This window comes from Accipiter gentilis, chromosome 11 (genome assembly GCF_929443795.1).
Source record: "Accipiter gentilis chromosome 11, bAccGen1.1, whole genome shotgun sequence".
NCBI classification, from domain to species: domain Eukaryota; kingdom Metazoa; phylum Chordata; class Aves; order Accipitriformes; family Accipitridae; genus Astur; species Astur gentilis.
The window spans coordinates 34,960,558-35,032,646 of record NC_064890.1 but is presented as its reverse complement, the minus strand read 5'-3'; the positions used below and the strand labels follow the sequence as shown (position 1 = coordinate 35,032,646).

General features: G+C 41.4%; 1 protein-coding gene across 1 annotated transcript; it reads left to right on the top strand.

Moving 5' to 3' along the window:
• The first annotated feature begins 47,391 nt into the window (after positions 1-47,391).
• Positions 47,392-56,080, top strand: AMIGO2 (adhesion molecule with Ig like domain 2). Its single transcript, XM_049813635.1, has 2 exons — positions 47,392-47,490; positions 54,328-56,080. The coding sequence occupies exon 2, from the start codon at positions 54,401-54,403 to the stop codon at positions 55,964-55,966; it is 1,566 nt and encodes a 521-aa protein (XP_049669592.1). The 5' UTR covers positions 47,392-47,490; positions 54,328-54,400; the 3' UTR covers positions 55,967-56,080.
• The last annotated feature ends 16,009 nt before the right edge of the window (positions 56,081-72,089 follow it).

Below are 72,089 nucleotides of genomic sequence, written 5' to 3'. Positions count from 1 at the left end.
AGTTCTTCCAGACCCATGGCATGAATCATTCCGCTCAGGTGCCAGTACTTGAGATTTTCACACTAAGATGAAACAGAAATGAATATGCAATAAAGAATAAGGAATCAACAAAAGGTAAACAAAAAAATCCCATTTGCAACGTGCATGCAGTATGGACTATAATATATAATTAAGCACTAAGAAATAGCAAAAAAATAACATTAAAAGTATTTCAAGAGAATACTAATATATATGGCACCTACCCACAGAATGAGCCATTTATAGCATCAGTGAGTAACAAATGGACTGTATAATGAAATAATTATCTCATTAAAAATTGTCTAGTTAAAAAAGATCAAGCCTTCCAAATTACAGAGTTGGTTTGTGGAGGAAACTCACTAACTGCTCACTTTACAAGAGCTAAAGGTTTCAGAGCCAGACAGCCAAGAAGAGAAGCTGCCCTCTCTTGTGAAGGCTCAGGACTCGGGCGTTGGGAGATAACTAAGCTGGGGTACGCAGGGCAATGTACTAAACCAATCCTAAACAGCAAACCCAGCTGCAGTTAGAGTACTAGCTCGAATCTTTTAGACCCAGTGAGAAGGTGCTCCAATAATACTCTTCCTGAAAGTCCACTCAAAGCACATGCAGAGGTGTCTTTTTTCAGACCAGGCAGGATCCTCCTCGCCTGACTTTGACTATCTAGAAGTGCCTCATGGCCATTTCTCTGTGTTATAGGGGCTCCCTCCGTGTCTGAGGCACATCCTGAGGACATTCAGTCCCTTCCAGAAAGACTTCAGGAGGGGGTTCTTTCTTTCTATTCACTACAGAGGGAAACTAGAAAATTCTCATTAGATGGATACACTTAGGCAAGATTTGCAGCAAAAGAAAATCCAGTTATATACTAGATTAAAAAAAAAACAACAAACAAACCTCCACAATAAGGGTGGTCACATATTGGAACAGTTGCCCAGAAATACTGTGCAATCTCCACCCTTGGAGACATCCAAAAAAGATTGAACAAAGCCCTGAGCAGCTTAATGTAACTTTGGAGTTTGCATTGTTTTGGGCAGAGAGGCTCCGGAGGTCCCTTCCAGGCTACATTATTCTGTGATTGCATGAATCTTTTCTGCATAACAGTTATAGTATTTACCCACCCACAGCTCCACATGTTTTCATGATTTTCCCTCCCTGGGCCATGCTGTGTCTTCCCTGCACACATCAAACTGTGAGAGAGCTCAGAGAGATCTGGACATGGACGAGACATGACATACATTTTCACCATATTATATCTGCATTTGGAACAAAATAAGGGAAATGTATTGAATATTTTCAGCTACAGATAACATCATCTCTATCTAAACAATAGCTATTGGGTATGCAATTCTGGAGGGATTTTGGCAAGTGAAAACATATTAGCTGAATGTTTACCGTGCAAAACAGCGGTAGCACTCAGAAACCAATAAACAAATGATACATTTATGAATGCATTAATTTTAAAAAAACCCAGTTGTTTTCAAACATATTTACTTGCTCACTCTGACGGAGAAATAGAAATAGGAAATCAGTGGATGCACTTCTGACTGAGCTTTTTTGAACCATATGTCATACTTAGAAACTCTTTGAAAAAACTCAGTTCTCTCTGTATAGGCAGTCCTATATAATTTCTACTAGCCAAAAAATACTATAAATGTTGAAGAACGAGGCATCGCTTGGAGAATACACCTTTTGTATTCCTAATCTTTCATGTTAGTCAGGTTTAATTAGCTCCACTGAAGTTTTTATTATGCAAAGTTTTAATACATTTATTCAAGGATCCTGTGTTTAAAGTACCGATAAACGTTGCTCAGCAAAGACCAGACTAAGAAAAGCGGAGCTCCAGAGACAAACTAGCTTGAAACTGCTGTAAATTGTATGAGAGCAGACGGTGAACTCATGTGATACGCCACGACCTCCAAAAGGTTCTGTCCCATGGAGGATTTTCTGCCTGCGGGACTACTGAAAGGGCTTGTATGAGTGCTAGTCCAAGCTGGTTCAGTAGAGGTGGCTATTATTAAAAGCCATGGCAATTCCCAAACCAACCGCTAAAAACTATTGCATCAAGCTCGGCTCTTGCTCCCTCGTCCCAGAGACATGCCCCAAGCTTTACTCAGGAGCAGCCCCTCCATCTTCTCCCCATGCCCCCACAACCAGGGCTCCGCTGTGGCCTCGCTCCATGCCTCAGCATCAACCGTTTACACCCTTTCTAGTAGTGGACTGACCGGGTCCCCTAGGTACAAAGACTCTTAAACTTTAGAAGTGTTAGAAGGATTATGATAGCAGCTCCTCCAGATCAGTCAGTATGTGCAAATGACACCTTTATACACCACTTCCAAGCACAGTAACTAAAACCCAGAGCTTAAATTAGATAACAGATCTTAAATTAAAAATTGATTAAACATTAGACTATTATAGTTCAGGTACAGGAGCAGAGAAATATTTCACTGTGCTTGTGGGTAACTGTAAAAAATTCTAATAACTGATATTGAGCTAGCAAGCTGATTTGATTGTGTTTTCCATCTTCATAGAATTAAACTCCATGCAACGTATTAAATAGGCTAGGCAGAATTCCTGTAAGCATAAAAATTAATGTCGTGAATATACATGGATTCGATCAGCTGAAATGCAATATTATCTCAAATATAAGCTATGTTTACTAGACACTACAATTATGATGCTCAACTATTGAATCTGGCATAGCAGTTCCACTCAAATCCGGTACCAATAATGTAATAGATAAGAAATAGCCTGATGAATTGAAATTACTTCACATCACAAGTGCCCAAATTACTTCCACCAGAATGGACTGAGATTCAGCCTACAGCACCCTCTCTACCTTTTTTTCCGGCACTCCTCTTCCTGCCATGTGGTGAGAAGAAAACCCACCAAGTAACGATGAGACAAGCATCCCTCTTACTTGATGGGTCTGCAGTGTTTGTTTGGGCTCTCCGTGTATTCTAACACAAAGCTGGATAAATGTCCATCAGGTGATGGGCAACATTTTCCTTGTGACAGTCACAGCTTCTGGGTATGTGAAATTGCAAAGAAGGCTAGACTGCCTTTGAGTGTCGCTGTAAATACCTATGTGGTGTCACACAGAAAAATTTTGAGGATCACCACTCATTACATTATAGTACTGGCATAATAATTTGTTAAATCCACACTATCCTTGTTATTCATGTAGTTCTAAAGGTCAACATTAAATCTGAATAGAATGTAGTCCCACCTGGTTATGGAGCATTTCAACTCTAGACACAGATCATAATACACAAGGAACCAATTCAGACCTGTCCTGTAATCTGTACTTGCTAAATGCTGCCCAGGGCACAGCTGTGCTACCAGCTGCTTAAAGAATAGAGCAGTCACCAAGTTCACGTGCAGTTGTGGTTTGTCAGAAAAAGCAGGCAAACACCAACAAATCCTTTAGAGTTGTGCTTGGTCTTTTTCTGAAGGTACATCTACCCAAAGTTCTCAGAATGCCTGAACATCTAGTAAATGTACAGAATATAAAACACATAGAAAATAAAGAAAGAAATTAGGAGCACCATCTAAAGTTGTAAACCTCTCAAGTCAAAAAGATTTCCCTGTTAGACAACCCTCACACTAAGAAGATCAGTAAAGAACAGGCCTGTGTTCTGCAGCATGGCGTGTGGTCACACCAGAAGGTCTGGCATCTAAAGTAACTCTAGGTCCTCAATCCCACTTTGGAAACATTTTAATTCCCTTCAGACACGCAGAGAGAATCTTAGTCAAAGTGATCAGATACCATGGCAATCAAAAGGAACAATGTCACGCTCTGTAACATCAAACCTTCATACGGAAGGATGTCAGATTCTTTAGACAGATAATTTACTCATCAAAAATGAAGACTTGAGTCAATTAAAGTAGGTGCAAGTTCACGTTGAATGCACTGAAGAGCTTTGATTGTAAAACATGGAAAAATACACTGTGATCAGAAAAAGTCACTCACTTTTTTAACCTTTCAAAATTTACTTTCCAGTTATTGTGTTGAAAAAAAGCTGCACTCTAAAAACATGTATTTTGAAAGTAAATAAACTGGTTTATTTTAGGTCAAGCAGAAGCCAAACAAAAAAATGCTATTCTTCCAGCAAAACTAAAAATATTTTAGCTATTCACTTTTCTCTAAACTATAGACTAGCATTTTCAAGCAGAAACAAATTGAAAAGCACTGAAATGAAGGCAAACAGGTGCTCTTTGCAAGAGGCAAATCAGCCCCAGGCAAATCAGCAAGGGGATTGTGACCACGACTGGAGGAAATGCACGGCATCAAAATTTCTTCCAGACAGCCCCTGCCTGTGAGGTTCCCACAGAGGCCAGGCTGTAATTGAAAACTGTTTTTCTTGGCAGAAAGGTAAAACACCACCTGTGCTCTCGAAGGATGGGGTCGATCCCAGCTGGATTCCAAAACTGCCATTTGCAGTTGCCTGGACCAGAAGTGGCAAATCAGACCTTTTTTTTTTTTTTTTTTTAAATGAAACAATGCGCCTTTTTTTTTTTTTTTTTTTTTTTTTTTTTTTTTAATGAAAAGCAATATCTTCATAGATTATGAGACCTACAGACTTAGGTTTGGGTTTTAATTCCCCTGCCCCACCAGCTGAGCACTTATTTACCTTATTTACATTCACTTTTCAGAGACCCTACAGAACAACAGGGAGGCAGGAGGTGAAGCTGTGTTAGTCCTCTCATTCCCCACAATTCTTCCCATCCCTATGGACAGAACACTGTAGTTGGTCTTGCTTTTCTTCAAGCAGTTTCTCTTTTGTTTTCGCATGCACTAGATCACCACATTTTTCATTCAAAAGGAATGACAAAGTTTCAGTGGACTTTTCCATCAGGAGGGTCAGAATCCAGTGCTACTAATCCAATCAAATGAACTTCAGACTGGCAATGAATTCACCACAGTTAGATAATTTTGCAGACAAAATCAGGAAGAGCTCTTGCATCATGAAGACCAGCCTTCCCCAAACCAGGCTACAGAATTTCATTTCTACTCCTGTACGAGCCAAAAACATTGGTATTGAAGGCACATCTTCTGAAAGGCAACTTCATTTTAACATTTATCATTGTTTTTTAAAAGGCAAAACAAAGTAAACCCCGTTTTTCTACAAGGCATAAAAGCAAAGTCTCAGAGATGGTTTTGTGGGCTGAAGTTTATAAATGCAAAGCTGGTCTCTGTGAAACCAATATTTTTCCCCAAAACGTCATTCTGCTGGTGGAAAATCAGCAGGTAAAAAACTGAAGGGGAAAAAACATTAAAATTATAAAACCAGTTTTCTGATTTTGAAAAAATGTGTTTAATACTATATTCATATATTATTTTCTACTGTATTTTGTCACAAATGGTGATTTTTTTTATGCCCTATATTTTACCCACAGTATTTTATGACATAGTAACAGACAACGCACAGTTTTCAAGGACTACTGTGCCTTAGAAGTCAGGTTAACAGTAAGTTCTGCTGGTCAGTGCTGACCGCATGTTATTGTACAACTTTTTGGTAGTAAATACAAGCAAACCACAATTACATATTTCTTTACACCAGATCCTGTCTCCCCTTGCTGCCCTTTGGCAGTAGCCCTTCATTCTTTGGGCCACCCTACCGACACTGACAGTTTGCCCAGGAAAAAGAGGATTCAACCGAAAGACTTTATGACCATTGGGAAGAAACCACAAGGCTGGGAGGACCGCCAATGCCAGCGTGGCAGTGGGTGAAGGACAGCGGTGCACTGTCCCCTTTCTTCTCCCACTACCCACCCCTAAAATCCCGTGCTTCCAAAGATGCAAGTTGAAGAGAAGAGCGTGTAACTGTACCGTTAAAGAGCACGTTGAGATGCATACCAACGTGACTGGGGATGCTAGGGCAAAAAAAAATAAGAATCATAGAATCATAGAATCATTTAGGTTGGAAAAGACCTTCAAGATCATCGAGTCCAACCATCAACCGTGCCCACTAAACCATGCACTGAAGTACCCCGTCTACTCACTTTTTGAATACCTCCAGGGATGGTGACCCAACCACTTCCCTGGGCAGCCTGTTCCAATGTTTGACAACCCTCTCAGTAAAAAAATTTTTCCTAATATCTAACCTAAATCTCCCTTGCCTCAACTTGAGGCCATTTCTTCTCATCCTGTCACTAGTTACTTGATAGAAGAGACCAGCACCCACCTCACTACAACCCCCTTTCAGGTAGTTGCAGAGAGCGATCAGGTCTCCCCTCAGCCTCCTTTTCTCCAGACTAAACAGCCCCAGCTCCCTCAGCCGCTCCTCATCAGACTTGTGCTCCAGGCCCCTCACCAGCTTCGTTGCTGTTCTTTGGACACGCTCCAGCACCTCAGGGTCTTTCCTGTTGTGAGGGGCCCAAAACTGAACACAGGACTCGAGGTGCGGCCTCACCAGCGCCCAGTACAAGGGGACGATCACCTCCCTGCTCCTGCTGGCCACGCTATTTCTGATACAGGCCAGGATGCCGTTGGCCTTCTTGGCCACCTGGGCACACTGCTGGCTCATAGTCAGCCGGCTGTCAACCAGCACCCCCAGGTCTTTCTCTGCCGGGCAGCTTTCCAGCCACTCTTCCCCAAGCCTGTAGCGCTGCATGGGGTTGTTGTGACCCAAGTGCAGGACCCGGCACTTGGCCTTGTTGAACCTCATACAGTTGGCCTCGGCCCATTGATCCGGCCTGTCCAGATCTCTCTGTAGAGCCTTCCTACCCTCAAGCAGATCGACCCTGCCTCCCAACTTGGTGTCATCTGCAAACTTGCTGAGGGTGCACTCGATGCCCTCATCCAAATCATTGATAAAGACATTAAACACAACAGGGCCCAACACCGAGCCCTGGGGAACACCACTTGTGACCCGCCGCCAACTGGATTTAACTCCATTCACCACAACCCTCTGGGCTCGGCCATCCAGCCAGTTTTTCACCCAGCAAAGGTGCATAATTCAAGCCTGAGGCAAGCATCTGCCTCCGAAAGTTCAGCCCAAGCAGTGGAAGTTTGGCAAGCATTCACCAGTTAGAGATGTCTTCACAGGGGGCAGCTGATAGCTCTGGTTTCCAAGGCCAGTCCCAGCACATACATAACATTATTTCCTTCCCCCTTCTTCAGTATCTCTTAATTATAAGAACTGAAAGCCCCCTGGCTCTTGCATTATATCAAAGGGTAATTAAGCATACTTGAGAGTCCCCTGTACATTTTGCTACCCAATAAACCTTTTCATTGCAACTGAAGGCCTAAGACTGAGGTAGCGAGGCCAGCTCTCGTACTCCAAACGTGTTTTCCAGACTGTTATCCAGGGTCAAGCCTCAACAATGCACTCCAATAGGCAGAGAGGGGGAGGTTAGTCCTATGATTAGCACTTTAATTATCCTGCTATCCTGTAGCATTCCACTGATTTGCAGTAGCTTCAGTAGTGGAAGAATCCTGGAAATATCTGACAGTTCTCTTACATAAGGCTGTCCTATATTTTAAAAGTGTATATAAAAATTTTATATAGATAGTCTATATACAAGTATACATTAAAAATGTTGTGCATGCGTGCATGCACTGTTCTCCATATAATTATCACTTTATAGTTTAGTTTCTCATTCAGGGCTTCACTGTATGTAAGAATTCAGAGAGGTGATTTGTAAAGTGTTGGAAGACTGACCACAGGGATCACCATCTTCCCTGCTGAAGGCTGAAGGTCTCAGAGGATTCTTTTCTCTATCATTCTTCCCTTCTCCCTTTCTCTTCCTCTTCCGCCCCAATGTCTCTCCTTCCCTCCCAATTAAAAAAAAAAAACAAACAAAAAGCAAAAAACAAAACAAAAAAAACCCAACCAAACAAAACCTACTCACAAACCAAAACCCACCACAAACAGAAAAAGAAAGAAAGAGAAAAAAAAAAATAAATTAGCAGATTGTACCTCAATTCAATCAAGTGACTTACGGGTCTAATAGAGCATGCACTGAAGCCCTGAACCTCCCACCGCTTTAGGGGAGAAATCTGCAGAACTTGGCCCTACTAACCCATGGATGGGGGGGTGACAGGCTCGGGTCCTTCAGCAGTGCTCAGTGCACCCAAAGGAAACCACAAATCCAGCGCAGGACTCAAAACCAGGTGTCGGATGTACAATCATTCAGAGGAACCAGTCTCAGCCTTGTCTAATTTTATACCAGTGAAACTGCGTCACAAGGCTCCAGAGAGGACAACACGTTCCTTGTATTTTGCTAGAACAGGGCTGATCATAAATTATTTTGGGGCACATTTTCCCTTGGGTAAATGCACTCTCCAGTAATGTGCAATATACTTCAGAATATGTTTCTGCAACTTGGCAAAATGTGCAGGAACACCAACTCGCTCACCCATTATTGTATGTAAAACAGCTTTGTATTTGCAATTACCTTGAGTAATTGGTACAGGACAGTACCTGACTGGGAAAAGTGGAAGCTGCTGAGATTAATCAAGTGTTCCCATAGCGAGAACTATTCTGGAGTACATGCTAGGTTTGAAAAGAAAAATCCTGTCTGTTTTATTTGTTTGTTTGTTACCGTACGATATGTGGTTTCCCTCCCCTCTTCTTTCTGTTTTTGACAAGCGGACACTTTGAAGAATGAAAGCTTAAAAGGTCTACTTCCTCCAACATAAGTACTTTTAGTGTTTTTAATGTCAGGTTTAATTCTATAGTGAACACTAGCAAAACTGATGAAAAATATTTTTGATTTGTGGCTGAAGAGAGGAAAAAAATCCAACGTAATAATTTTTAAACAGTACTTTAGAAAAAGAGAACCCAGCAACCCTTCAGGTCCTGATGATAGCTTGAGAAAAAAAGATTACAATGCTTCCAAAAGAGCAGTGTTGGTCAAATGATTACTGCCATGATAACACACGGTTATATTTTAGACAGCTGCTGCGGCAAAATTACACGTAGTAATAACATAGAGTGGAAAATGCTGCATTGTTCATGACCGGCTGAAACTCTGACCTTGGATTCAGAAGTTGCCTTTTCAAACAGTGTTAATAGAGCAAAAAGGGGCTTACTTCAAATCCATAACTCCATTTGGAAATAGCTTTAAAAATAGAGTATTTAACTTCCAGCTAGCTGAATAGTTGAAACTGTGCCAAAGTTGACTTTGCTCGCAAATTGTTTTGATTGAAATAGTGCCTACTGTTGAGACAGACCCAAAATCCAAACACGGCAGATACCGTGCGCAAGTTCGTGAATTCCTAATGTTTAAAATACTTACTAGCCTTTTTCCTTCAAAATACCAAACATCACAAAGAGAAAAGGTTCACAGGCTAAAACGCTGAGAGTATGAATGCCCAGTGAATCAGCCTGATTTTTTAGAACATATACAAAAGGTCTGGGGCAGGTTTAGATCAGCACCAGCAGAACTTCAGCACCAGATGCCTCTTGCCCTCGGTGTGGTGCTGCAGCCCCAAACTCAATAGGAACGTTTTTTGAAGTGAGAATAAGGGAAAAAGGAAGGGAGCCGTGGTGCCAGGGATACCACCGGTGTATCCCAACAGGAAAGTCAGTTTGACCTGAAGGATCATACCAAAGCTCTTCAGAACTGGATTGGCCCGTTCAGGTACCACAAGAACAAAATCCCTGAGATTTTGGCATGTCGGTCCTAATGTGTTATATCCCTTTTAGCCCCTTAGCTCCATGCTGTAGCCTAGGGCATGATAAAAGCCCCTTTGCATTCCTAAGGCCTCCCATTTCCCCTAGCTCATGAAAAAAAAAAAAAGCTTTTCTTTATTTTTTCCCTCTTGAAAATGTTCATTTGATTCATTCTAAGTGGAGGATGATCTGCGGTCTCATCAACAGTTTTCCTGGAGTTAATTTCTGGAATAAGACAGAGGTTCCTAATAGATTTAATCTTTAAAAGTCTCCTCAGAAATAGAGATTCAGCTTTTTAAAGGAAGCGTATAATGGGGTATAAAGCTCTTTGGCAAGGGATATTCTCTCACACACCTATTCCGGACATTTGAAGCCGGAGTAATCAACCATATTTTATTCCCAAAGCATCATATGTAATTTAGTTTCCTTATTTGTAAATTCTTTCTGCAGTTTAGTGCAGAAAGGAGCGCATTAAAACTCTGATGAAAGCCCTTATTAAGTGGCCATCTCATTATGTTTATTAAAGGTCTGGGTTCAAAAGTTTGTATGACTGAAGACTTGCTGCATATTTTCTTGCAGGCTGCCGATTGTGTTAATTTTAAGAGTAATTAGCAGATTACTGGAAGCTCAGCATGTGTACAAGAGGCGATTGGAATTTATTTGCCAGAATCTTTAGAAGTGACTTAGTCATTCTTGAATCAAATCCAAACAGATTCTATAAGAAGCATTTTATTGTAGATGTTTATAATTTGCAGTGTGGCGGTGCCTAGAAATCTCAGTCAAGGACCGAGCTTTGTACATACATCACTGGAAGGCAGCCCCTTCCCTAAGGAACTACATGTTTCATTTAAAAAGCAAAGTAATAAAATGATTCCCATGCACTTTCTAACAATTTTAAGAAATAAATCAATTCATTAAGCAGCGAAAGATTAGCCACACTTCTTATTATTCTTTTACTGGAAAGCACAATGTCTTCTGAATGTCAGAAATCATTCATGGCATTTTATGACCTAAATAAGGACTTGCCTTTTTCCCATTAAATTCAATGGTCATTTTTCCAGACAACAGCAAAAGCAGGACTTTTTAAAGTTTTAATTATCTTAAATTGCCCAATTGCCATCTAAAACAGACACTACATCATCTAGATACCTTAAGTGTCATTTAATAACATTTGTGTTTAACAGAGCATTAAAAGGCCAGATATTTTCTGCTGCTAAGCATTGCGTTTTTTGCAGTTGTACCATTAGTATTTTGTGAAGTATTGCATTTTGCTGATGACTGCCAGTTGTTTTCTACTCATCCACAGAATAATTCGGAGGATGCATTTTCAAGCCTATGTGACGTATTTGTGTGGGGGTAGAGGCCTTGCCTACTCTACATCTATTTCTCACCATACACAAATTTGAAGAAATTCTACAGGTGCTCTATTTAGAGCCTGTAGTATCAGAAATGCATTTCTTTAAGTGCATGCCTACTCAGATGTGGCGATAATAATAGAATGGCATGAATTAACAATTATTAAAAAACGCTATCAAAGTGTGGCTCTTGGGATCAACTCAAGCATGTACCACAGTATGAATAAAGTTTCCTCATTCTACTGTCTCTAAGTTCAGGTACATACCAGTTAACTAACAATAAAAATGGTAAAAAATAAAATTTCCCAAATATTCTCCCTTATCAGCTACCGCAAAAAGAAAGAACTGATTGAACACAGGATTTCTTCTATTTAAAATCTTCTTTATCTTTCTGGATTCACTACAAAGAAGCAGCCCACACAATGAACAGCAGTTATCACAAAACGCTTTGTACAAATATGCAAAATAATGAGCGCAATCTAGGATGGATACAGTGAGTGTCTCACAGGCTAGTCTGCAAAAAAATCTGATGTAGGGTGCATCTGAATGCATAGGAAATGCTTAAGTTTAAAAATGGAAAAAGAAAGATGAGAATACGTTGAGAGAGTAGAATGGAGATGACAACTGCAGCAATAAAGAGGACTGTGCACCCTTTATAGGCAACAGCAGAAAAGAAGAGTTAAAGGAGAGATGAGAAAAGGAGTGTCACATTGCCTTGAAGATAATAATTCAATTCAGTATGACAGAGACCTCCTTCCAGTAAAACACTTAACCACATGCTTGCCTTGAAGGACAAGGAGGGTCACCGCAGCCAATGAGCTAATGTCTCCAGCAGGCATTTTTCCAGGGTTGGGCTATACGCAGCCCCCACCCACTATAGCAGCAGCAGCACAGACCCCTATCTGGACAAATACTTGTATTTACATTTCAGTTTTACCTCGGTGCCATTTACCTCAGTTTAAAGCATAGAGGGAAGGCGGTTGCTAAGTCTGTACAAGCAGGGCTCAGCAGAGCGCGCCTTGTCCTCTTTTATTCACTAACGTAAACGTGCCCATAGCAGTACAGCCCAGAGATACCCATCCTAACTCTAGTTTCCCTCTGTTTCTGCACTACCTTCTGTAACTTAGTGAGGGAGGAAATTCTGGCACCGCAATAAAAAACTTGATACGATATACACCATGCACCGAGTTTATACTACGAACTTTCACCCTTTTGAGAAAGCAATTCTTCTTTTCCCGCATAGAGCACAGCCTCGGTGAATTTGAACCGGCCCGTTGGCCTTCTAGAATATTGAACAGCCTATGATTCTGCAAGTTTTAGTCCCTGTTTGCTTTTGCTTTCCTGCTAATCCAGTATTTATAGTGCTTCTTACATTTCTTCCACTCAGAAACTAGCTGCAGCAATTCTAAAATAGAAAGCTCAGTGGCAGCATTAGTGATGCTGTCTCTCACAGGGTTATAAAGCCTGTTTCGCTGCTTCGCCCTCTTCTCCAGACCTGCTGAAAAAATTACTATGAGCCAAACGCAAGCACAGCCCTGACAGTTCCTTTGATGTTTCAGTCCGGTTCTTGTACGCAAAGAGCACAATTTGAGCATTTGCAGCGATAGCAACAGCTATGCAGAAGAAAGGCTATTATCCTTGTTTTACCTAAGAGCCTTTGATGATATGCCATGATTTGTTTGCAGGTAGTTTTGCCAAGTTACTAAAATGATAGAGAACTAAATCTGACTTTGTTGTTAAACGGAATAACCCCAAGGGACTTCAGACCTACTCAAGGACTGTGTTTCACCTATATTACCCTGAAGTGATTATATATGCATTTTGCAAAAGCTGGCTTTCATGATAGGTGCACCCATATAATATAAAGTAAGCAGATACAACCATCTTCCAAGAAGATCAAAAGGCATGCGGTCACATCCATAGGGTGACAAGCCTACACTAGCACACCTTGCCTCTTCACATCAGCTGCTCTGGATTTGGTGGTCCTTCAACAGAATCACAGATCTTTTCAGCAGGAATTAACTCATAGGGAGACCTCACGATGCATGCAGACTTACCTTGTATCACTGGCGAGTTCTGTTGCTTCTTCATAAGGATTACACAATCGGCTCTGTTGGTTTTGTGGACTGATATTTCTTAGGAAGCTCTGTAAGTACATGACCAGTAAGAATTCTTTTCAGAAGCTGCTGAGGCTTTAACTGACTTATGCTTCTTCAACTCACCTTTGCAACTGCAAGGGATTGTTTTGTTATTAAACTCAATTCAAAGAAAACAATTTGGGTTTGATTTAACACTGATATGTTTTGAGAATCTCCCTTTCCTTGCATTTCTATTTAATGAGTGCATTATTTTAGCAAGATGGAAGAGATTTACTTGTACTGGCAGAAAGAAATAGCTACTATAGGTGGATGAAGGCCTTTTAGACAGTACCAATAAAAAAGCCCACATAGCAATTCTTAATTCATTTTTACAGACTGTCTAGTACAAAGGCAGAAACAAAGACAGCAAAACAAACAAACAAGAAAAGAATTCAAACCTTCCCCAAAATTCTTTTTTCCTCTAAATTCTTAAAAGATGCTGACTTTCATAAGCTCTTTAAAAAAACCAAAATACATTGTCTTTGTTGGTTATTTTACAAAACTCTATTTTGAGTGGACTAAAAATGTTCAGGGAGGAGGAAGAAATCCATTTCAAATTTCACAAAATGATGATGTTTTTCATTGCTTCGATTTTTTTCTTACACTTTTCCAAACATAAACACAGGCTTTCAGCCATGTCACTGTGTTCCTCAGAGTCTGACAGCCTCGTGCTGAGCTTCCCCTTCCAAGGCTTTGACCACATGTCTGTGGCGCCAAGCCCAAGGGGCCATATCCCAATTTTTATCAGATCTTATGTCAACCTGAGCTCAGCGTTACTCTTTCTTACCAAGTTAGATAGTCTTTTGCTTGAAGAGGCCATAAACCTCCTGATGAGTATTAAGTGTTAGACTGTAAGTATCAAGGGCAGCGGCCACTCTCATCACGTGTGACCTTGGTGGTTGTCATACTTGTGATAACCAACAAGAGCGATACCTTTCTGATCTCTGCTTATAGATCAGTTACTGGGTCTAGCTCTACAGACCCTTCCCCCTGTAAAAAGTTCTCTCACCCTGGCCTGGCTCCTCAATGTAGCCTCGGCTCTGCCTGATAGCCAAATTAAGCTCCTTTCTTCTGCCACATGAGTCTCTTAAGAAATTGCCCAAGGAGAGGAAAAGAGATGACACCATATAATGATCAGCAAGTTAATCCCAGTATTAGGTACCATCATTTTTCCATTCCTATTGCCGTCAATGGCAGGTTAGCCATCGCCTTGTTGAGCTGCGACTTGTTGAGATCTAATTCTGCTAGAGAGTACATTATCATAGGAGAACACTGACATTTTACTTCTGTCTTTTATACGATCCAGGCTGCATAACAGTGTGCTTCTGCCCAGTCTCTCTGCTGCTTACGGCTCATGGCTTTGTCCTGTCGCTACCAAGCAAGTCCATTCATATGCAAGTCTTACTGTGTTTATACAATAGCAAAACAACTTTCAAAATGTCATCATTTTTGTCAGTTTATAATGTAAAGCTTTCCAGTTATATTTTAATTCTTCCTTTCTGGCGAACCCTGGACTCCTGCAAAATCCTGAATAACATTTAAGCCCTTAGTTGCTCGCTATGCCCAGCATCTTTTCACTTCACTGCCACCAGGCACAAGATCATTTGAGACACTTTGATGCTGTCATATTTCCAGTTATTCCTACTTGACATAGTCTTCTTACCATTATTTTTCAAAGCAGTATGGCGTGATTTGGGAGACCATTTCATAAAGCTGGTAGGTGACTGACTGACTTTAAAAAGCCAGAGGGACTCAGATGGCTCTCCTATTTTAGACAACACTTCCAGGCAGCCCCAAAAAACTGGTGCCTGAGCAAGGTGCCTCGGTGATCCCTCCACTTTCCTCTAGCGTGTTCTCCTCGGGAAGTACAACACCCTTGTTGAAGCCACCTCCACTGTGGTTTCTGCTACCGTAACACATTCACGGTGTTCCTGGAGTGCACGCAGCCCGTGACCTGAGCTCAGCTGATGCTGAAGCTGATTCTGATGCTGATGCTTCCCTCTCAGCCAAGGTGACCCAGTTGCCTGTGTTGATGCTAGTAACAAATTCTGCTTGAAGTTCCCGTAAAGCACTAGCCTTCTCAGAAACATCTGGCAGAAGCTACCACACAGTAACTGTTGGTGTACTCAACCTTAGAATTGCTACAAAACAGGTTTTCAACTTAAAAGATATATTCCATAGTCACAGCGAAAGACCTAACTGTTTACAATGTATGACCGCCACAACAAACAAAAAAACCCACCTTTACATGGCAAGATTGAGACAATACTATTTTCCTTCTAGGTACCCCATTAAAAGACTTTGGTCTCTCAGCAGATGAAGCAGCTCCAACAGTCCTTACCCTAAATTTATGTTTGGAAGAGAGAAAGATTAATGAGACAAAGTTGTTTTAACAGCTTTTGGGTTTTGTTTCTCGCTGTTGTAGTTCCTGTACATGTCCAGAGACAAACCAGCTGACAACATAGTTCTGACTTCAGAGGGACATCAGTTATTTCTTCTTTCTAAGTTTATTGTATGTCTAAGTCATTTTAAGAATTATTATCCTGTTTAAATATCTTTCTATCTGTTATAAAGTCACATAAATATTTAGTTTAAACAAATATCTTTAAAGTGTCTCCTTACAATCAGTAACAGACCCTTCCCAGACAAATACAGCTGGATGTTTTGAAATCCAGCATGATGAACTGTGAAAATACAAATGAAAAATTGTTAACTGCACATTCTTACAAAGCTGCATTTTTGAGGCGGTATTTCCATCCTCTGAAATACGAGCTGTTTATACCGCAATCACTGGCGAAATGTGCAGTCCTTGTGGATGGCCGAATGCTGATCCATGATGATTCCAAGAAGAGATTTTAATTTTCAGCCTGCTAGAACAGAAGACCTCTGAAGACGGAGTGGGTGAAGGATGAAAGGTAAAGCTAATTGTGCTTTGCTTTAGCTGCCTACAATTTATGTCTTCATCAGAGCTAGTTCTTATCTGTTGTGTTTGTAGAGAGGTCGGTCACTGGAGCCTGGGGAATGATTCGTCCTGCCCGTAAGCAGGTGCCTACATTTGATCAGACGGATTTCATCTTGAACGCCGGTTGACTACATGTGATCAGTGATATGTAAACCTGCAACATGAATCTCCTCTTAAAATAATTGGCATTTTTACAATAGGTTTAAGGGGAAGCAGGATCAATGATTTTCAAGATGTAGAAGAAGTAATTACTTTACTAATGAAAACTTCCCTAATTGCTTCTTAGAAAGCAGCTTGTTTAAAGGGACACTAAATAACTAAAATCAAAGTATGATTATTATAGAAGTAAGATTACTCTAGACTCACTGCCTCAATAGTAGAAATCATTACTTTTAAACATTTGGATACACCGAACACGAACATTTCTTTTTCTATGTTAAACAGCTGCCAGAAATTAGTGTTTCTCATTCTTTGGCTTTTTTTAAGTTCACAGACAAAATTTACAGGGAAAGAATGGTTGGATATACACTTTTACCTCAGCAAAGTTTATAGAATTTCTTTGACAATTGCAGAATACAATGATGCATAAAAAATGTCATAATTAAGCAGACTGACCTAGGACAAGTTACATAACAGATGTTTTAGCTAGAGTAACATATGTATCATACATCTGACAAGACATGATGTCTTAGGATGCAAAGCGATGTACGAGGCAGAAAGAAAGAAAATAGGATAGTTAGAAGAAAAAAGATGTTTGCTACATAATTTCATCTGTTAGAGAACAACTGCAACTTAAAAATATAATATATTGAAAGTATTTTTACTCTTTCAATGCTATTAGCATCAGCAGCGAGTAAATAACAGAAGCGTATTTCAAGTCCTTGCATTGAAATCTGTATTTGCAAACAATGAGGCACTGTCTCGCCACCAGTACAGAGCATTCCTCCTACGCAGGGCGTGCTGGGGCACACACCTGACCTCTCGCTGGGCAGCAGCTAAGGCAATGCTGGAACGGGGCTGTCAGTCACCAGTCGATTTAAAAAACTTATGTGACCATACCTGCACTATGGCAAGTTCTGTCATGAGATCCAAGACAAGAAACCATCACAAATACGAGTGGAGCTACCAAAATAAATGTGAATGCTAGAAAGTTGTGAGCATTGTATGTCTTTGCCAGTTGCTGCCAACTAGCTCAATTTAATTCTGCGAGGTATATTGTATTTACCACCACAGGCGATTACCTTTAGTTTTATCACATGGCACTTCATGAGATCTAAAGCTTCTGCATCCTCTGCAATCTTTCTTTATATCTGTTTCTGTCTGCAAGCGATAAGGATAGAGCACATTTTTTATTATCATGCAGTGACATGCAGAACAAGAACTGTAGTACTACAGAGTGGTCAGAGAAGTGATACTCAAAGTGTGCACACATTGGATGTTCGGCCCACCAGGGTGGGTCACACAGGCCTCTTTTTTGTCCAGCGAGGTTCCTTTTGCCTGCTTTCAAAGCAAGATGTGCGGGTGTCTGGATAGAGCTCGTCACCGAGAATGGTTTTGCTACAAGTACCTTGTAAACATGTTCTGTGCTGTCAGCACAGATCCCTTGCTCATCAGCTGATTGCTACATTAGCGAATTGCTCCAAATCGAAAGGACAACAGTTGTGGAACCAGGCAGGGCTAAGGAGAGAGAAAAAGAAATCATAACCATTTTTAGTGAGACCTCATTAGCAAGAAGTATTAATTCTTCTTTTTCTTTGCATAGCCAGGACAGCCACATTACTGCTAATTTTCTGCTACGTGCTAATATTCAAATCCAATCAAAACAGAACTTTGCATAAGACTTGCACTCTCATGCTGGTGGTGGATTTCGGGGGTCTAAGAGAGGCGTCACAGTTCTAAAGTTTAAGTTTTCAACAATGTTGGACCAAAGGTTTGTAACTAGGGCTCAGCACTCAATGAGAGTGGATCCAGAATAGACACGACCTATGTCATTTCTACCCAAACACCTTTTATTTAACTCGCACGTTCTCCTGAGCAGACACCAGGCTGGTCCTAGCACAAAGTTAGAGCCACCGCCAACCCGCTTTGACTTGTGTCTGTTTGCCATGACCCCAGGAGGTTGCTCCCACCTACGCCATCCCACCACTTTTCCCCATCCCTCCCGTGCCGGATGGCAGGAGGACGAGATCCACATCACATGCTTTCTAGAAACGTCAGTCCCAAACGTCGGAGCCGTACATATCTTCACAGTATAGCTCTGCATTAAGCCGGTTCTCCAGCTCTTTTGTGCCCAAAGAAAGGGGAATGGCCAGTGACACGAAGGCTACATCAAAGCTTGAAGTAGAAAACTGTCTTCATCCTCTCTGTCAAGCTTCTACTAAGCTCCCTACCAAGGAATTCAGTGGATCATGGCTGGAGTGCTGAAAAAAACGTAAAATCCGGACCTAGAAAATGGAAATTGTAAATATTTACGGTTGTTATACTATGAAGGACTAAAAGTTACCCTGCTGAATGAGAATATGCCAGATAGATAAATAATAGAACTATGGCTTGCCTGCTTAAGTAACAGTTATTTTGATAATAAATGTTGATATTAAAATAATTAATTTATATAAAATTGCTAATGCCCACTATTAGATGTTGTTAAAGTGATTGGAGCAAATGGAAGCAGATGTCTGTCTGCACATGTCCAATATTAATACCCTGGATTTAATACCTACATTCAGTTTATTCAAAAACAGATCTTTGTTTCAAATAATTACAAGCTCTTTTATTGTCTTGTTTTAGCTTTCCTGAATTGCAATCAGAACAAGATCTGAGTGCGTATCTGTTTTTTCAGGTTTGTTTTGCTTTTAATGTTATTATTTAGTAATTCAGCTGAGATGGCTTGAAATTAAATTTAACTAAAATTACATTAAAGTGGAGCAACAATCACTCGGCAGTATATATAAAAAAAAGTTATGCTTGTTGATTTTGCATGAATAAACCAATTAGAGCAGCCTATTGAGATTAAAGGCAACTAAACAGATCTCTGGCATAAATGTTGTCTCTGCTGACTTTAAGTGGGGGCCATGAGTTTACCCTGTTGGTATATACTATACGATGGTGCAATAGGGAGTAAGCCAGGGAATCGTAAGCTTTGTGACATAGGTGACATCAGAAGCAAAACTCTGTCTGTGGACCCCCTCTACAGATCGTGGCAACCACAGTTATCAGTTCTTTTAACAGAAAATGAATTCCACCCCATTCACAGCTACATTATATGCTTACAAGGAAAGCAAACGTTGGCTAACTTCATTTAAAACAAGTCACGCCCTCCTCCTGTTTTTAATAATTCCCACAGGAAGAAGGGACAGTCTCCTTGGTCATCAGCCATATCGCAGTGTATGCTTACAGAAGGCTGCTCTAGACACAAACCCTATTTTCCTCGTCTTTATCGCAACGTGCCGGATTTAGCCTCTAAAGGCCTCTTTCTTCCTTTTTAATTTCCTCACTGTTTTCTTCTTAAAGCATCTTTTAAATATTGAGCAGTGTGAAGTAATTGCCATAAAAGCACAACTTATTACCGGGTAGTTGAAATTGGATGTTCCTTCACCGTTTCAATACAGCAAATTGCCAAACCAGCCCTGCTAGGATGAACAATTCTCCATGACTCCCTGGGGTTTGTCACAGTGAAGCTAGACTGCACTGGGAAAGTCCTGACAGATTTTCTAACTTCTTTTCGTGCAATTAAAAGAACGGAAGCAAAGTGAATGAACACCACATGCTCTCCGGAGAACATCCCACGGAACGTTCTGCAGATGGCTGGTGGCCCGCAGAGCACGACCGAGGAGCTGCTGGAGGAGAGGTGGGTTTGTAATGAGCCTGCTTTGCTTGCGAGTCAAATGTGCAGCGCAAAGAGCAGTTTGCTACCGTATCTTTTACATTCTGTACAAAACTCACATAGACTTTTCTTTAATTAAAGTTGCAGCACTTAAGAGTACGTGTAAAATCACGATAATACCCGTGGTTTTCACATTCTACCGACCCACTGAATCGCTTCATGGCATCTTAGGAGTAATGCCCAGGCCAGCTAAAGAGGAAGCACGCTGATGTTTCTCAAATCAGGACACTAAACTAAAAAAGTACAATGGGCCTTTTTAGCATCAATATTGATCTAAATAGTGTAAGACGTAACAGTATTCAAACTGGTTTTTGATTGTTTAAATTTCCTTTCTTATTTATGAACTATCTTTTAGACTATACAACTTCATAATCTGATTACTTGTTTATAAAAATACAAAATAAAATTGGCTGCATTGCTGTTTAATACAGAGAGATGGAAGCATTTTTGCACACACAGTTGATCAATGGATGACTATGTTAGGCACTTTCTGATTATGGATATGAACAGGCTGGAAATTATGTGACATATTATGCAGAAGAGGAAAATGGAGCAGTTAGGCAGAAAGTATAGGCAGGAACTTTCAGTGTCCTGGATGCAGACATACCTGCTCCTCCCTGAATAGGCTTCACAGGGTACATTTGTTTGAACGTTACTTTTCCAAGAACAGCCCATTTTGCTAAAGAAACCACTCTTAAATTCAGAATAATTTTAGATTTTTCTATTTTCTTCTTGCTTTCAGCTCCTTTTCTTTGTAAAAAAAAAGGAAAACCTATTTGCCCCAGAGTTGTTTTAACCACTGCAACGATCCGTAATCAAGCAATCAAGCTGCTGCAGCTCCAAAGGCAAATTGACTGCAGCAACACTGAGAAATCTGATGCTTTGAGAGCTGCTTTTTGTTTTCACATATACAACATGCACATTTGATATGCATGCTCCTATACAGCAAGCTAACTATACTGTTCCTTGAATGCAAGTCTTTAATTTATCTGCACTCTCAGATAACACCCAGAAATAACAGACAGAAGAGCTACTGGGAAGGTGAGGCTCTATAATAAAGTTTTCTGTAACTCACATACAGAAAGGTCGTGGGATGATTTTTAAAAAGCAAAAAGATAATCCAACAACTATACATGAGAAAATGTATTAGCTGGCCATCAGATGCAGGTGAAAATACTTTCTTATACCTTTTTCCTGAGGAATCAAAACAACAGAATATCTCAGTTGCTTTTGCACTCACATGGGTACAGCTAGTGTGGGTACTTTTATTTTATTACTTGAAGTATCAGTCCTTCTTCAATATTTAGCATCACAGCCATTTACATCCATATGGATAAAGACCTAATGCAGGATCAAGTTGTGAAAATTAAATGGATTTCACACGAGTGCACAATCCAAATCTCACTAAAGGAAATGCATAGATCACAACAAACATTAAATCAGATTCATGATGAATGACCTGATGCACACTAAAGACACTGAACTCCATTTAGGACTTAAAAATACAATGCAGAACATTATATATATGTATGTATAGATACAACTTTAAGACTGCCAAAATATAGCTAAATTGTTATAGCCTTATCACGATTATTTTTAGCAACGTATGTTGCTAAATATGGCATGAAATCAAATTAGTCAGGCTATTCAAGCAAAGGTAATGAAACCATCTACCTTTAGGAAGAACTACTTTCTAATTATAAAAAAGAAAAATCATTAAAATCAACGACACTGAAATATTTGCTTCTAACCACAGAAAAATTAGAACGATTTACCTTCTTTCATTCAAAGTTGTTTTCCCAGCTGTGTACTTAACTGTGTTTATGTCATGTTTATTTTAGTAGAAGAAAGATTAAATTTTTAGGCATTAGTACAACAATTTAGACTTAAAAGACCTTCCCAGGGCTTCTGTTTAAAAAAGACAGAAAGTTACAACTACAGGACCTATGGGCACACCAAAATGGTCTGAAGGTGGTGCCCCTCAAGTAGGGGTTGGGAAGTCTAAAATGAATAAGCTTATAAAACATCAGATACATATAACGTGTGACAGAAATTCATCTGCTGAATCAAAGAGCCCTTTAACAAATGAGAACTAACCGGATCTGAAAGCTGACATAAGCTACGTTCAGTTTTAAAATAAAGGCATTCTTAATAGTGAAGGTAATTTGTTAATGAAACAAAATAATTATAGTATGTTTGAAGGTTTTGCATTCTTTTATCTCAGGGTGATAAGATTAAATAAGGTACTATTTTAACAGAAAAACTCAGAAATCATGACTTATTTTTCACCATTTTTTGTTCTTTTCTTTTTAGGATGATTGAAAAAAAAGGATCATCTCATCCAATTTCAGCTGCCTACAACCTAGAAGTCTAGTCTTATTTCTTGGGCTCTCTTTATAATTGGCATCACCTTCAGAAGGAGATTTATCTTCCCTCTTCTGAAGAAATCTTTGCTACTTTCAAACAAAGCCACTGTGCAATGCTGGGCCTTAACATCAAGAACCGAGGTTCTGCGACCCCCTGCGTAAAAACGAAGAAGTTTACATCTGCCAAAGCCAAGTTTTCATTTTCCTAGCCTTTTGGCCATTTTCTTCTTACTCATCCACTGAGACTGTGGTTCCCTCTCATACCGTAAGCACCAGGTCCCTCCCGAAGTTCAATAACATGCAAATGACTGCAAGGAGGAGTGGCAGCATGGGGGCATTGGCCGTTGCGTAGGTCAGTGGTGTCAACAGACCTCGTCTGTGAGTAGTGTTTGGGGGATGTCCTCCATACAGTATAAACTATTCCATATTCTTAAACCACAAGCTTCTGAATCTTGCTTTTCCAGTTCAGAACAATACAGCTGGACAGAGTAGCAAGATTTGCCACAGGATTATAAACAGTAGCATGCATTTAATAACACTGTAATTGTCTTTTTTTTTTCTTTTAGCTTACTTCTTCGAGGTTAGACCCAGTTGTCATATCTTAAGTACTAATAAGAGTGCCAAGAATCTTCATATTTTCCAGTCAAATGAACTCCTCAGGAAAAATAACCTATGATAAAATGCCAAAGTAAATAAAAATATCTGGCACTTTCCAACATATAGTTTTTACAGATAACTGACCGATTCAACTTTTTATTCATAAAGTCTTTAGGATCAAATACTGTTCCAGGAAGGCTTGTGACTAACTGCAGAGAGGCTGAAAGCCGGAGGTGTTTGTAGTATCACAGACCATGAACCCACTGATTAGCATGAGCAAGAATATATATAAAAGAGAAAAGCAATGAGCTGCAGAGTACAGCATGAGGCAGCTTTTCAGATACTTCTGTGATCTCTAAAAGGAAAGTTTAGCATGGTAGATGTTTACTGCATGACAGTTATGCAATACCTTCAAAGTAATAAGACATAAAAATCATTTTTTTGCTGTCATTTAAAACAGAAAAATGAAATTAAGTGGATAAAAATTGTGTCAATGACTGTATCAAAATAATTCATTCAGTAAGGTTTTCCTCAGGGGTGCAGAAGAGATGAAATGATTGTCAATTAATCTATGTTAAGTGTGCATAGTGCTGTATACAAGTGGGAGAAAAGATGACACTTCCAGTTAGTTTTCTAATCAATGCTTAACAGACATTAGGATATTCCACTTTATGTAGAAATATCAGTAGATACACTAAACATCTTCCATGGACAGTTTTATGCTTTAGAAATTCCTCTTCCTAGATGGGAATCATCTGCAGCTCTTCCACTTTGGGAAGTCAAGGCAGAGGAGTAGTTAGGTATAAACCCACAATTTACCACTGACCTCCTTAGCCAGGTATGCTCCAGTGTTGAAAATCTAGAAATATCCAATTCCACGCCGTTTCCAGCCTAAGGATAATGTAGGTTTGCTTTCTTCAAGTGCTGGGAAGACAAACTTTTAGCGGCAAGAGCTACCTTCTATAAAAACACTTCTACATAGGGAGCTGGTATCAGGTGATTCTTACACTGTCAGTTGATACCCTTAGCATCTGGTCATATGCTATTTTCCATCAGTTGACAAGCTCTCACAATAAACATTCTCTTCCCCAATGAGAACCAGACAGTAAAACCATACAAAGGTACTGTGGTCTCTTAAAAAAATAAGGATTCGGTGTAAATTCAGTAAGGGTGGATAGGTTCATATTACTTTATGAGAAATATTATTTATTTATAGTTAGATTTCTTAAGAATATTAAGAAATTTCTTAAGAATATTATTCAAGCTTGTTTGTTTGTTTATTTGTTCAGTTATAGAGGAGACCATACGTATTTATAGACAAGAGGCACTGAAAACAACCAGCTTCTGGCAGACAAGATGTGATTGAACATACTGCATGAAGAGTGGTAATATTAATCTTCACTGTTTAATACAGCAACCCAAAGAGGCCATCTGCCTGTCATTCGCAAGCGTTTCATAAAACCTACTGAAGCATAGATGGGGATGGCTTGTTGGAACTGTGATAAGAGCCAGGAAAAAAAGTCACGTATATTAATTATATTCATTCCTAATTGCTTATCCTTTAGGAAATAAACAATACTGTTTCTACTGAACATGAAATAAAAATGTTTAAAAATGCAGATGGGTGTGTGGGCACAATCAGTCGCTTACAGAATGCTTGAAGAAATTCAAGCCTGACATGTGAATCCCTTATCCAATCATTTATTCTTCCTGCTCTTGACTTATGGTAATTTAAAAAAAAAAGAATAATTAGAAGGAATCGTTACTTGCTATGAATACTTCATTATTGCTAAAAGACAAAACAGGCAGAAAGATTTACAAAAGCCAAAGTTTTATTAAGCGAGGCCAACCTGATTCTTGCAGCCTGACTCATCATTTGGGAATGATGAGGAGCAGCACTGCTAAGCACACAATATTGGTTCACTGGGATCAGTAATGAAAAAAAGGAAGTACTCAGAAAAACAAAATCAAGCCAACAGGAGGGACAGTGTTCATCAGTCACATTAGCTCTTCGCTCCCCACAATTGTCTGCTGAACAAATTTCAAGTCTGCACAAATACAAGGGGAAACTATATAAAGATGCTTGCGCTCCTAATCCCAAACGTATTATTTTTCCCCTTGAACTCTGAGTCTTTGTCATTTCTATTACATTACACTTATTCTGTTTTACAGGCAACTAGCTCCCTTTCAGTGAACAAGGTTGGGTAATTAGCAGTACTGTCAAATTTATGTCTACCAGGGGCTTTAATTACTGTAGAGGAGGCCTATTTAGCAGGCAACCAGGTCTAGGACCCACTGTTGTGATCCAAATCTTCTAATAATTCATTATCATGTTCATATTATGGAAAGGAAAATGCTCTTAAACTCGATACCTGAGCTGATTTCTGTTGTGTTGATTTCTCTTTCTTTTTCATATTACCACAGTCCCCCCTAAGACGAATGAAAGTGGTCGAAGCATTGCATAACCTGTCTTTTTACCTGTTTTCTGAAAGGGTGAGCCTATATTAGGTAGCTTCTTCCAGGGACAGGCAAATCCTTAGCCAACTGGTTGTGATCAGACCACTAGAAGATGTACCAGAGACTGGGATGGTTACAGCTTCCCCGTTCTCTCCTACTGGCATTACTCAGCACCACTTGTGCCTGACAACCCCATTCACAGCCTGTCTGGCTCAATCCTCAAATCAGACCTTTTTTCTTAATCAATTGATGACTGTTCACAATATGTTTTCTACTATTTCGGTCTCGTCTCTCATTAGCAGAAGGGGGTTTGATTGGCTTTTGATCCAGAGAAGCATGTTTTATTTTAGTCTGTTACATTTGCAAATAGGACCCATTGCTGGAAATAGTCTTGCAGAATATTATCGGTGTGGAAGATTGTATTTCACAGTGGTGGCCAAAGACTCAGACTCTACCTGGCAATTACAGTTCTGCAGCACTCTCAGATGGAGGTAAACTATTTTAAAGGTGATTAAGAGTACGTATCCGTGACTGCATTAAGGCACTTCACATGCTCCTGCTAATCAGCTTATCACTGATCCATAAACGAGCTTGTGCATGTTCTTAGTTGATGCGATGGCAAGGCAAACCACATTACTTCAACATACACTAATTCTACTACAGAAGATGCTTTAAAGAATGTATGAAGTACCCAAAACTATATTAATTCTTTCCCAAGCACAAATCCCCCCAAACAAAGCAATAACCCACTTCTAGTTACTACCCACAGCATGTCATCTAGTTCTTTCCCAGTTTAATTTAAAGATTTCCAACCTCTAAGCTCATCACAGGCAGTAGATATTAGAAGGAAAGTCTTTTGGACCATTCCCAGAAAGAGATTAAAAGAGGTGGCCCAATCCAGGATTGAGCCATGCCATTGAAATGCAGCAGACAGGGGGTTTCAGGCTGCAAGCCTTCAGGACTGGGCTACATCTTTGTCACAGGGCTGGAGATCAGCAATTCAAAAGCTCCTGTGATGATACAGAATTCACTGGCTCCTGCTCTTCCGTTAATGACGGTCTCCATTTCTGGCAACGTTAAAGCTTTCTAATGAGATAAATGTTTCTGGAAAATGTTCTGTGAGATGAAATTATAACCTAATGTTCCACCTGATTTACCTCCCATGGCATTTTCCTAGGCAAACAGAAATGTAAGATATTTTAGAGACCTTCAGGACATAGGATGATAAAGTGCACCAAATTTCAAGGAAAATAAATGTCCTTTTGATCAAAACCAATGTCCACAGCACCTATATCAGAAGCTGAGATACTGTGCATGCAATGAAGGTAGTCTAAAGTGTTGCAAGATGGACAGTGTTGAAATGTACACTATTTTTACTTCCAGCTCATTGAAGTCTTTCAGCACTATTAACAGAACTGAGCAAAATATTTCTAATCTGTTGTCATTACCCGTAGACAATATGGCCTGAATATTTCTTATATACATAGCAATATATGTAAAACCTGACATAAATTCTAAAAAAACCCAATCTAAATTCTAAAACAAATTCTAAATTCTAAAAGATATAAATGAGAGTCTACACTAGCATGTATTCAGAGTCTACATCGATGCAGACAGTGCATTAGTGTACAACTAAGACAAGGTTTTGGTTCTAAAGATTAAATTTCACTATTCCTGCTCTTAACTGTGTATCTGCTAGGCAGTAAAAATAGAAGGGTATCAGGTGACAAGTCTTGACTAATTTTCCCAGGAAAGATCATAAAATGAAGGAAGCTGCTTTTCTTAAGGGAGAGGATTTGTGTTTTAGTGAAGCATCTCATTCAATTTGTACAGCCTTTCTGAAACTTTTAATTTACTTGTCTTTCCACCCTTAATAGCATTTTCTCTTGCAAATGTGATAGAATTGTCAGTATTCTCCCGTTTTCCTAAAGCTTAGGGCACTGAACTCTTTCGAGAGGCCCATTTTCTTCCTGTTCCCCTAAAAAGGAGAAAAAACATTTCTCCTGATACAAAGGCACTCTCAACACAAGGACTACTTTACCTACGCTCAACAATATGTTAGAATATTTTGCTGACAAGATGTTTAGCAGATTTCCCACTCCATTTTAGTATTACAAAGACAGGGGAAGCAAGCTTTCAGCTTGCAGGTGGGTAAGAGCTCAGCTTTTAGCTCCCACTTTTCCCTAGCAGGGCTCTAGCTGCAACAGCTTTCATTTCCTGCTCAGTTCTGTATTTTCCCTCAAAATTGACTTTACCACCCTACCTTTAAGAACAACAGAGCAATAGTTACCAGCTTTCTCGTAACTTATCTCACTTCCCATGCCTTCTGTTCTTCCCCATTCCCGCTCTCATTCCTCATTTCCAGGCTCACAGCTTGGACTCCAGCCCAAACCATTTCGCTCCAGGTCAGAGTTATCCTTCCACAGTGCGTACAGAGGGCAGGGAGACCAGGGCAGAAGAAATTCTCCCACATTCCCTGTATGCTGCAGAATCTTGCTCAGCTTGTCATACAGCATGTACGTACAGAAAAGCCTAACTGGTGGAGGTGCTACTTTTAGCTTCTGGTTGAAGAAAACCCTGTAGATAGCTCTGCAGAAGCTTCCTTCTCCGGATCACCGTGCCTCTGCCACATGTAGAGTGTTTCCAGGAGGAAAAAATAGAAGCTTTGAGAAACTCAGAGAAAGAGACATAAACATTTCAAAATCCCGTGTACTACAGAGTTCAGTTCCCAGCAGATTAACACTCCATTGGCATGAACACTACAGATGGTCAAGCATTTTGGTTTTGGTTTCATGGGCAGTCTCAAATACTATTTTGTTGGTCACAATGTTTTATTTGAAAATTCGGATGTTTACAATTGCAAAGAAATGTAAACATTTCTTCGAAAAGAGGTAACCAAATCTTTTTAATACTTCCATTCTCTTCATTTAGAGCTCCTGCAGCTCATGTTGCAGTCAGCATATAGCTTTTGCCAACTGAAAACTGCTTACTTTTTTGGTATGTAATCTATCTTTGCCCAGTTGTGAACGGCACTTTAATCCCAAATTCAGCGGCATTGTGAATGTGGTGCTGATATTAATCCATGACAAACTCGTTGAACCGTACAGTCTTCCTACTTTATGTTCAGCCAAGTCCCTCTGATGCAGCAACAAACTCATTCTCCCCTGAGGTCCATGAACTGCATACTGAATAATTAATAACACAGAAGAATGCCAAGGTCTCTACGCAGGAAATTATTTACAGAGATGCTGCAGATGCAGGGGTGGCAAGAAGTCAAGCTGTGTACGTATACAGTTGGATTTTCTTGTACTGCCTTTGAAGTACTCCTTTGTGCAATCTCCCGAGTTCCCTGACAATAATATCCCTGTATTTTTTCCATACAGCTGAACGTGCGCTCATACAGAAAGAAGGCTGCCAAGAAGTGTTTCTCCTGATTCAGCCAAGTCCAGCCTCCGTCAATGCAACCTGCCGGTTTCTGAGCTTTACAGCTGTAGATATTTTGGTCTGAATTCACCTTCCCAACTACCCAAATGTCCAAAGAGACACCTGGTCACAACACCCTGCAGACTGGTTCCTGTCTTCTAACATATTCTAGCTCTCCTATTTCCAGTCTCCCACCAGCCTACTTTGGGGTTATGGTTGGCTGCATAAGCTAGAAGGGAAAGAAGGACTGAGAACAAGCAACAACTATTCTCCGTTGAACAAGCGCAGCCTTCCCTCTGTAACTAACTCCCTTCTCCATCAGCGGGTGCTGACGAGGCGCTTGTCCGCACTTTAGAGCACACGTCCCTTGCTGCAGGCTCCACTTCAGGGCTCGGAGAATGAAGTTTTCTCATATTCAAGCCAATCTCACCGCCTGCTTTCGCTCTGTACCTCTCCATCTTATTTTTCTGGTGCACCGGCAACTTGTCTGACTTCCCAGTAATTCCGTTCAGCTCACTGGAGCGGCAGGCTGGGGAAGCAGCAGAATTTTTTTACCCTGGGTTAGTTTGCTGATGGTTTGGGAAGTTAAGCCAGCTTTCAAAGGGCTGGACTTGAGGGAGGGAAGGAGCAGGGATGTAGAGCCACATGGGTGAGGAAGGAGGGACACGATTGTGTCTGTAAAAGCACCTAACAGGGGAGTTGGTGATAAGACACCATACCTTAAGGGGCTTCTCATTCTCCTCTTGCAACCTTCATCTCTTCTGGAAGTAAGGGAGAGGATATAATAAAGGCTCCTTCCCCAGAATATTTTATCTTCATGTGAGGGCAACATAGGAACAAAGGTGTTTGCGGTTTTTTTCCAGAGGAGGTTGTTCACCTTAGTGTCTGCATGTATTAAATATTTTACACATGCCTAAGGTACAAATGACCCTCTACTGGCCTTTGGGGAAAAAAATCACCTTTATACGTCTTCTGTGTACTAGAATTTAAGCAGGAAAGGGCATTTTTAGTCAAATGAATATATGTAGCATTTTGCCAGCAACTGAATTCAATCCCTAATTCAGTTTACAAAATCCATACCCCCCTTTTTAGATTTATATTTGAAATTCATAATGGCCCTTCACAGGGCACATGCCAAGAGGCAAACTTTCCAAAGACCCCACGCATCTTGCAGAATGCATCAGTCTTGAATTACTTAGAATGAAAACTATGCTGCCTGGCCCAAGTTGCTTGGCCATTATTTTGTTAGAATCCTAAATATTGAAATTGTCAGTGTTACCGATAAACTGTAACATTCCTCTACTTTAATTTAAATATTTTTAGTTTAGTTATAGTTCCTATTTTATAAATATTTTTAAAATTAATTTAAAATTATTATGAGCTTTATTAAGATGCAATGAAAACTAAAACTCATTAATTAATAAATAGACATGTTTATAGCATCAAAGAGCCATTCCCCGTTTCCTGGATGGAGGGTGCATTTTGAACGTGGTACAGAGTCAGTGGGAAAATACCTTTAATCTTTTATGTCAACTCTGGCTTCATAAAAATTATACAGTTCCATGTAACTGAGTAAGGAGTTGAATCACAGTAATGGACAAAACACTAATATTTCTCATTTTTCCAACCAGCATCAATTTCCTTTTGTCTGCTTAACAAGCTCACATTTGGTTTCATTTCTGGTTTTTGTTTATTACAGTCTTTCATCATGATTCAGAGGGGGGTTCTATGGCACAGACAAATGTCCAAAAAGATCCCATATGGAGAATTCTCAAGCACTTCCAGTGTAATTAGGTTAAAAAAAATTGAAATGTGCATTTCATTCCATGGCAAATGCAAATGTTCAAAAAACAGGCAAGAAAAATGAAATTACATTAGAAGAATTATTCTTTTGAAAGCAATGATCAGGAAACGATGTTGGCACAGGTGAGTGAATTGAATCAACTGCTTATTCTTTTGTTCAGAAGCACATTCATAGATTTCCTCTCAGCTTTAATCATAAAATATAGCACTCATTGAAACTTAATAATTGTCATTAACCTATCTTTGTGTTATTAATACGTATACTGGAGAGATTATTAATTGCATGGGTTACTTGGAAGATACCTGCTAGCTGTTCTCTATCAATGCTTTCATATTTTACTTACTATCAAACAAACTTTAGGTGATGGCTGGATTCAATCTACTGAGAACACTGCCGAGCTGTGGAAAGACCTCCGAAAAAACTGCACAGAAGGAACTGCCAAGGTTTGAAGTTATATAGCAGTTTGCAAAGAGGTAGATCAAGAAAACACTTGCCACTCTTCCAAATATAAAGTACTAAATTAAATGCCTAAAACCAGAAAAGGAAAGCACTGCTATGCCCCTAGTTACTACCCATCGGTCGTGCCAACCATAACAAATTTTAGTCATTGAAGTAGTACAAGTTTGAAGGAATTTTAAAGAAAGTTGAAAATGATAGAATATATTGGCTAATTGTCTAGAATGGGAATTGACTAAAAAGTTAAATAATTTTTTCAGGACGTTGTCTTTTTGCCCATGAATCAGATCGTTTGGCTGAAAAACCAAAAGTTAAGAAAGTGATAAATCTTGTATTCTTCTTCCAGTTCAGAAATAAAAATGAGATGGAGAGGATCTATTAATACCTCTTCTTCAGAAAACTTGGTCATCTCCTGATTCAGTTAAATCATTAAGCACAGCCAGTATTTCTTCCATATTACAGAGAAATTTAAGCACCTGGTATTTTTATTGCTTTTATTAAAGAAGTGAAGAAGGGGGTCTAATTCAATAGAAAGGAAATCTGGTTTGCATGTAAATGGATCCTAATTTCCGATTAAATGCAGCTTGCCACAACTTCCAAGATATATATTAGTTACTTAGCAATCAAGAAACAAGTAACCAAGAAATATATTATTTACATGTTTCTATGTTGAAAACAGGCTAAAAGCATTTATAAATACATGTAACACTGTAAAGGTTGTTCAAATTAAAGAGATTTTAACTTTTGTATGTCAAGGTGAACCTTCAACTGTAAAGGTTAAATTTAATTGAAAGACAGGATTCAAATGAGTTATATTGGGAATGCTATTATACAGAACCTTCAATGAAATGCAAAAAATGTTAAAAACAAATCCTTGATTTAAGTTTTCCTTATCACTGATTTAAATCATGATTTATGATCAGTGAATTAAATTGCTTAGATTAAATTCGATTAACAGGCGTAGGGCAGACAAAGGCTGAAGTGTGTACTGTGATAAGTGAGAACTTATCACTAGACCAGATCTGAAAGTGAAACAAGCAGACTTTTCTCTGAGGGTCCAAATATTGAACTGCTGTGGTGTAAATATTAGGCACAATCCGCACGTTATCTTTGAATAAAAATATTGACTTTCCAAACAAGAAATAAAATAAATTAAATAATTAAGAAACTGTGTTTTCATTTCCAGTTGCAGTGTTATGATAACACTGTAAAAAGGCAAATTAATTATTCTTTTAGTCACGGATTAGTTAAAATGTGCCCTGCAGTCTTCTGGACTTCAATGTCAGTAGGTTATCAAATGCTCTAGTTTGCTGGAGATTAAACCAGTGACATCAACCATAGCCTTTTTCTAATTACACAAATAATGTAAGCAGTAAAGCCCTGGATTACACTTCTTCCCAAAAGTAAGCAATCTGCTGTTCTAATTCTGGCTTGCACTAAGCTTGAATCAAATTATACGCATGTTAGACATATCCAGGATAAACACACAATTTCAGAATCAAAAGAATTTCTCACAATTGCATGTTCCGCTCTTTTTTCAGAAAGACTCTCAGGCATGTTTATTAGTCTTGAGCAAAGCTAGATCAATTTTTAATTAAACATAAAACAGAAATAACTTTTTTGTTTATTACATGCAGAAGGGCTTTTTGTTCCTACTCAAACATACTCAGCCTTGAAGCTAAATTCCTAACCAGAGACAGCTTACTGAGTCATGTGTTGGCATGATGTAGCAGAAAACCATAATAATGGATTTTGCCATGGGTTTCGTCAGGGTCACGCTGAATTCTTAGCATCTTGGAAGACCTTCATCTTCCATGCCTATCTGTAAAAAGCGTATGTCAAAGACACAAGCAGCGCTAATGACTCAAAAAGAAACCATACCAAACCAAGGTGGAAAGAGGCAGCAGTTACTATGGGTAGGATGAGTAGATATTGAAACACATTGTCTGGGGAAGTGGTGGATAATCCAATTTTTACTATTGATGAAGCGTGCCTGAACTCATTGCTGGAAAACACATCTTACAAGTAACTGTTATTGGAGGGGTACCTGTGTGAATGGCTCTGCCTGTTTGCACAGAAAACACAAGAAGGCATCGCCGTCCCTTCTCTTCTTGAAGTGTATGTAGTAAAGAAATAGTTGAGTATTGAGTGTCACAGAAGTGATCCTGCCGCTGGTTCTGCCCCTTTTAATTCCAATGGTTTTCATTTATGTCACTGTATTTCATCAGGTGTTACATGCATGGCTGTGTTCTTGGAAATCTGGTACTGCTCGATGATAATTTTGACGATGGTAAATGCTAGTTTTATATTTGGGAAATCAACATTTGGTTAGTAGATATTTAAAAGGAAAACAAGTCTTTCTAAAAAAAATGTTTACCTTGGATTAAAGAGGAGGCCTGTTGTTTTCATTTCTTTGCAAAGCTCTTTTAAGACATTTAGTTAAATACTCATTTCACCCCAGAAGAGACACCAAAGCAAAACCTACTCAGGAAGGAGATGGTACTAGGGTTTTTCTGTATTCAAGCTTCATTTTCTGGAATCTTTACCTTTTAACACATGTCAAATGAATTAGATCACTTTATTAACCTTCAAGGAAAGAATTGGCATTTTAACATAGCACACATGGTTCAAAAAGCCCTTTAGAATTTACATTTCTCACCTCAAAGTAGCAGCAACTATTACACAAATCTGGGGGGCAAACAGTAAGGAAAAAGGCAATGAATGTGTATACTTCCAGTTTTCCCCATTTATCTGAGGTCATTTAGAAGGTCTGTCATTATCTGCCTCTGTTCCTCAAACCTTTAATCTGTGAAGTGACAATAGTCATAGGACCCACCTTCATATAAAGCGCTTGCAAATCCGTGCATAGATATTGATATACAAGAGCTGAGCAGTATCACTATCGTACTGCTCTTCAACTAACTCTTGAAAGGAACAAATGCTGAGCTGTGCAAATCAAACAGCGCTTAAGAAAAATTAAACGATCGACTCTTTTCTCATCTTTTCATCCCCAGATGTTGGAAGAGTTCCAAAACTACACTGAAGGCTCCCAAGGTGTCCGGCACAAAACAAGGTACCTGCAGAACACTTTGTCCTCTCCGACTGCCCATGAGACAGGAACCCAGGTTTGTCACAGAAACGATCCCTCTGCAGTACTTTCTTTATGACTTGACTGTCAAGATTTGAGGGCATTTCCCCAGTCAATGGATTTTCAAGTCTGTTCACTTGAGCTTTCTCCGTGTTGTTTTCCTTTCCCAGGGGTAGCTGGCCCTAAAAGTGTCATTGCCTGAAAGTGGATCTTTTTGCCTGAGGGGAAGGTAAATCCTCCTTGCCTGACTTGGACCTTGCAGGACTCCAGAGGGACTTTCCTGGTTTCACATAACTCTTCTGAAGGTTGGTTGGAGAACTCTCAAAGCTAGAAGAAAAGGACTTCGAAGATGAAACAAGACAATCTAACACCACAACAATGCCACCATCGGAAATGATCCATCAGTCATATCCGCAAATTTTTTGTGACCACAGAGGAAAAGGATTTTTTAGGTTACAATTGCTTATAAAGTGCATAAATGTCACTATGAATTAAGTGTTTCGGAGCAAGAGTTTACTACCACACAGTGTGCTAACCAGTTTGGAATGAGCGTACTGATCCCAGGCTGAACACACACTCCTTAAAATTGTTAAACAGAACAAACTCCTTAAAACTTAAACAGAACCGTGCATGCACACAAAGTCCAGTGGAGCTTCAGATCAGAGTTCAGAGTTCAGAACTGCAAGGAGTTTGCTGGAATTGGAATTAACCATAGTGGGTAGCTTAGCGTAAAACATCTTAACATCAAACAGCTGAAATTTGATTTATCACTTTTAAATTACAAAGTATCATGTTCTTTCAACGGAGGAATTCACAAGGCTTTGTTTCTTATGGATGTTGCAATGCCGTATTTTTCCCCTGTCGTAGCGACTCCAGCTTCGATCCTTGTGATGAGCCCCCTTCGCTGCTACCTACCCATCTTCCCCCCCCCGACCCCTCACTATCCACGTCCTCCAAGCCCAGCGCCGGGGCTGGTTCCCAGATTTGCTGTTCTGAATTGCTGAGCAGCATTTATCTATCTGGTGAGCGGCCAGCAACAGGCCAAGCAGAGCAGGCAACTTGCAGATTTTTTCCTAGGGAGGGTTTCTCTTACCCAGCTGCAATATGTGCTAAATTTTAGTAACTTAATAACAAAAGGTCCGTTCATCCAAGAAATGTGATTAAGATTGGACACCAGAATAAAACTTCTTTCTCATGGAACAGAGAGGGGCAGAATGATTGCGTAGCCCTTATTACCGTAGAAAACCTGCTTAAAGGTTCTGTGTTAATGAAACCCCGCGAGGAAATTTGTATTCATCACCTCACACTTTCAAAGAGAAGCTTAGCAAGGGGGGTTTTTTCCCCGATTTGTTTTTGTCCGTTTAGACTCTACGCAGATGCATGGGGAAATAGGCAAAAATGACAAATACAAAAGAAGGCTGCTATTTTGTACAATATCTAACAAATGACTTTGTGCTGCTGATCCCACACACCAGATGGTATAGTGCCATAACCAAAACTGGTGCTGACATAAATATTGTCCATACTTGTGAATTTTAATTATTTTTGGATGCAAGACACATACACATTCTTTTTTATCTAGGATGCTTTGCCATACAACTTTGAAACAACACACACTGCTAATCAAAATATTGCTCTAGATTTTCAAACATTCTTAATTAGTTTGTATAACTGGGATAGGGACAAAACTAGCTTTTTTATTTTCTTTTTGCAATGTGGGGTGATTTTTACTTTGATAACTTGCTGTGTTTTGTGATGTGCTTGGGTGGATGTAGGGATAAATTGTAAAGCTGATTTCCCCAAGAACCTTGAGTTCTGGCCAAGTTAAATCTTCAGGCTGAGTGGGGTGGCTATTAAGAGCAGGTGGAGACACGCAGACCCAGGCTTAGCTGAACGAAAGCTTAGTTTCCAGTAAGATCTCCTTCCCAATGGATTAGAAACACATTAACTGGGGGAAAGGAGGGAAGACAGAGGGAAAAAGTACATTTCTGGCTGTGGCAAAAATGAGGGGAATACAGAAGAGAGCTCTGTAACTCCAGACAGATGCTTCAGGCTACCTGTACGCTTCTTTCTATACAAGTGACTGGCTCACAGAAAATCTGTCAGAAAGCTCACAAAAAGCTGCCATCCACTGCCAATATCCACACTGAAATTACCAATTTTACCCAATGTTACTAAGCGGCATGGAGTGATTCAGAGGTTTTCCGCTCAGGAGAAAACTTGTCAATCATATCTGCCTGGCAAAGGGGATCTAAGTTTTCTCAGCTTGGACAAGCTGAAGCGGGACATGGGAACAGGTTGCTCAGAGAGGCTGGAACTAGGGCAGACCCTGAGAAACCCAATCTGACTTCAAAGTTGGCTCTGCTTTGAGCAGGGAAGTTGGACCAGATGACCTCCGGCGGTTCCTTCCTATCTAAAGTATTCCATGATTACCTGATTTTTTTTGATAAGTCTTGTGTTTCGGGCCAGTTTCTGATTCACGCTAATTGAGACACAATGTCAACCAGAAATAAGCTTACCTATGTTTTCTTTAGTTCATAACCTTTCTCTGTGCGTGTTTGCAATAGTCATCGGTTACATTATTGCCTACTATTTTCTCCATTACTGTTTTGCTCTCACACCCACCTCTAAGCACTCCTCTAGTGTCCCAGAAGGATTTCCCTTCACCCAGCTCTTCAGGTCCCAGGATTGCCCACCATAAAAACAGAAGAGATGGACTCCCAGTTCAGATGTCAGGTTCAAGACCCAGCACAACCCCCAGCAGCAGTTTTTTCCCTTTGCTCTGTCCTAGTCTAGGGCATTCCCAGTGCAGGCGGAATCTTTAGGGTACTTCATTGGTAAAAAGCAAGCAGTCTGTTTATCATTGTGCAAAACGTAATTGCTCAAAGGTTTTTAAACTGGCTATTTCCTCACAAATTCTTGCAAAACAAGGAGGTGCTAGAGCATTTCTAAGAAAAAAACATCAGAAATGTTAACACAGGCAATACTGGCTGCTTACTTTTCCTTTTTTTTCGAGATGTATTTCAGAATGTTTCAGAAAAGTCTGACACTTCTTCATTAAAAATCAGCTGAGGCAGATAGACAGTGTGGGATATTTTTGCTCCAACTGTGAAATTTTTACAAGGCTATAAGCAACCAAAACTGGGGACTTACAATGGGAATTACTCAGCGACCTCAACAAAATACAGTGTTACCAGCCTTTCCAAAATTAATCCCTTGGTTGCTGCTTAAGAATTGGTATGACAAACTAACAATCTGGAGCATAAGTTTACATGAGAACGTACTTGTTCTCTTACATCAAGTACCCACCAGCCATCTACTGTCAGTCCAACCCAAACTGAAAATCAAATCTGGCTAAAATCAAATTTTGATATGTCTTCATCTAAATAGAAGCTCGGAATGGGAATGCACATCTCCTCACAAGCACTGGCTCTGCTCAGGTGATGCTAGCCACTACAGGAGCTTTGCCAAACATACCGTACATATTTTTGTCTAACATACCAAATTATATTTCCCTCAGAAACAGCTAGCTATTCCTCCACACTTTTGACAGGGCTCAGAAGAATGTGAGAGAAGTAGATGAGCGCTGGAAACTCACCGCCAGAGAAGAACGGGCAGGGTTTGAAAATAGGGTGAGTACTGACCCGATCCTCCCAGTTTCCCACCCAAAAGATCGGTAGAAACGCAAAGATTAAATCATCCTGCAGCAACTGACGGCACTAACCAAACTAAGGAATAAAGAGCATAGATGACCTGATAGACTCAGCAAAACTATTCTTATATACTACCTGAGGACATGCTTTGATGTTTGGCTGGGTGCAAGCCATGGGTCACATCACAGAACTCACAAGCAACAAAAGGATAAAAGAAAATGTGCCAGTACTGACTGTTCAAGATGAAAAAGGTAGCAATGGACAAAGATGAAAAAGACAAAGTTGTTCCAATAAAAAAACCCCAAAACTGACTCTCAAAATTAAGTTCTGCGAGTTAGGAAAATTGCCCTCTGCATTTCAATTGCCAAAAAAGGAACTACCCCTAAGAAAAGACTCAGATTGTAACTTGGATCTTAATCTTACCATTGTCTCCACTCACACCGGCCTTCGTGACATCCTACTGAACACGAACATGAATACAGGAATCAGCACTAGCAAATCCAGAGACAGAGGTATTAATGGATTTATGTGAGGCCAAGAATAATGAGAGAAGACACCCGAATTGTCATCTCCTTCAGCTTCTCCCAATGTGTATGATCATAATTATTGTAGCGATGCCAGAAAAACAGGGAGCTATATTTAAACTCCAGAGAAGGTATTTGGAGTTCAAAACGCTAATCATATTTACGTAGAAAGTGAAGGAAACCTCATAACAACATACATATGAATTTTATTGGCTTATTTGTGTTCATTAAAAGCAGATGCTCTCTGCAGCCAAAAGAACGGGAGCTTACAGCAAGAGAAAAGCAGACTTGGCTGGTTAAAGCACAGCAGTTATTTTACCTCACCATGTGGTGTTTTTCAAGCTTCTAGCAGTCAGATGTCTGCCGGAAAAACACAGTTGTCTGTGAGGGCACGGGGAGTTGATCAAATAATAAAGGCTTTTTCTGACAAAAACTGATCTAGTTCTAGGGGCAAAAGAGCAAAACTCCTTCTACAGGTTAAAATGGAATTTTATTTCCACTGCTTGGAATGTAGGCTTCCTATTTAAAGTATTTTACTTTGTAATACAAATAAAACTTTGCACTCATCTTTCTTCCTGTTTTCTTGAACACAGGAGCTCATACAATAATAAACTTACAAAAAAAATCAGCTGAAGGCAGATCTGACATTCTTCTGACATCAAAATTTGCTGCTTTATAAATCTCTTCCCTCTGGGTTACTTACTGACATGAATGACAGAGATGCGTGTGTCCTGGGCAAAAAAAAAATGGTAACTTGGATACCATCATGATCTTAGGCAGCCTCCGATTTTGCATTTTAAATTCGTGGTAGATCCGAAAAGCCTTATAGCCAAAACTACAGTCCAAGAAAGAAAAAAATAACATCAGTTCAGGGAACAGTGATAGCGATGGGATGAGACTACCTGAATGAATAATGGATGGAGGGACATCCATTCCGCCCTGCATTTTTAAAGCTTTTTGAATCGAGCAGGTGAGAGGACTCTAAAGTGTCATTTACCGGAATTGTCCGATACCTTTTTAACTTCAGTAGTACCTACCAATGTAACTCTGTTTAGTCTCTTATCCATTAGACCAGCCATAAATGAGGTTATACCGGCTCCTAAGTGAAAGAACCTGCTGAAATCAATGGTACCCATGTACATAACCATTAACGCAGCCGACGACAGTCCTCCGTGCTTAAAGGCACAAATAGCAGAGACGACGCACAGGATCTCCCACTTTCCCTTCTTCAGGGACAGGGCACGCTAACCCTATGCTCAGCTGTTCTGTTTCTAACAAGGTGCCTCAAGAAAATGAGGTTTATGCAGACAGGCTGGCTGTGTCTGTAGCTGTCTGTCTCCCCAGGGACTTTGAGTTTCAGCCAAACTTACAGGGGAGTGGAAGTCTCAGGCATAACGGTAGACCTCCAAGCTTCATAAAAGAATCACCCGGGTAAAGGAGAAGTAACGATCAAACGCTCTGACTGTGGGAAGAAGAACCGAGCAAGTGAACATGAACTTTGCAGCTTTACTAGAGATTCCAGCTGGACAGGACGCCCCGCAGATGCTCCAGTCCTATGAAAATCTTCAACTGGAGCTTGTAATCAAGTACAAAACACAAAGATAAAAAAGCTTTCTCGTTTCGGGATTTGAAAGAACTAACTGCTTTTTCAGGACATTGAAATGAGGATAGGAATGGACTGGGAGACAAGGACGACGGTCAGTCTCTACCATATGCTCTGCCACGGTCTGAAACATTTCTGCTTTACTTAATGTTACTGCAGGTGGTGACTACCGCAACAGCTTGTGGGAGCTTCTAATTGCAGCAAAATTTTTGCACAAGATCAAAACATGCTTCTTTGCTTTATTTGCCGGGTAATCATTTTTCAAGATACTTTTTTCCTCCACTTTAAAATTGGACTCAAGTTCTAGACTTGTCAAGTTTTTTCCAGCTACATTTGAAGTTCAAAGGACAAGCTGTTTTGAAATATTTTGAGATTATTCTGAATATGTTAATTTTTCTCAGTTCTCCGTTTTTCAAAACCCAAGCACTCAGACACCATCAGCCACCCAGATACCACGGGTGTATTGGAAACAAATCCTTATTAGCTGAGACCATAACCTCAACTGAGTACATCGATAAGGATATATAATACATTCTTGAAATTTATTCTTAGTAAATATATATTCATTTATATACAGGCATTAACCACTATATTGAAACAGGGATACTATCAAGTCCACAACTGGCCTCATAACTCTTGCAAGATCATATGCCTCAAAACATTGTCAAATAATAAAAAAAAATAATAAAAATATTTCATTAAGTTTTGCCCTTTGTACAAATAACAGAGTTTAAAGGGGACTCTCAGGCATCCCTCACTATGAAACTTAGCCCAGAAAAGATGCTGATACTGACTTTCACCTCTGCACAAGACACAAGGCAGACAGAGAGAGCAGGACAGGGAATTCCAGTTTCTGCAAACACAAATAAACTTCGGAGCAAACTGCGCTGAGAAACATTGCGATCATTTCAGTCCTGAAATAGCAGGGTGAGGAAGAAGAAGAGAAAGGTTCTCTGCAAAATCCGAATCGGGCTCGGTGTGAGGGGCCAGCCCAGCGCTGCCGCAGGCGCTGCCAACGAGACGGCAATTCGTGGTCATTACGGAGAGACGTTGCTGCGTTAGACCGTGCTGGTTTATGGTTGTAACAGAAAGAATGAGCAGCATACTGAACACGATTCTGCATGTAAACAAAATTCTACCCTTCCCGTAACCCTTGCTGATTTCAAGATGCATGGTTATAAATAATGGGCAATGCCTTCTTTTATTTCCTGCTCAGGTATTGCCAAAAGAAATAAGCAGGGAAGCTGCATTCACGTCCAGGATCACAGTGCCAGTTCCCCATAGATTTTTTTCCTTATATCCTTTTTTGGGGGTTGTTTGGCTTTTTTTTTTCAAAATTGAGTAATGATAATGGATGGTTGTGCTCATCCTTGTTATTAGTGGAAGCAAAGTCAGAGCAGTTTCAGCCTGGATTAATATGGATTGTAAAAGGCTTTGCAAAGAAAATGTTGTTCACCAAAGTAATATACAATTTTCTTTCATTCCTACATAGTTTTCCTACATTATTTGGCAACTGCTTGCTAAATGCTAGTAGTAAAATATCTGCTTTAAAAAGGACACCGGCTGCTGGGGGGGAAGGCATCATAGTAATTGTCTGGAGCTTCAGTTTGTTGTTTTAAAAAAGGTTTTATAACATTGGTTCACAGCTATAACGCATTATTGTGAGGAGTTACAGATCTGTAACCACCTTTTGCAGGAATTTGTGTGCAGAAAATTGTCTGTCCTTTGCCGCTGTGTAAGTACAGCCCCTGCCCAGAGCAGAACTCACAGACCCAGCACCTTCGTATCAGCCTGGGGGATCCTGCAGCAACATGCTCTGGGGTTCCACGGGCTGGTCACAGAATGGGGACCCACGCCTGGCACCCTGAGTCATATGAGGAGAAAGAGATGCAGAGAAAGGCTACACATAGGGATTGATCTTCTAGACTTGGGGGGGGGGTTATTACTTTTCTTTTTTTCTTCTTTTTTTTTTCCATGCAACGCACCACCTCCTGTGCTCTCTCTATGAGTCCAGGCATCAGGTGCGCTCACCCGAAGAACTGTATTTAATACTGACCATTCATATCTGGCCTATCCAGCATGTGGGGTCTGGGAGTGGGAGAGAAAATGTGCAGAAGCTCCATGAAAAGTATGAGGGGGAGCAGGAGGTAGGAGCCAATTAAATGAGTCACACGCTCAATATGAGACACCTCACAGAACCTCCTCAATCTCCCACCAGTGCTGCAGATCCACAAAATGGGTTTGCACTATACCTCCTGAGACGTATAGCCACTCTAGTGCTGCATCCGTGAACAATTAAAGTCGAGAAGGTGCGATCACCCATCTTCCTTCTCCTTGTGCCTGATATTGCAAATCTAGACATTATTGACAAATACTTCATATATTGCCATGGGGTAGTATTCAAGTTTTAATAGAAAATCCGCTTGCATGTTCTCTCCTTAGATGTTATTTTAGAGTTACTGCAGTAACTCACCACAGCCCATTATACTGCAAAATGAATCTGGTGTTCTAAGAAGCTTTGCTGCTTTCATTTTGGCTGTATGAGAGACATATGGTATCTCAAGAAATAATGCCTGCCTGCATTCAAAATCACCTTTTTAAGTCCATCAGCAAGGTTTATTTGCATGAAGAACTGCATTTTAAAGGTTAGGTTACCTACCTGTTATCATAGAAAAGCTATCATACTGCTTGAAAAGAGACTGCTCCAGGCCATGACAAATTACTTGCCTAAATGTTCTTACTATCAAAGGCTAAATTCACTGAACCAATAACTTTCTGTTAATTTGTAACATTTTCTCAAGTGCTGCCTTTGGAATCAAAAATGAAAATAAATTATCCTCCAGTGCTTTACCATGCCTTCCTTGCATATAAATGTGCTCCAAAGACTTGAAGACTGCTTAACAAGGTCTCTGGGTGTATTTGAGATGTGCAAACTCTAAGGCTTAAGGTCCCTGAAAATCCACAAGGACACACAAGCCGCTGACACTCACCTCCTTCATTTCCAAGCTTTTAGATTTCCGTGGCCAATCTAGCTCAAAATAAGCATGCGTGTCAGAATGTTAATTTACTTTTCATAACACATATGAAACACACCTGTGGATGGTGCATACCTCAGTTCAAGCTCTTTCCGCATTTTAGAAATCGGCCAGGCCATAAACTGCATGTTCCGTAAGTTATACACAAACTTGATGGCACCGGCACACAGCAAGGAGACCCTTACAGTAAATCAATTTGATTAATGGAGACACTTAAGTTATATCTGCTGGTCTGTTTTCCCATCTTCGGTCTTATGAAATCCTTGAGATAGCAAAGACATCAGAGAGGACTGCAGGTGACAACAAATCTGCCAAACTGAGGAACAGACATTTTGGGCACTAAAGAAGCATTTGAATGGAGAAAAGGCAAGAAGTCAGGGCTAAATCAATAAATATAAGTAGTAAAAAGCTTTTATCCTAAAGTATACTCACTCCTAATGAGTACCTTAACATTAGCTACTCAGACTCCCTGCTCAATAGTACTTACCGGCCGGTGGCAATTCTGAGGGCAGAATGGGGAAAGTCGGCACTGGCGGACAGGTGACGCTCCATGTCTCTTTGAACATCCCCTGCAGACCTGCAGATCTCTAAAACTGAAATTAAGGAGCAATAGAATGTGTTTGAGCGACAGAGAGGAAGAAAAGGCGGTTCAGATCGTCTAAGGACGGGGAGTGAGGAACTGCTTGCCCAGGTAGGGAGGGAGTACAATCCTCCCACATCCCACACATCGGACTAAAGAATGACTCTCTTATTTTCTTTACCCTTAGTCTAATGAATAGTATTGATTCCCACGTGGGAGTAAAAAAAAGGAGCTTTTCAGCCGGAAAAAAAAAAAAATAAAATAAAATAAAAAGAAGAAAAGAGTCTCAGCCCCTGGAGACTGAGCAGCCTGGCGAGCAGTGTCCTGGTGGAACAGAAGAGCTGTGCTCAGGGCCCAGCTTCGAACTGGTTGGAAAACAGAGCTGAGAAGAGCAATTACAACTCTCAGGTGACAGGCCTGTTCATCATCTGATACACAAGAGCTTTAAAAGCCATCCCTGCCAGACCTGCCTTTTGTTCCCTCCATCCCCTGAGGCAGTGCAGGATTTGACCCTGGAGTTCCCCAGGCAGGGCAGCAGCCGTGTTCTGCTCCAGGGCATGCCGAAAGCGTCTGAGCCTTGACAGGACCAAGCCTTTGTGCTTGTGTCACTCACCAAAGCCCAGACAGGATCCACCGACACAGTGTTCTCCGCAAAGGGAATACCGGTCCGCCAGATGTTGTCGAGTTCTTTGGTGTAGGCTATTCAAAATGCAGTGTCAGCTACCACTTTCTTCTAAAACGTGTCTGGGGGAAGAACAGACAACTCTTCCCTGCCAGGTACTCCCAAATCAGAGTTTAAGTCCTTGTGTAACTTGCTTCCCTGCCTTCCTTGGGGGGGGGGGGGGGGGTCAGACTTTGTGCAGCTGGGACTGCAGCCCACAGCTCCCACTCACTGAAGGACCCGAACCGCCAGACTGGACTTAACCCTGAAACACAATTAGTTCAGGACTGGGAGGGGGGAATCACAAAAAGGAAGATGAGTCCCTAACCCTTTTTACTGTGTGCTATCTCCTGGCTATAACGTATATAACCAGGCCTTAAACTGGAGACTGGAAATCCTTCTTCCCGCTTGAGCACTATGGCAGAAAACCCGTGCCCTTGCCAGAAGCAGAGTGTAAGAGGAGAGGTGGAGGATATTCCTTTCTCTCAGTAGCCCCCTCCTAATTAGTCCCTAGCCCAACAGTTACACAGCTTGCTCATGAAGGGACTGTAAACTCCCTGAAGGCAAAGTGAATAAGGATCCTGCCTTTGAAAAAAAGTCCTTTAATGATCAGTTTAATGATACAACTGTGATAAAATTGCTGTTTTACTAAAAAGGCTTCTTTTTGAAGATACTAGAGGCATTTCTGTAGTTGTGGGGGCTTTCAAGAGCGCAGGGGAAAAATCGTTATTAAAAGCCCTTCTCAAGCCCCATCAGTCTGTCTGGCACTGCACAGGACACGAAAACAAGAACTGAAAAGCTTTCACTGTAATAGATAGTTTGGTACAGGGCAGGGAAACACAGGCAGGATCCTGATGGTTTTGGAAGAAGCAGACAGCTATCAGCAATTCTCCGCAATAAAAATCTCTACTGGTGATGCCAGAAAGCTTACATTTGTACAGATTATCAACAGAAAGGCTTCGCATCCTAATTAATGTACTGTCAGCTTCACACAGCTTGTGCCCATGTGGGATCAACAAAGATTTTGGATAGGTACTGTTTTCACACCAGTACTATTTGGTAGAAGAAAGCTAATTACTGATTGTTCCCATCCAAATTAGATTTTGAAAAACAATACTCCTTGTAATTTACCATGTAACAAGCGACAAAAGCACCTTTCTGTTGTGAAATAACACAATGAATTAGGTGACATCACGCCGCAAGCAAACTTGTCAATGTTCAGCGGGAACAAAGAATTGCTGGGCTTACAACCAGCTGTTTCCAGCCTTACAAGAATCCTGTGGTTCTGAATTCCTTTCTGACCATTCGATGCATCCCTGGATCACGATTTCTCTGCAAAGTCTGCTTATCGGCAGATGGCCTCGATCCGCAAGCTGAGCAGCCTATGTAAGGATCATCACAACTCCCATCAATTTCTTGAGCATCTGGGCCCTGAGATCTCCAGCATAAAAAGCAAATCCCGGTCAGCGTTAACGAGAAAAATAAAAGTGGAAAACAAACTTCTTGTTGCCTTAAGTATTAGATACTTCACTGTGATTTGGGTCCTGCCTTCCCCAGAGTAATTATCACTAGGTAGGTCCAGATCTCATGGCTGGAATCGAAGTAACTTGGCTACAAGCAGTACTGTCACTTTGCACCTACCAGTGTTCCATGCTACCGAGGTCTGAACAAACTGCAGTTAAAATTGTTAGTATTTTAATTAGTATTTAAATTAAATTTAATTAGTATAAAATTGTTAGTATTTTATTTTAGTTTCAAGAGAGTGTGCAAAATACAAATGGGCAGCTACTCCATACGCTACAATAGATGGAATCTCATTCCATAAGTAGGTCTTTAAGAAGAACTCAGGCTCAACATTTTCACTTGTGATAGCAGGGGAAGGAGACTAAAAAAGTTATTATCATCTTCCTCAGACTGTATTGGCACTGTGATCAGCTTAAATTTCACCCAGTATTCTGGTACGTCGAGGCAACTAGAAAAGTTTAATGGTTTACTCTAAATGAAGACAACAAGCTTCTTCAGACACCTGAATGTTCCAATGGAGGGTCTGAAACCAATCAATGTTGAATCAATAACCTGGAGATTAAACTTACTTCACTGGTGTATCATCCAAGTGCACAGAAATGCAGAAATTCAACACGAAATAAGAATGATGAATAAAAAGCTGACTTTTTATTATAAGGTAGCGCTCGAAACGCCTTTGAAATCACCAGCAGTATCACCCACAGCTCACCGGGCTTCAATCTGTATTGAATCACATCTTTAACAGATACCTTGTACCGTACTAAACGATTTCAGTTTGCCTGTAGCAGGAATTTAGGACCCTTGAGCGTTACATGTAGCCACAAACCTTCTTATTCAAAATCATTTTGCCGTGTGCCCTTGGAAAAGAAGTGTGATTTACACCAACTTTAACACACGAGTCCGTTCGCTGAGAATTACTCCATAAACTGTACGTCTGGATGACAACAAATCCGCAATCTGTGTTCCTTCCTAAACTACCCCCGGCTCAGTTTCGGTCTCTAGATGTAGGGTACTCGAAATTATGGTGGAAATGTAGTGAGAAACTTCGCGGGGGGGGGGGTTAAAATCAGCGTGTAACCGAGGGAAGGGTGTCCTTAGCCTTTCGGCTGCAGCTTTGCCTCCTCTCAGCCGGTCGCGCTTCCCCACTCGCAGCCGCTCCCACGGTCGCGACAAGCCGCGTCCGCGGCAATTCAGTTGCGATTTCCCCCCCTCCCCTGCTGTATCGCTCGATAGACTCTCTCCGCCTCATCACAGCCCCGTTTCCCACGGAGCCTCCTCTCCTTTGGATCATTTCACGAACCGGAGCCTTATTTTTCCCCCAGGAATCCGCCGCCTTTTCCATCCACCCGCCCCTTAGCACCGAACCCCCGGCCGGCTTCCAGCTCCCCCCGGCCACTTCGGATGCATTTAACGGGGACGAGCAGCATCTCCTGCCTCTCCCCCCCCCCCCCCCCCCGCAGCAGAGCCGGCTTGCGGACGGAGCCCACCGGGGGCTGGGGGGGGGGGGGGCAGAGGAGGAGGAGCGGTGGAGGCAGGAGGGGATAAAAACCCCAGCGCTGCTGGGACCGGGAGTCTCTTTGCCTTCCCTCCTCCCCCTGGGTTCCTGGTTTCTGTTCTATTCCCGGGAATCCCAATTTTTTTTTTTTTTTTTTTTTCCCCTTCCCCCGCCTCCCGGCGGTAAAAAAGAAGAATATGCGGGGCCGGTATCGCTCTCCCCGGCCATGAAGCGACCGCCGGGAGCTCCAGGTAACGCTGGCCCGGGGAGGGGGGGGGGGGGGGGAGATATTTCCCCTGTTGCCGGGGTATGGCGGGGGGGTATGGTCCTGAGAGGTAAAACCGGGGTTGAGAAGGGCCGCCGGAGCCCGGGGGCTTCGCTTGGGAGGGCGGGGGGCGGACATAGTCCGCCCCCCGCCCTCCCAAGCGAAGCCCCCGGGCTCCGGCGGCGAGCGCAGCCCGGCAGCGGGCGAGGTTGGGGGACACACACAGATCTGTGGGTACCCCAAGTCCCAAACAGGTTTAGCTCCGCTGGGCTGGCCCAAACTTTGCCCTCGACCCACCCCCACCCACCTCCCCGGGTTAGAGATCGGGGGGCTGCAGTGGGTTGTCCCCATGGAGAAGCTGGTGGGAATTTCTCCCCCCCCTAAAATTGTAGGCAAAGGGAAGGGGGTTCTTTGAAGTTTAGCTGTCAGAGAAGGCTTTGGAGGCGGTGGGGATGCTACGCTGGGCAAGTAAACTTTCCTAAGATGTGGCGTTGCGCGGAGAGTGGTTGCCGATGCTGGAAGAGGCACCGCCGCTTATCGTTGCGTTTTTGTTGTTGTTTCTTAATTATTTGCCGATCTCCTTAGCAACTGGAAGTCATTTGCAAGGTTTAAGCTAGGGTGCAGCTTGATTTAGGAAGTAACTTGGCAAAAAAAAGGATGCATGGTTGTTTCATTGATGCGGATTTCCCTTGTACTCTCTCAAGAGGGGTAAGAGCTGCAGTGTTGACTTCATGTAGCTGGTACTGCCATAGACAGGCTGATGATGATTAGTCCAACTCGGGCTCTGTGGTACGTCACCCAGTTGCTCATCTGTGTCTCAGTTTTCTTTAAGCCGAGTGAGTTATCATGGGTGTGGGGAAAAAAAAAAAAAAAAAAATCTGTCTTCAGGGAATATTCCATCTTTAGTGAGGGATGAGTGGAGGAGAAGGTTGTTTTAGCTGGCTAAGGTTACCAGGACAAATTCGTCTCCAATTCAGCACTACTAAGGTCCGGCCAGGTGCTAGCCAGAGAGACCACTCCATTTGGCAGCCTGACCTCAGGATCAGCTTGCTGCAAAGGTGATGTAAAGCCACTTTTTTTCATCACTGTGAGGTCCTGCATCAAGCACAGCTTACTCCAGTTCAGGGATTTAGTCCAGTGTATCAAGACATCACCCAGATGTAGCTCACCAACAGCCTCTGCTGTCCGATCCATCATGTCACTAAATCTCATGGATTACGGTGGTTGGGTAATCCCGATCTGCTCAGTCAGAAATGCTGAGCACAGCTGTCAGGCAGATTTGGTGCAGAGAGTGCCTTTCCCACTCAGGGGTGATAAAAGCAGACGAGAGCCTGGAGACTGGAGTAAGGTGGCCACTTCTGGGATATTTCCTCTGACAGCATCCCACACGCATGCAAGGAATGGAAGTTTATGCAGACCTTCCTTCTAAGTGTAACATTTCGAAAGATTAATTATGTAGGATGCCACCAGCCTGTTTGTAATTAATGGCTGTGTCATGTACTCAAGCAGGATTCATAAACTTGGAATTAAAAGCATGAATAATTGTACTTGTATAATATTGTTGTTATAAATGAATAAACCCCCATTCTAACAGTCGCTTTTTCTTCCGAGTTCATGAGCAAAGCTTTGTCAAATGCCATGCCCCCCCCCCCAAAAAAAAAGGGCTGTGAGGAAACATTGTTAACACCTGAGCCATCACTGTTTCTTTTCCTGTATTATTGTATTTAATTAATCCAGCCCTGATTCATCTGATATGTAGACTGCTAAGAGGGGGAGAGCAACTATGTGGGCACGGGAAGTCAATGGGAAGGTACAAAGTGAGTGACTTGTGGGCTGGCGAGACCTGGGGACAGAGTCGTTGGTCACAGGACATGTGGCACGAGCGAAAGGGCTGGGAGATGTGGAAATGGTGTGGACCTTCTGGAGGGTGGATGGAGATCTTCAATGTTTTCTTGTGTGTGAGCTCTCTAGAAGCTCAACAGTATTCCTGCAGTTGTACGGCAGGGTTGTGCTCAAATATTTGCATTTTCACCGTGCAGAAAGTGCCAGCCAGATGTGGGACTATCTGCAACACCAGGGTACAGGAAGATGTTATTCCTACTGTAAAGCATTTCTCAATCCAGTTTGTTTAACGTTGAAAAGACTAATGGTAGCGTTTGCAAAAGCTTTCAGCTGACTTGTGATCTCCAGTCCAATTCACTGCTTAAATTAAGAGATGTGGCACATAAGGGGTTTTTTTAGCAAAGTCTCAAATGAACTGGGAGAGGGAGCTTGGTGTACAGGTTTCCCTGGAAGAAAGAGCAAGAATTCTGAGGGTACTTACAGAAGAAAAGAAAGCTCGTGTAGAGATTGTTAATGGAGCATTAAGGGGAGAGAGAACCCAGAGAAAATAGAAATGAGTATTTAGGACTTTAGTTGATCTTGCAGTGATAACTGGTGTTGAGGATGTTTATGGTTGCCCAGCATTCCCCTTTTCCATAAGTGGCTCTAGGGGCTCATTACTTAAAAAAAAAAAACAAACTAAACAAACAAAGAAACAAAAACAAAAAAACAAACAAAAAAACCCCACTAAACCACCCCCCCAACAAACACACCATTAAAAAGATCAAAACCACGAGCCAAATCCTCAACTTCCCTACAAGTTGATTTGTTGTAGTCAATTGAGCTGTTCCTGACAACAAGGAATATTCCCTACGATATGAGGATACATCCTGTGTTTCTTCTCAAACAGTTAAGAAGCATGTGCACCATTACTGCACAGATGATTCATCTCAGGGAGTACTGTGTTTCTGGCAATGAACTTAAAATATGACACTTTAACACCACAAAGAAATGATTTCTTTGAAAAGAATTCAAGTACAAAACTGCCAACCGTGCCCTTCTCTTTACTATAAATCAAAAAAAAAGCTATTTACGCAGCTCATTCAGAAATAGTGGTGAAGTACTTAGCCAGAGTCTGTTTGGCACATGTTAGCTGATAGTATTTAATAACGATATCTGTCTTGAGAAAATATGTACTATTGAAGTTTGTAAAGTAGTACTTTTCTAAGACCTGAAGTAACGTTACTGGGATGAAACAAAAATGCCGCTTTTTAATATAAGGCCGGTTGTAGTCTTTGTTCTTCCTTGCCGCTTAACACGCGCATATTGCTAGCCCAGAAATGTTTATGCACTCATTTTGAGTAAGTTCAAATGATCACATAGCTTATAAATATTTATATTGAACATGCTTGGCTTTGCAGACCATCCTGTGGTCAAATTTATGCAGAAGTTTGGGGGAACACAGGTTGAGGAGCAAGTTGCAACTCAACAATCCTACTCTCCAAAAGGGCAAAGAACCTGTTGGGAATGTAAGCACTGCACTGTGAGTTGGGCATGGCAAAGAAGGTTTCTGCTTGTCAGGCTACTCTCCCAATAGCCTTGTGTGTCCCCTGGTAAGTTTATGATGTCTATAATTTGGATGTGCCTCGCCAGGCGAGGCAAGTTGTCTGAAACAGTTTGCATTTGCAACTTCAACGGGCTTTGGAAATGGACAACCCAGTTTTCAGCCCTTGCAAACTCTTTTTGCTCCTTAGAACTCAAAGGTATTATGCTGATTTACACCAGCCACTGGTCTGCCCTTGGGATTTGGTTGCAGACTAGCTCAGGGTTTCTGACAGACAGAAACAAACATGCAAGGTTATTTAGTGTATTAAACTTGGTAACCCTTCCAAAACTGAGCACTGACCTTGTATGTCCCATTTGGAGTATCTCCAGGATAGCAGTTATGTTCAGCGTAGGAGCTGACTTTTGAAAGTGCCATTCATCTTTTTGCAAGCGCAGTTGCGTTAAAAATTGGGCTGCATAGGTTGCAGAATCAGGCCTTGAAATATTAGTGGGAAAGGCAACCTATGCAACAGCAGTTCGTCTCCCATTTTGTGGATGCTTTATAATTCAGTCTTCATGCACATGGCTTTATGGCATGCGTTTTTCAGAAACCGTGCTTCGTGTGATGTACTAACTAAATGAGCAGTTATTACATTCTTTTTTCACCTGTCAGTGTGTTTCTATTGTGCCCTACATACTGCATGCCATACGAATCCACATTGAGGTACAGAATTTTTTTCTGATGGTCGTTTCTATAATATTTCATAGGTCTCACCCTCTAGAAGACTTGTATCTATTAATTGTTGCCGTAGACTAGCTAGCTAGCAAAAACAACTAAGTTAGTGGCTTAGGACTGGTTAAAAAAAAAAATTCCTCTGGGTTCCTAACTTCCCACTGAAAACCCCATGTAGTCTGATACTTCAGTAGGATGTAAAAGCCCAGAAGACTTTAAGAATCTTGACACTAAGCTTTCATTCGAATCAATCCATTTATTTTTACAATCTTTCTATAGTTAAGATTATGTTGCTATATCCCTTTTATGGAGAGGGAAGCAGGGAGAAGCCCTTACATTCACAAGTGCCAGCTAGAGTCATAGCATTCTGACTCTCAGCTCAGCACTTCTCAGAGCAGTTCTTCCCAAACTCAGTATGCAGAGGTTCCTTATTTTCTGTGTCAAGCTGGTGACTGTAATATGTTCATTATTTTCCAACAGTCACTGGTTCACGTAATTTGCCTGATCTCACGGGAATTCTGGGGCAGTGGGTAGGATATGCTCCAGTTCTCAGGTATAGGCACTTAGTGAGCTCTTGATGTAATCACCCTTTCTAGTCCCGGTTCTCCCTCAGAACCTGTGCACAGTGTGAGGAAAGGTTTTGGGGAAAAAAATTAAGCCATCATCTAACTAAGGACTGTGGATAAAATCTAAAATGGCACAGAAAACTTCAATTTTGACACTTTAATTTTTGAGCACTTGACTTGGCAGTCTTGCCATTCTTTTAATACAGTTTCGGGGAATGCAAACATTTAAAGCCAACGTATATATAAATTTTTGTGAAAGCTGAATTCTCCCACCCTGCTGCCTTCATATTTCTTCTTTTAATGGGTCATTAGAAGGCTCAACTCTTTAGATTCATAGCACATCCTCTACCACTTGACTTAGGAGTAGACTCGTCAACAGAAGACAGCAGCCTGCCAGATTGGCAGAGGATTAGAGAGAAGTGGAGTAAGGAACTGAGGAGCAGCGGAAATTAGTACATTTCACATATATTAATTAACTGCATAGATAATCTTAGATTCCCAAGTAGCAGATGCAAATTCTCCCGAGAAGTGTGTTCTAAGGTTCACCTCCTGATACTCTTGCCCTTCTTCTCCCTAACCCTCTTCTAGCCCTTTACACCCTCCCCGTCTTCTTCTCCGGTCTCCTATGCCTTAACTGACTTCTGCATCCTCAAACTACCTCCTCCTCAGTTGCTTCATTAGTAACGATGATGATGCTCCATTAGCGTCCTCCTCCTCCTCTGGTTTTGCCCTTCCTTCCCTATGCATCTCTTATCCTCCTTTTCCCTCTCCCCCCTCCTTTGGCTGCTTCTCTGCCCTGCCATCCTCCACCCTTTAGGTCTTGATTTTAATGTTTTTGTACTCAAGACTCATCCTTTCTTCATCCATCTGGCCTCATCAGAGAAAACAACTTCTTTTCTTCTGCTTCTCTCCGTCTGAGGTTGCTGTTTTCTCCTCTTCCCGCTGCCCACAGGCAGTCTCCCAGCTCCCGGCCGTAGCCTCTATCCTACATTGTGGGACTTGTCCTGCTCAGGTGCTGTACCAATGGGAGGGCGAGATTGGAGAAATGAGTATGAGGTTAATATGTGGGAGCTGAATACCGCGTTTGAGCTGCGAAGGGGTGAGGATAATCAATGCTTGTGGATTCACCTGGGAATTTACTTCACAAACTCTTAACAGGTATCCAGGGAGAGTAAGAGTGAACAGAAGTGTTCATTACTCTGCTAAGTATGTGTACGTTTTCTTAGGAGATGGCAAAAATCATACCCCTTGGCACAGAATCACTGCCCTGCCAAACATCCCTGCTTCAAACCACAGCGACACTAAAATATTCTCAGAAAATAGTATGGTTGGGTTTCTTCTTACTATTCAAGTGTGAGCAAATTTTTTTTTTTCCTTTACTAAGTTTGGAGAAATGGCTGACTTATTCTTACTGAAAGTTCCCCAAACTTGCCCCTGAGGTAGGCACCAGGGATAGAAGATTTCCTCCTTAACAGTTATTTTGGCAAAGGTAGAAGTAGCAGAATACAAAATATTCCAATTGGGTGATTTGAATAACTTTTAAAATAGGCTCTCACTACCTGAACTATCAGTTACTGAGTTTAAAGAAAAAAAAGGAGAAAAAAAAAGAAAGAAATTCATATGACATTTAAAGCTAAGTAGTCTGAGAAAATTCTTTGCTTGAAAATGTGTGACATTTTCTGATTGAGAAGAAACACGTGTTGTAACTGCTCCCAGAAAGAAATAGAGCATTTTTGGATGAGGCTTTTTCTTTTCTGTACCAGGAGTTTTCTATCATCTGGGTTGGTTTGGAAACAGGTAGGGGATGCCATTGCCCAGTCATGTTCCACAGAGGAACATTTCTGGTTTGTTGGGTTTTTTTAATGAACTGTCAGAAATTGCATTACTTGGTCCAAGACTGAAGAATAATTGCATTGTTTTTGAAGAGACAAAATATCACATCTGTAGCGTGAATATTTATCCATGAGTGCAGAATTTCATGTTTACATAAAACCGATGTTAAGCCTACATCACCCAAGAACAACTAGATTTTATAATTAACCGTACAAAAGATTAAGGATTAATTCCTTGTACTTTTCAAAAGGCATGCATAAGAAATCTGGCAGGCTATGAATCGTAAATGTTAATGTGCTGTACCTCTGTATCCCTCTTTTGACAGCAAGTAGTGCAAAGCTAACCGCACATGTAATCTGTGGCAAGGAGCACTGGGAGAGAGCTAAGAGACAGTGACAATGTCTTTAAACTGGCGGACAATTCCTACTCGACTTGGAGTTTTTCAAGTGACCTGCAAAGGGCTGGCATGCCTCTTGGTCTTCACCGTGAGCGTTTGTGGCAGCGCCCCGGGGATGTGTCCAGCAGCCTGCATCTGTGCCAGTGATATCGTAACCTGCACCAACAAGAACCTCTCCCGAGTGCCAGGAAATCTCTATAAATGTATGAAAAGGCTGGATCTGAGTTATAACAGAATTGGGTTTCTGGAGCCTGAATGGGTCCCTGCGCTGTTCGAGAAACTGAACACTTTAATAGTCAACCATAACAGCATCAGCAGCATTATCACTGGAAGCTTTTCCACAACCCCGAATCTGAAGTACCTGGACTTGTCATCCAACAGCCTGAAGACTCTGGGCAGCCCTGTGTTTCAGGAGCTGAAGGCACTGGAGGTTCTCCTGCTGTACAACAATCAGATAACGCAGATAGAGCCTTCAGCCTTCGGAGGACTGTACAAATTACAGAAACTGTACTTAAGCTATAATTCGCTCTCGCATTTCCCGCTGGACTTGTACAGTGGCAAACATAAACTGACAGACCTCGTGTTGCTGGACGTTTCCTTCAACCACATCCAGTCGATGCCTATTCAGCGCCTGAGCTCAGTGCCGGCCAAACACCTTAGTGGAATTTATCTTCACGGCAACCCCTTTCATTGCGACTGTATGCTGTACGCCATGCTAATCTTCTGGTATCAAAGGCACTTCAGCTCGGTGGTGGACTTCAAAAACGAGTACACCTGCTTGTCGCGGTCGGACCCGAGAGGTTACAATAAACTGCCTTTACTGCACGACAACTTTCTGAATTGCTCCGAAAGCACCGTCAACAGCTCTTTCCAAGCCTTCGGGTTTATTCACGACGCCCAGGTTGGCGACAGGCTGATTGTACACTGTGACAGCAGAATCAGCGACGCGGGCACACGCTTTGTTTGGGTTAGTCCGGACAACAGATTGCTGGAGCCAGACAGGGCGACCGACAACTTTAAAGTGTTTCGTAACGGCAGCCTGGAGATAACAGATGCCCAGCTGGAGGACTCAGGGCTGTATTCCTGCATCGCAATAAATAAGAAAAGACTATTAAATGAAACCATAGAGGTTAGAATAAATGTTAGCAATTTCACAGTCAACAGGTCCCACGCTCATGAAGCATTTAATACAGCTTTTACCACCCTTGCTGCCTGTGTAGCCAGTATTGTTTTAGTACTGCTGTATCTCTACCTGACCCCCTGTCCGTGCCAATGTAAGGCGAAGAGGAGGAAGAGGAAGCTGAACCAAAGCAGTGCCCACTCATCCATACTGAATTCCACACCGCCGCAGGAGCTGCCAGCCGACGAGAAGAAGGCTAGCACTGGGAAACGGGTGGTTTTCCTGGAACCCGTGCACGAACCAAAACACAGTCAGAACGGGAAGGTAAAACTGTTCCCTAATGACAATATCATTGCCGAGAGTATCTTGAAAACGACTCGAACAAAATCCGACTCCGATTCTGTCAACTCTGTGTTCTCAGATACGCCTTTCATGCCATCGACTTAGTTTGCTGCCTGTGTTTGTATCGTGCAGTTACATTTCTGAATACCTCCTTTGCTTGTAGCAACCATCAGGAAAAAAAAAAAAAAAAACAAATAAAAAGAGAGAAAATGTTTTAAAAAAGCATCTATTGTCAGTCCTTAAACTGGGTCTCCTCTCTCTTGTGAGCGCAGGGCCGTGCGACAGTGATATCTTGTTTGGGAAAAGCAAACAGCGTGACATTAACAGGAATGTCTTCAGTGCAAGCTTAGTGTTGTTTTTCACTCCCTGGTCCATACGTAGCAATTTCTCATGCGTGTTTAGAGGCACTTTCCGTGCATACAGCTGACTTTTCAGAGGCAGAGGCTGTCCCCTATAAACCACTCGCAGTCACGCTGATAACTCGGCTCCCCTGCAGTAAGCGCAGAAGCTATCTCAGATGGCTACTGAGAAAAATGTCCAGGCTGCCTGCAAATCCTTTCACAGACTCATAAAATCTTTACAGTAAAACCACTAGGGGAAAAAAAGTCATGAGTTCTCTGGGACTGATCAGAACAAAAAGATTAGATTTGCCACCAGGATGCCTAGCGGCACTGGATAAATGTTTATGGCCTTCAACTGATAATGTGTTTGCCAATAATTGCCTGAAAACTTTAAATGGGGGGCATTGTACTCATTTTAGTCAAAACTTAGTCATGGGATTACTCATGAGAGGTAAAGGGGTTGTGTTTATTTATAAATATTGACACATAACGAAAACGGGTAAAAGTTAACACCTTACCATTACAATTGCCTTAGCCGCCGAATAAAAGTTGTCAGTCGTGAGGACTCAAGCTAATCAGCAGTAGCTCGTTAAGCTGTGGTAACAGCATTGATTGTAATCAGTTGTCTTAACCTCCGCTGCTCGCTGTACAAGCCTGCCACTGTCCCCAGGGCTCCTGCTTCGTCTTAGGGGTGGGTGGCTTCTCTTCAGAGGTAACTTCACAAAAGAGGGGAACTACTTCAATTCATCCTTTCAGTGGCATGTGATTCCAGCAGTCTAATAAAATTTGCTTCCTAAAGATTTTTCTTAAAAGAGGAAATATGGTATTTGGAAAAACTCGTGAAAAATATAGACTACTTTATGCACTGTGAATTCAGAAAGCACAGCTTTCCTCTAGACTTGGCCCTTGTCGTGTATGTACTGCTTCTTTCCTTGCCCAAATGTATCACTGTCAAAGTTTATGAACCTGGTAAGACTGGCTTGGACTGGTCATGCAACATAGGTTACATGAAGTGTTGTGTTATTGTAATGAGCATACTGCTCTATTTGCTGTTTCTTTTTCCGGGTTGGGTTTTTTGGGGTTTTTTTTTGAGCTTACTAGCATTTGGACTGGGCTGGACTTTGCCAGTCTTTCTCACATTGATTAGTACCGACTTCAAAGGAGTTTTGCAAGGAATTACAGCTTACCAAAACGAGTAACTAACTGGAGCATGTCTGTCTTGTTCTGTCTTCGGTGAATATACTGAAAGGGTAAAGGACAAACAAAATCAGAATCAAAGGGCTACATGGTATGACAACAGTAATTTATTTTTGAGAAGCTTACTGTAACAGCCATTTGTCATTTTTTGTGATTTCTTTTGAGAGGCATGTCATCGTGCAAAAGCTTCTATCTGGCTGAGCCAAAGCTATCAACAATTGATTCGCTATGGAGAAGCCCTGATGTAGCTAATTGTTTGAAAGCAAGCTATCTGGAAAACAGATTAGATCAGGAACCAGTGTTGCTGCAATGTGCACAAAGTATGTGGGATTAGAAAACTGCTGGAGATTTTAATTCAGATATTCAGGGAAATGGAAGATGGAAATTGTTTTTCTAGGCAGACCATAATAAATATTTAGGAGAGAAAGATGACCGGGGGTTGGGTCTTTTATTTGTGCATTTTCTGTGTAAATTTAAAAATGGCTTCTACTATCAAGCCAGTTAGAGTCCTTCCATAAAGCTCTTTCCCTCTTTTGGCTGTATACATGCATTAAACCAAAATCGATATGTTTACATATAGGGTATGATGGAAAAACAGCGATTGCCTTTGCTAAAACCAGCGATGTAGTTGGGTCATCTGTCAATGAGTCAAAAGCTTGATGCTGTTTCCTTCTCAGCGATTTTTCTTGTGGAAAAGATTCAACTAAGCTGCTGTGCCACGTGCGTGATGGGTGGGTGTCCTCTGTGTCGTGGAAGGAGATGATCGATGACCCAGAGCCAAAGGGCTGGAACGGTGGTGAGGCAGAGTGGGAAACAGAGAGGCAAATATTCCCGCGGAAAGTCGTACAGATCACTTACAGCTCTGGGCAGATAATATGCTCTGTTGTCATCCACGAGGTTAATTGACCCAGATTTCGGTGTTTACACAAGAGCGCTGACGGTCACTTCCAAACCGGGCTGAAAAAGAAAACAGGCTGTTGTCGGTGCGGCTGGGAGGCAGACGTACACATCTCCTTAGCAGCTACTGTTCACGGTGCGAGGCAGCGACGCTGTGTATCGAACTCACCGTGCATTTTAAGTCTGCGTGGTAGTCCTAAATAAAAAAAGGTAGAGATCCTGCAGCCTTCCTTCTGCAGGGCTGCTGTCCTGCAGCAAGAGCGTGGGGATTTGCGGGATCAGAGTAATCCTGCCAGATGACTAGAGAAGCTGAGCGTCAATCTAAAGAGCAGATATTTACTGGCTGTACTTTACTGACTGCTTCAAAGTGCTCAGAGTTGTAACTGTGATTATGAACAAGGCGGTAAAACCAAAGCTTTTGAAAGAGCTGTTGGCTCGCTCGCTGCTGCTTTACGTTATCACAGCCTCATGAGTTCAGCAGGTGCAGCTTTAATGAAGATTTTTAAAGTCTTTACTCACTCTTTGTCATATAGCACCGACACCGTAAATCCACAATCCTAGCCCTCTCCTTGGAAGGCTGTGGAAAGCCGGTGCAGCTCAGCTGTTCCTCCCTTCCCACCGCAAGGCGACCCACTCCGAGGGCTGCGAGCAGGGACCCGGCGCTGCCGTCCCGCTCCACAGCCACGCAGCACCGCGGCCGGTCGCACGGGCAGGAGGGGCTGCCCAGATGCCACATGTGGTCCACCCTCCTCGCGAGCCTTCACCGGCAGGCCTGTCCTACCGCCGTGTCACCCCTGTTAACCTACGTCCTGGATTTCCCAAAGAGCTGGGTGATATTTTTAATACGGAGCAAGCTCCATTCTGCAACGTGTTGTCCAGCCGCACTCTTACAACAGGTTTGCAGTAAGGCAGAGGCACCAACCCACTGGCAAGAAGTCTCCGGCTGGGCACGGGGTCACCCATTGCCTCTGCAAGATGCCCGGAATGAGATATTCCCCATGCAAGGGGATATGATATTCCCCAGATAAGCCTGTATGAGTTTTGCTCTCCCTTGTTTCCTTCCCAGGGCCTGAGAAGGTGCCACACAAGGTCACAGGCAGGGCTCTAAGCTGTAGCCGAATACCGTGTCTTTTTGTGGGGCTCCTTCGAACCGACGTCCTCCACTGCTTTAATGGTGGCGAGCAGCTTTTCTCTTATTCAAGGGCCTACTGCATCAGGTGCAGCTGTCTCGCAGATCAAAAATCAGGGTAATGGCTACAGACAGCTCTGGGAGGGCACGTCCTCGCCTCTGTGCGTCTCCAGTACTGCGCACGCCTGCGAGGCACAAGCTTTACTGGAGCGCATTGGAAACCGGTCGTGTGAGGCCAGCGTGAAACCTCTCAGGCCAGTCCCGAGTGTAGCAACAGCAACTCCACAACCACGTTGTCCCCACATTACCCACCTGGAGTGGCAGGTGAGAGGAAAGGCTGCTAGTCATCTCTCCTGACCTCGATAAGGTTAAGTACCTGACTGCGGCCACCCCACTACCGATGAACACACACAAGGGCTGGTAGCCCCTTGGCTGCCACCCAAGGTGGAAGCTAAGGGTGAACTGAAGTGCTTTCCTGACATCAGCCCTTCATCTGCCGTTAGTTATGACAGCCGGCACCGCGTCCTTTTAGCCCAGATGTTCACTCCCCGCTTGTTAGGCAAATAGTGCTCCGGGTTAGTAATGTATCTATCTCCTCAGCGCTACTTCTTTGAAAAGTCAGATTTCTGAAGGCTGCTGATGGCAGTGTCAAAGGACTAATGGATTCTATAGCTCGTTCTTCTAGCAAGCTCATTCAAGCAAAACCCTACAGTCAAGCTGTAATTAAGCCATAAACCTTCATTTAGGATAGCACAAGATTATTTCTTCCTGTTAGAGTAAAACAACCTCCTTCAGAGCGCTTTTATACCTTGACTGCACCATATTCCTAACAACATCTCATGTCTCTGAACTAGGTGAAAAGAAACCAGCCTTTATTGGCCACAGCATGCTATTGTGGTCATCTCTAAAGTAATGGAGAAGTGACAGTCCCCTGCAGACCACAGCCGCTGGCCATCCCGCCCAGCACACAACTCTGTGCTCTTCGTTGAGGCTGAGCCATCATCATTTGGCTGTGGCAGGCGGACGGATCATTTCCAGCCTCTTCCTCCGTAGTTCTCTGTGTCCAGACTGGCTTCCTGAAGACAGCTTCTGGATGTACTGCAAAGTGGTGGGATGGGATCGTTGTAATTGATTAATTAAACCAGCTACTTCCAAATGGCTTCTGAATGCTGAGATCTGGCATTGGTAAGTAGTAGCTTTTGAGAAGACGGGATACAAGTTTCATCTACAGATTGAGCAATTTAGATTTTAGTGACTTTCTTTTTGCTCTTTCTGGTAAACTATATATATATATATATATATATACACACACCCACCCTTATATAAATATATTCTCTCTACATATCATTTTATATAGAAAGAAAGAAAGTGCATATTTAAGGATTTTTTTCCTGTGTTTCTTTTATGTCTTTCCATTTGTCCAGTAGGGCTCAGATGTGTATAAGAGTAGAAATGTGAGGTTGAGGGGGATAAGGGCAAGAAATAATTTTGGCCCAAGTTCACTTGATATTTTAAAAGAAGGTGAATATCTGAGCTCTTGCCTTCAGTGGGTACGTGATAAAAATTGAAAAAAAATATTTTTTTTTATTACCTAAGTACAGATTTCATGGGTATTTTGGAGGGTCTGGCTGTTAACAGAGTTTTGACAGTAATGCAGGTATGAAAGTGATCCGTACAAAATCAAAGCATAAGGGTATTAGTATTTGTTTTTTAAAAGATATCCCAAACTTGCTGAAGAGGTTGTGTCATAGGTAAAAGGACTGTACCTCTCTTCCTTACTTAATAGAAAGCTCTAATTTTAATATTAAACAACTGAACAGGTGCAGTGGGGAAAATACTTTTCTTGTGGATTTCTGCTTTATGGTCTGGTTATGTTAGGTGGATTTTTTTCCTTATATAAATCTATTTTCATTTCTTTTGCAGAATAACTTAATTAACTGGAATAATATGGTCTCATTTAGTTCTCCTAATTAAGCCTACATTTGGTAGGGGAGGAGAAGAGGGTCAAGAATGATACAAAGAGTTTGATGACACGTAGATATCAGGAAAAGTTAGTTGTGGATTCAAGTGTTTTCCTTGATCAAACATGAGATTATCCAGGCATAGACCTGTAGGTTGTTTTAATTGAACTGAAATTTTCTGTCTCGTTTGAGTAATTCAAAATGGCATATTTTAAGCTTTTTATTTTTTTAAAGGAGAAAGACTATTCATGCAACTTCTTGCATGAACTTAACTAAATTGATTTTGAAACCATCACTAATGTGAAACAACTCTGTGAGCATAAAGCAACTCCAGTGTAGAGAGAGGCTGTTCAGTCTCTACAAATATTTCTAATGACAGTCCGGGTAAGTATTTCCTTGGCAAGCTACAGTCAAACTGTATCATGCAGACCTTTCCTAGACAAGTGGGAAGATATTTTCTTCAATCAGATTAGCTCAATCAACAAACTCAATTGAAGCCCTCATTTAGCCCATATCACAGATCACCTCTTGAATTCAGTGCCTTTATTTGCACTTTCGAACAATGCATGGAGCGTCGTAGGCTGCTACAGCATATATCTTTGAGAGGGACGTCAGGAGAGGGGAAGAACAGTGGGGAGGGAGAGAACATGTTTGCTCGAGAGCTGCCAATACGGTACACTCCCAATTTCTCTCCTCACGGGTTACTGGCCTGTCCTGGTTTAACCCCAGCCAGCAACGAAGCCCCACGCAGCCGCTTGCTCACTCCTCCTGCCCTGGTGGGATGGGGAGGAGAATCAGAAGAAAAAGGTAAGAAGAAACCCATGGGTTGAGATAAGGACAATTTAATAGGACAACACGAGGAGAGAAGAAATAATAATAATACTAATAAAAGAATATATGAAGCCAGTGATGCAGGATGCAGTTGCTCACCACCTGGAACCTGCTGCTCAGCCCATTCTTGAGCTGGGGTCCCTCCTCCCCCCCCGGCCAGCTCCCCCAGTTTATATCTCATATGGTAGGGAATATCCCCTATGGAATATCCCCTTGGCTACTTCGGGTCAGCTGTCCTGGCTGTGCCCCCTCGCAGCTTCGTGTGAAAATTAACTCCATCCCAGCCGGACCCAGGACACGGCCCTGAACCCAAAATGCTCGCCAGGACCAAACAAACCTTCGACCCCCCCCTGCAGAGGGGGTGGAGGTTCTGATATCGGCTCCTTCCGCAGAGCACAGAGCTTCAGCGAGTGCAAATGCTGCCCTTTGCGTAAGACAAAATGTCCTTTCACAGAAACGAAAAGATTTCTAGCACTTTCCCTGGTAGCTGAGGTGCTGTCAGCAATAATATACCACAAAATAAATTAGCTCTGATAAGCACTGCTGTTGCCTAGAGCAGTTCAATTAGCCTTTTGCACTTGGAGCAGAAGGTTTTATAGCACTAGATAGAGCCTCAGACCAGGCTACATCTGACTTTTGTCCTCTTTGCTCTTTTTATTTGGCACCAGAATCACTGAAAACCAATGGCTTTGTTATATTTTTTACCTGAGTATTTTGAACAAACAAAATCTTGAGCCTTTCCCCGGGCAGCCCACTGTTGCCTAAACATTGGTGGGAGGGAAACAAAGCTTTTCTCCTTGGTTTTAGTGCCAGAGCCGAGATTCTTTCTGATTTAAGCCGTGGAGGGAACAGTGTTGGTATGGCATTACTACTGTTACTAACATGCTCAGATATGTCAGTCAAGGCTGGATCCTGCTGAAGGAGATGTTTTGCAGAAGAGCAGAGGGTATACTTGTTTCTCTGACCTTGTTTTTTAAAGCAGAAATTAATATACTTGAGCTATTGCCTGAAACAATTTCAAACCCTATTTTTTAAACTAACATTCAAGAGGGCAAGTGAATGGCATTTGTAATTGCAATCCAATCAGTAACTTTGATATTTGGGTATGGGAGAGCTTTCCCTCAATTTTATCTCCTCTCCTTCCCTTCTTGTCCATATATTAAAAATAGTGTTGATCTATTTTTCAATGCATGTGTCTCCCCTCCCCTGTTTATTTTCAAGCATGGATAATCACTGCATACAATTTAAGCAAAATGATCATGTTGCAGTCAATGGTCTCTATGATCCATATGTTCTGCAGAGATAAGCCGATTTGTTGAGTATGCTGTCCTGTATATCATTTCACATTTTAAAAATATATTTAGACATGCTGCTATTATTGTTGCCTCATTTGTGGTATATAATTTTTCTTAAAATTTCCTTCCCATTACGGGGAAAAAAATACAGTAAAATACCAGAAATTACTGCATTTACTGAAAACAGTCATTTTTGTCCTTTAGCGCTGTAATGTTTTTGTCTTTTAGCAGTCCCACCTATTAATTCACGCCTAATGGAGAGTCAGTCTGGCTTTCAACAGCACCTGCTTCATATCACTTGTGAAAACAGGCCTCTTCCCTTCACCTAGCAAGGAAAACACTTTTTTTATGAACAATACTGTACCCCGCATCCACAAAGTCTGTCACAAAATTTGATCCTAGGTGGAGCCTGTGTCTGGTTTAAGAAATGTTACAGGTATGTAGAAGCTACATTCTTGTCATTTTTTCCCCAAGAATTTTATTATAGTGTCAGCAATGTGGCTGTTCGCATTATCACTTTGTATTAAAGAAAAGGAATTCTCATCGGTGCTCCATCTGCAAAACTGCCGTTGCAAAGTGCTGTTTGCTGTATTCAGACTGCTTGTGATGAATTCCCAACTCAATCATGTACCTGTCGTCTCGTGGAAGTGCCTGAGAGTGATAAGAATGCACATGGCCAGCTCTCCAGCACAGCCAGACCCCGCTCCTTTTATTCTCAGCAGGGAGAAATTGTTGGAAAGCACGCCAGAAGAATCAACGTGCTGTGTACTTGGCACGTTCATAGTGATTTATAATTGCTTCATAATAAAGAAATGCAATAGAAGAAAGTTTTAAAATTCTTCTCATCACGATGCTTAAAAAGGTTATAAAGCTACCCTGTCATTACTGTGCCATTTTCATATTCTTCAAAAGTATAAGTAAATCTCTCCCAGTATATATAATAGTATTAGATTAGGCCTGTGCAAAATACCACGCTCTCTGGGAATAACTCAGAGTTATGGATATGTTTCCTGTAGCTCTCCTACAGGTCTTGCTCAATAAGACATAACTTGCAGAATTTATTTTCATCTACCGCAAAGAATCGTGGACTAGGCTAGTTTTCATTACCGGTGCGGATACGTCCCCCGCTGTATTATGCAGGGTGCATTTCATAGCGATGATCTGTGAGGGGGGGCCCTTTTCCTTATCAAAACAGTGTTCAAAAGGCAGAGGGAGGTCTGGGGCTCAGAAGCGGGGCTGTTTTCCTGCCACCCAGAAGCGATGAGCTTCTCTTGTGGAGAGCACAGGCTGCACTTTGTTAAAAATAGAAACGTTGCAGAGGGAAAATTTCTCCAGGAGAAAGATAATACCCTTTGAGTTAAAGGTGAGAAAATAACATACAGGAGTCAAATGTCAAAACTGGAAAACGAAAGCAGTACCTGAACCTTGGTAGGGGCTCAGGCTTTTGAAAAGATATTAAATCTTCATACTGTCTTAATGATTTCCTCCTGTGTAAAGAACTGTTGTCTCAATAATACAGGTCCAGATCGTTCATCCCAGAAATGAAAAGACCTTACCGCAGACAGAAAAGAAGTACTTTCTGGTTGTCTTAAATTTTCATAATGTCATGAGTTCAGGCCACTTTGCTCACAGGAGGGTAAACAATGGTAACACTAATCCATGATCTCCCTAAGAGGCAGTGGATAGTTGGACTGATTTGTAAGGGTGGCAAAGGACTGGTGACCTGGGTATTTTTTAAATTTTTGTGCTTTTGAGGAGATGACTTACTATCTCTAAGCCATCACTTGTAAAAATAAATAACTTTCAGGAGAGATGCTGAAACCTTGCCATTGAAGTAGGAGTATTTAGGATTTTTATTTTTCCTCTACAGAAAATCAAGTAATTAACTCAATTGTGCCCTAAAGACAGAATGTAACATTTTCTTCTTTAAGGATGTATTCACTAAAGGGTATGACATTGCAACAGGGTATGTGTGCTGCTGTCAGCTTTGCCAATTGATATTGCACCCTTGTAGTGGGAGGAGAACTGATACAGTAACAGGGGGAAATGCGTGTACATCTCTGGAGACTAAATATAAAAGATGAGGATTGTTCTGAACGGTTCCCTAAACAGTCAGTGTGGGAACTCGTGTTCTCATGGAGGCCAGAAGAAACACAGCTCTTCTGCACCCAAAAAGACCAACTGCAGCGGTCACCAGAATGGCCGGATGCCACAGATTTCAGGTTTTCCAATACACTGCTGTAAAGCAAAGTAGGATTAGCCTTATCTTTCTGATAAGGAATGTTTCTCTTTCCCAAAGCTTGTGAGAGGAGTTTGACCAGAATTACAGGACTTGAAAAAGAAGCTTCATGTAGGTGTAGAAGCTGTAAGCTACAATTTATGACTATTGATAACCGCTGCAGAAGCACTGCGTAATGGTATTTTGGTAATGCCTACTTTAAAATCTGACTCTGAGCATCTTTGTGGAGCTTGATTCATCGATAGCTGCAAAACACTGTGATTTGCTGTGACGGGAAGCATTATAGTAGCCTGTATTATATTAGGATCTTTCCACACCATGGGTGCTTTTTGAATGGCTGTCTGCAGCACAGTCAGCGTGCGTCGTACTTCAAGGAGCAAATATTTTCACTTACCAATATACAAAGTCTGTGTTTTCAAATATATGATGACATTACTTGCTACGACCATAACATTTTCACACAAGTATTCCCAGACTGTAGCCTGCTGCCGTCTGCGTAGGTTGAAGAGAAATGTTTTTCCTCCAGAGGATCTTTTAGAGCTTCAGAAAGCCTTTCCCTCTGCACTGACCACACAGGAAAACTAGGGAGACTAATGTCATCGAGCGTACATTAGCCTGTGGGAATGCTGCCATAATGGAGCATTTGAGCCTAACTCTCTGAATCCTTTCAAAAGGCCACGCTCTTGGCAGTGGCAAGTGCTTTTCTGTAACATCCACGCTGAAAGTCTCTCCGAAAACCAACACACGAAGCCAACCCTTGAAATCTTGTTGTGTGCTGTAATAGCCAGAAAGGAGCCTCGCTGATCACTGAAGATTGGATGCCAGCTGACATTTCCAGGCTGCCAGAAATGCTGATTTGGGATGTAAGGCTTCAAACGCTGCTCGTCGTTGAGAAAGAGTTGTCATCAGTGACTGCTCCGTGGAGTAGCACTGGCATATTAGTGACATGACTCTGTTGACACAACCCAAGTTCAGGCTTTGCTTTCTGCCAGCTCTACTTTCTTCTATAAATAATAGCAGAATCTGGAAGTTTTGTGGGTTTGGTTGGTTTTGGTTTGGTTTTCTTTTTTTTTTTTACATCTTGTTTTTATTTAGTTTCTACATGAATTCAGGAATGTAAGGCAGACTTAACTGCACTGCCCCACGTGCAACCTCTTTTTCCTTTATCTCCTCTCCTCTGTATCTCGTGGGCGTTGCTCATGGCCAGGCTGAGGTTGTGATGTGCACCTGGCAAGAGCTCCAGGGAGGATCCAAGAGGTCGAAGGAGGATCCAAGAGGTCCAAGGAGATCTTTTTACCCTCAAGGAGTCCCTGCAAAGGTGACTAGTTTGGAAATAACTAGGTAAAGCCTGACAACATAGGACACATCACTCTCAACCTATGACAAAGTCTAAAATTGTCTTTTGATATTCAAAGCAGGGTTTCTTGAATGTTTCAAAAATCCTGTGAGACTGTCAGTAATCTTTACATGAACAATATATATATAAATCTACTGTGTCTGTGAGCAATTTTAATTTTGGCAGATGAAGCACAAAGCCACTGCAGTTTTCTCTCATTGTTTCCAATTTAAGAATATCTGTAACAAAACCCTCCAATTTAGTCACCCGCAAACCAGCAATCCCACCGTCAGTGAGGCTGTTAAAGCTAGAAGAGAACTGAGCTAAATTTTAGGAGGGACAATGAGAGAAACCTTGGGATCAGTAAAAAGAAGTGTGACTTGAGTCTCTGAAGCAGGTTATCTAAGGGACAGAACACATCGGGAAAGGTAGGAATTGGTGATAGGAGCTACATCAAATGCACAATGATAAGCTTAGAGGAGATAACTCACAAAATTGGGAGCAAAGTGCATTACAAGTGCACCGAGACATTCCTAAGAACCTAAAATCAAAAGGAGTCACGCGAAAAGTAGAAATAAGGAACATAATTAGATATGAGTTTAAAAGGAATTGAGACAGTTCAGCTGGTTAAGGTGTTAACATTATATTGGAACATAAAGGCAGCAAAAATATGCAAGGTACAATAAGTACATGAGAAGCAAAAGAAGGGCAAAGTAAAGGTTCATTGCTTAACAAGCAATGCACAGAGTACTGAAGTGTTCACTGTCTTCACACAAGAAGATTAATTTCTGATCAGATACTTAACCGCATTAAATTTAATGTGAAAATAGGAGCATAGCCAGAATAGGGAGAAATTAAGTTAAAAAATGTCTGGATAAGCTAAGTGTAATTGAAGCCATCAGGGCCTGATGATATTCACCTTCACTTGTTTAAAGGAATAGGAAGAAATCTCTGAAATATTCACTGCTATCTTTGAAAACTCACAGAACATGGGCAGGTCCCACATAATGCAAGAAAAGCAAACACGATATCTCTCTTTTAAAAAACAAACAGGGAATTATAGATTATTCAGTGCAACACCGATGCCTGGAATGATTCTGGAACAAGGGGTTAGATAACCAATTTATAAGTGCCTGGAGCATACTAAGGTGGTAAAAACACCTGACAGATTTGACAAGAGCAAATTGTATTGACCTTGTTCACTGCTGACAAGTCAACTGGCCTTGGCTGGATAATAGGAACAGCTTTTTGGCCACCTGGGCAGTAAAACAATGGGGGAGACTATTGACTGGGGCTGTTGCATCTTTTTTTTTTGCTAGAGGATTTTTAAAAACAAGTTAGACACACACCTTCTGGGAATGGTGTGGGCATCTGTGATCTTTCTTCGGTGTAGGGTATTGGACTAGAGGAGCTGCAAGATCTTTTCCAGCCCTAGAGTTTCATGTAGGCAATGTTTGTTTAGGTCCTCCTAGCCTTGCCCCATGACTTATGTTGCACGTTTCCTGCCCTGGATGCAGGTTACTGAAGACTGTCCAGGATTACATACAAACTCTTTTATTCAAAAGTGACTTGAAACTGAAATGGTCCGTGTGTGCTTCATCTTCCTTCGGAAATTTTAGCAGAAAGCAAGCAGCCTTTTTTTCCCAGCAGTTTGTTTTGGTTTTGCCCCTTAGGTTCATATAAATGGTACTTCTGAAATCTGCCCTGTCCCAACAGTACCTCTGAAATGGATATCATACACTAGGATATTATAGATACAGGATGATGAATGAATTAGTTGGGGGACAAACTGTGGTCACTCCATTGTAGAAGGGAATGCAATTTTCTCCTGAAATGGTCTCACGCTAGCGTGTTGAGAAAACCTTGGGCCATGCTATTATTTGTGAAGCAGCTCCACAAATAGCGTCATTTGGGTTCACTTTTCAAATATTTCCAAGTCACTGGACCAAGATACTGCTTTAGCTGTGAATGCTGATCATTCCAGATGAATCTTCCTCTGTTCCATAGTTTCTGTCACTGCAGGCAGGTTTAACTTGGCCTTGGGGTACAGAGACGGGAAAACTGCTCAGACCCTCTTGGGACCTCTAGTAAGGCTGGAGTTTGCTTTGCAGTGAATGCAGCCCAGCCTGAAAGAGTGCGAGGCACGGTCAGTGTGATTGCTGGCGTGATTTACTATCACTCAACAGGAGGAAACTGTACAGTCTGGGCTGGACTTCTGAAAATGAGAGAGGTCCGTTGCCCCACTCAAAACGTGGGCCTGTCACCACCGAGTGCCCCAAAATGGAACTGAATTATTCCTCCCCACCACCCCTAAACCTACGTGATTGTAACAAGTTTTCAAAGCCGATGTTGTCTTTGAAAGGCAGGGTTGCCTTCACTGCGTGTAATACGTCTCATTTGACTGTCTACTATTTAGCGGTGTAACTGCTAAGTGTTTTTTCAGGTACTAAAATGCTTTTTCCTCAAACGGTAGGCCAACTTTTCACATTTCCAACAGCACTTCCACTAAAAGAGAACGTTAAGCTGTTGGGTGAGCAAGGCAGAGCCACCTCACTGCAGTTATCTCCTTACCACTTCTTCTGCCTGGCCTTTTGGGGGATTCAACCTCTTTAGGAAAAATGAAAGATACTAAAATATCCTTAATCAGTGGCATATGTAAGCATTCAGACCTATTGAAAGTATGTTTTGCTGGTTATCACTTAACAAAAACAGAATTAGAGCCTGGACAAGCTTGTGATGTTAAACACATCTTAAAACTCAATCTGTCTGTAGTTTTTTTATTAAAATAATGAGACCTTATAAAAAGCTAATTGCCACATTTCATTTTGAAGTGGGAGCTCTTAGAAAATACAAGATATATATTAGCCTCGCACAGATTTAGGGCTTGATTGTTCTTTTTCAGCTGGTTGCATCAGAAGAAACTATTAAACATAATAAAATGACAAAAAACTAGATTGAGAGCAGAATTAGGGCCCACGGTGCAATCAGTAACCTTTTGAGATTCTGACAACAAAGCAACAGTGAGACGGAGCTTTGCAAATCTAGTAACATACTTCTAAATTTTTACCCCAAGTATGAACTCTGACTGAGAAATTTTGGATTTCCCACATTATTTGTATTCTACCATACTGAAATATTCAGGACACAGTCAGTCATTAGAAACATGAGACTGGGCTCCTAAATAATTTATTTTACATACTTGATGGAATAAAAAAAAAAAAAAAAAAAAAAAAAAAGACACAGAGTTATCAGCATTCATCTGAACAATGTCTTTTTATGTAACATGATGTTTTCCATCCTTTAGATTATGGACACTTTGCATTTGTGACATTCTGAGATTCCTTTGCAGAAAGCTGTACAGGAGAAGTCCGTGTTTTCGGCCAGCCCCTGGAAGCGTGTACCCCTGCTGCGTCTCTTCCTAATCCAGGTGCAAAACTGGAGATCCAGAACAGCTGCTTCCTGGTGTTGGGCAGATGGCTGGAAGTTTCTGCTCTAGGCAATTTTTGGATTTTCTGTACATTTTGTAAAGAAATAAAATTATTTTTAAAATGCTCAGTTTTACCAATTTCTCTTCAGATTATGACACTGCTGCAGAAAAGAGCAACAGTTTCCTCAGGTTAAATATGATTCCAGACTCAGACCCCATTTGGTCACTAAAGCCAAATACATTCATTTCAGGGCACGCAGGTGTAAATGAGATCAGACTCCAGCCTTTCGTAAGTAATCCATGTTCCTGTGGCTGAAAGTCGCCTACGTTTATGCACCTTGGATGCATCTTTCAGGCAGAGAACTCGTCCTGTGGGAGATGTTTCGGTTCACTGAGCAGCATTTCACAAAATATTACAACTCCCTCTCACATTTCGCAGATGCAATTTCCATTCTATTATCTTTTCTCCTACACATTATTCTGAAAGAGTTACACAAGGAGAAAAATCTCATCACAATGAAAAAACTCTTTGCGATCAATGTAATGTGCGCATTGATTAAGTTCCTTGTGGAGTCCTTAACTCCACATCATCTTTCTGAACACCAGATTTTGCTTTTACATCTCTGACGGAGCCAAGATGTGTAAAAAATAATTTAAGCTGACAACTTCTTACTAGTTACGTATCTGAAGAGTCTCAAGCGGATAAGCTCTTCTTCCCCAAGTCAGTTGTGTGTTAGGCTTGCTAACAGACACAGAGGAGGGACTGGGAGGAAAGGGAGAGAAACAGCTTGGGGGAAAGAGGTAGGAATGGGAAAAGGAATGAGAGCAACAAATGAAGAAATCAAGAAGAAAGCTACCATGAGGCAAGGAGAGGAAATATATAAAAACAAGCCTGCGAGGTCAGAAAAGGTGCTCAGCGAGGGCATTGCTCAGGTCTGAGCTGGGCTGCCTCCAGGCCGTGGGAAACTCCGGAGATGCTCTCCGAGATGCCTGAACGCTGCTGGAGCTTGGGGTTGTGCTGCTGCACTGGTTCGCTCGTCACGCCAGTGTCCGAAAGGAGCTGATTTGGTGTTCTGCATGCCCTCTGCATGAATGTAGATAGTTATCATTTATTTTGATTTAAGATCACTTTATTGTGATAATTTCAAAATACTTTTGAAAATATGTAGCGTGGATTTCATGCTACTTTGGTATACGCAAGCTTTGAAAATACAGCAAATTGAAATAAAAATAAATAGACCCAAAAATCTGTATTTCTGTATAGCCAGCAGAAAACATTTTGATACTATCATGACAGTTTTATTGTTGGGCTTTTTTCCTGTTACAATTTGTTCACCTTTTGATACATTCTTGGTAAAGATCTGTTCTTCAGAGCATTTCCAAAAGAAAATGATTCTCTAGAAAATTCTTCAGCCTCCTTTATTAAGGTTAGCTTCCTGTAACTACAGTCAAAACTTAACAGCTAAAATAAAACACATTCTCAAAGGAGTCAGCCTGAAGCTGTGAGGGATATAGATTAGAAATGACATGCTTAATAATGATTTCATCTCTAACTGACCTGTCTCCACGATGAGA

Bases quoted from the DNA above. Each gene is read 5' to 3' on its own strand.
- AMIGO2 (XM_049813635.1), top strand. From the start codon at position 54,401: ATGTCTTTAAACTGGCGGACAATTCCTACTCGACTTGGAGTTTTTCAA.